General features: G+C 38.3%; 4 protein-coding genes and 1 pseudogene across 6 annotated transcripts; 3 read left to right on the top strand and 2 right to left on the bottom strand.

Annotated features, from left to right (window-relative positions):
• The first annotated feature begins 16281 nt into the window (after positions 1 to 16281).
• Positions 16282 to 17969, top strand: LOC130179135 (aquaporin-1-like). The gene is made up of 4 exons (XM_056391911.1): positions 16282 to 16730; positions 17184 to 17342; positions 17528 to 17608; positions 17713 to 17969. The coding sequence occupies exons 1-4, from the start codon at positions 16368 to 16370 to the stop codon at positions 17905 to 17907; spliced, it is 798 nt and encodes a 265-aa protein (XP_056247886.1). The 5' UTR covers positions 16282 to 16367; the 3' UTR covers positions 17908 to 17969.
• Positions 17970 to 18160: 191 nt separating this feature from the next.
• LOC130178691 (aquaporin FA-CHIP-like) lies at positions 18161 to 22323 on the top strand (annotated as a pseudogene).
• Positions 22324 to 24303: 1980 nt separating this feature from the next.
• thoc1 (THO complex 1) lies at positions 24304 to 32394 on the top strand. The gene is made up of 21 exons (XM_056391955.1): positions 24304 to 24385; positions 24611 to 24684; positions 24804 to 24864; positions 24974 to 25043; positions 25762 to 25880; positions 25976 to 26024; positions 26114 to 26209; positions 26366 to 26448; positions 26541 to 26614; positions 26747 to 26855; positions 26992 to 27126; positions 27530 to 27630; positions 27740 to 27806; positions 28115 to 28165; positions 28303 to 28373; positions 28605 to 28700; positions 31009 to 31074; positions 31168 to 31251; positions 31382 to 31529; positions 31644 to 31728; positions 31967 to 32394. The coding sequence occupies exons 1-21, from the start codon at positions 24338 to 24340 to the stop codon at positions 32242 to 32244; spliced, it is 1965 nt and encodes a 654-aa protein (XP_056247930.1). The 5' UTR covers positions 24304 to 24337; the 3' UTR covers positions 32245 to 32394.
• Positions 32395 to 32660: 266 nt separating this feature from the next.
• usp14 (ubiquitin specific peptidase 14 (tRNA-guanine transglycosylase)) lies at positions 32661 to 39465 on the bottom strand. The gene is made up of 16 exons (XM_056391956.1): positions 39300 to 39465; positions 38209 to 38354; positions 37516 to 37548; positions 37298 to 37402; positions 36260 to 36363; positions 36021 to 36079; positions 35803 to 35933; positions 35610 to 35690; positions 35406 to 35488; positions 35176 to 35290; positions 34850 to 34915; positions 34625 to 34717; positions 34404 to 34532; positions 34242 to 34302; positions 33683 to 33790; positions 32661 to 33520 (listed from the first exon to the last, which is right to left on the bottom strand). Exons 1-16 carry the CDS (start codon positions 39313 to 39315, stop codon positions 33375 to 33377), a joined length of 1476 nt encoding a protein of 491 aa, XP_056247931.1. The 5' UTR covers positions 39316 to 39465; the 3' UTR covers positions 32661 to 33374.
• A 661-nt stretch (positions 39466 to 40126) lies between these two features.
• Positions 40127 to 70994, bottom strand: rock1 (Rho-associated, coiled-coil containing protein kinase 1). 3 transcript variants are annotated; one of them, XM_056391266.1, is made up of 33 exons: positions 70126 to 70992; positions 60320 to 60401; positions 58096 to 58196; positions 57774 to 57911; positions 57454 to 57629; positions 56265 to 56349; positions 56008 to 56152; positions 55632 to 55770; positions 54566 to 54657; positions 53395 to 53554; positions 53174 to 53246; positions 52978 to 53066; positions 52611 to 52659; positions 52246 to 52381; positions 51775 to 51866; positions 50381 to 50627; positions 49756 to 49862; positions 49473 to 49623; positions 48449 to 48609; positions 48152 to 48336; positions 47472 to 47541; positions 47276 to 47379; positions 46920 to 47085; positions 46696 to 46789; positions 46522 to 46610; positions 46243 to 46434; positions 45979 to 46144; positions 44192 to 44262; positions 43990 to 44078; positions 43767 to 43845; positions 43367 to 43628; positions 42453 to 42660; positions 40127 to 42183 (listed from the first exon to the last, which is right to left on the bottom strand). In XM_056391266.1, exons 1-33 carry the CDS (start codon positions 70216 to 70218, stop codon positions 42132 to 42134), a joined length of 4143 nt encoding a protein of 1380 aa, XP_056247241.1. In that variant the 5' UTR covers positions 70219 to 70992; the 3' UTR covers positions 40127 to 42131. The 3 variants fall into 3 exon arrangements, with proteins under 3 accessions (XP_056247241.1, XP_056247242.1, XP_056247243.1); XM_056391267.1 differs by having other exon boundaries at positions 40127 to 41692; positions 70126 to 70991; XM_056391268.1 differs by lacking the exons at positions 40127 to 42183; positions 42453 to 42660; positions 43367 to 43628; ... (1 more) ...; positions 43990 to 44078; positions 44192 to 44262 and adding an exon at positions 44346 to 45363 and having other exon boundaries at positions 70126 to 70994.
• Positions 70995 to 71381: the final 387 nt, after the last annotated feature.

The raw sequence follows: 71381 nt of genomic DNA, 5'->3' as shown, positions 1-71381 counted from the left end.
CATAGTATAGTGAGACATAAAATGTCATAGTATAGTGAGGCATAAAATTTCATAAAAATGTCATAGTATATTAAGGCATAAAATGTCATAGTATAGTAAGTCATAAAATTTCATAAAAATGTCAAAACATAGTAAGGCATAAAAATGTCATAGTATAGTAAAGCATAAAAATGTCATAGTATAGTAAGAAATAAAATGTCATACATATGTCACAGTATAGTAAGGCATAAAATGTCATAAAAATATCATGGTTTAGTAAGGTATCAAATGTCATGAAAACGTGAGGCATCTCTTTCTCAAATTAAATCGAAGGCAACTGGACTTATATTTGTCTGTGGAAGACGTTTCGCCTCTTATCCAAGTGGCTTCATCAGTTCTTATGTATTGGTCTCTCTAGTCCAAACTAGTCTTATCCGCTTGGATAAGAGGCGAAACGTCTTCCACAGACAAATATAAGTCCAGATGCCTTCGATTTAATTTGAGAAAGAGATAACAATGACCTGGACGAATGAGAACTTGCACAGACATATAGTAAGGCATAAAAACGTCTGGGTATAATAAGTCATAAAATGTCATAAAAATGTCATAAAAATGTGATAGTATAGTAAGGCATAAAATGTCATAAAACCGTCATAGTATACTAAGGCATCAAATGTCATAAAAATGTCATAGTATAGTAAGGCATAAAAACGTCATAGTATAGTAAGGCATAAAATGTCATAAAAACATCATAGTTTAGTAAGGCATAAAAATGTCATAAAAACGTCATGATTTAGTAAGGCATAAAAATGTCATAGTATAGTAAGGCATAAAATGTCATAAAAACGTCATAGTATAGTAAGGTATCAAATGTCATAAAAACGTCATAGTATAGTAAGGCATAAAATGTCATAGTATACTAAGGCATAAAAACGTCATAGTATAGTAAGGCATAAAAACATCATAGTATACTAAGGCATAAAATGTCATTAGAACGTCAAAGTATAGTAAGGCATAAAAATGTCACAGTATAGTAAGGCATCAAATGTCATAAAAATGTCACAGTATAGTAAGGTATCAAATGTCATAAAAACGTCATAGTATAGTAAGGCATAAAATGTCATAGTATACTAAGGCATAAAAACTACATAGTATAGTAAGGCTTAAAAACATCATAGTATACTAAGGCATAAAATGTCATTAGAACATCAACGTATAGTAAGGCATAAAAATGTCACAGTAAAGTAAGGCATAAAATTTCATAAAAATGTCATAGTTTAGTAAGTCATAAAATTTGATAAAAATGTCAAAGCATAGTAAGGCATAAAAATGTCATAGTATAGTAAAGCATAAAAATGTCATAGTATAGTAAGAAATAAAATGTCATACAAATGTCACAGTGTAGTAAGGCATAAAATGTCATAAAAATATCATGGTTTAGTAAGGTATCAAATGTCATGAAAACATCATAGTATACTAAGGCATAAAATGTGATAAAAACATCATAGTATAGTAAGTCATAAAATGTCATGAAAATGTCATAGTTTAGTAAGTCATAGAATTTCATAAAAATGTCATAGTATAGTAAGGGATAAAATGTCATTGTATAGTAATGCTTAAAATGTCTTAAAAATGTCAAAATGTAGTAAGGCATGAAAACGTCTGGGTATAATAAATAAAATGTTGGGATCACACCATAGTATAGTAAGGTATCAAATGTCATGAAAACGTCATAGTATAGTAAGTCATAAAAACATCATAGTTAGCTAAGGTATAAAATGTCATAAAAATGTCATAGTATAGTAAGAAATAAAATGTCATACAAATGTCACAATATAGTAAGGCATAAAATGTCATAAAAATATCATGGTTTAGTAAGGTATCAAATGTCATAAAAACATCATACTATAGTAAGGCATAAAAATATCATAGTTAGGTAAGGTATCAAATGTCATAAAAACGTCATAGTAAAGTAAAGCATAAAAACGTCATAGTATACTAAGGCATAAAAACGTCTGGGTATAATAAGTCATAGAATGTCATAAAAATGTCATAGTATAAGAAGGCATGAAATGTTATAAAAACGTCATAGTTTAGTAAGGTATCAAATGTCATAAGAAACGTCATAGCGAGTAAGGCATAAAAACGTCATAGCATACTAAGGCATCAAATTTCATGAAAATGTCAAAGTATAGTAAGGCATAAAATGTCATAGTTCAGTAAGTCATAAAATTTCATAAAAGTGTCAAAGTATAGTAAAGCATAAAAATGTCATAGTATAGTAAGAAATAAAATGTCATACAAATGTCATAGTAAAGTAAGGCATAAAAACATCATAGTTAGATAGGGTATCAAATGTCATAAAAACGTCATAGTATAGTAAGGCATAAAATGTCATAGTATACTAAGACATAAAAACATCATAGTATACTAAGGCACAAAATGTCATTAGAACATCATAGTGTAGTAAGGCATAAAATGTCATAAAAATGTCAAAGTATAGTAAGGCATAAAATGTCATAAAAATGTCACAGTATAGTAAGGCATAAAATGTCATGGAAATTTTATAGTTTAGTAAGTCATAAAATTTCATAAAATTGTCATAGTATAGTGAGACATAAAAATGTCATAGTATAGTGAGGCATAAAATTTCATAAAAATGTCATAGTATATTAAGGCATAAAATGTCATAGTATAGTAAGTCATAAAATTTCATAAAAATGTCAAAACATAGTAAGGCATAAAAATGTCATAGTATAGTAAAGCATAAAAATGTCATAGTATAGTAAGAAATAAAATGTCATACATATGTCACAGTATAGTAAGGCATAAAATGTCATAAAAATATCATGGTTTAGTAAGGTATCAAATGTCATGAAAACGTGAGGCATCTCTTTCTCAAATTAAATCGAAGGCAACTGGACTTATATTTGTCTGTGGAAGACGTTTCGCCTCTTATCCAAGTGGCTTCATCAGTTCTTATGTATTGGTCTCTCTAGTCCAAACTAGTCTTATCCGCTTGGATAAGAGGCGAAACGTCTTCCACAGACAAATATAAGTCCAGATGCCTTCGATTTAATTTGAGAAAGAGATAACAATGACCTGGACGAATGAGAACTTGCACAGACATATAGTAAGGCATAAAATGTCTGGGTATAATAAGTCATAAAATGTCATAAAAATGTGATAGTATAGTAAGGCATAAAATGTCATAAAACCGTCATAGTATACTAAGGCATCAAATGTCATAAAAATGTCATAGTATAGTAAGGCATAAAAACGTCATAGTATAGTAAGGCATAAAATGTCATAAAAATATCATAGTTTAGTAAGGCATAAAAATGTCATAAAAACGTCATGATTTAGTAAGGCATAAAAATGTCATAGTATAGTAAGGCATAAAATGTCATAAAAACGTCATAGTATAGTAAGGTATCAAATGTCATAAAAACGTCATAGTATAGTAAGGCATAAAATGTCATAGTATACTAAGGCATAAAAACGTCATAGTATAGTAAGGCATAAAAACATCATAGTATACTAAGGCATAAAATGTCATTAGAACGTCAAAGTATAGTAAGGCATAAAAATGTCACAGTATAGTAAGGCATCAAATGTCATAAAAATGTCACAGTATAGTAAGGTATCAAATGTCATAAAAACGTCATAGTATAGTAAGGCATAAAATGTCATAGTATACTAAGGCATAAAAACTACATAGTATAGTAAGGCTTAAAAACATCATAGTATACTAAGGCATAAAATGTCATTAGAACATCAACGTATAGTAAGGCATAAAAATGTCACAGTAAAGTAAGGCATAAAATTTCATAAAAATGTCATAGTTTAGTAAGTCATAAAATTTGATAAAAATGTCAAAGCATAGTAAGGCATAAAAATGTCATAGTATAGTAAAGCATAAAAATGTCATAGTATAGTAAGAAATAAAATGTCATACAAATGTCACAGTATAGTAAGGCATAAAATGTCATAAAAATATCATGGTTTAGTAAGGTATCAAATGTCATGAAAACATCATAGTATAATAAGGCATAAAATGTCATTAGAACATCAAAGTATAGTAAGGCATAAAAATGTCACAGTATAGTAAGGCATAAAATGTCATAAAAATGTCATAGTTTAGTAAGTCATAAAATTTCATAAAAATGTCACAGTATAGTGAGGCATAAAATGTCATAGTTTAGTAAGTCATAAAATTTCATAAAAATGTCATAGTATAGTAAGGCATAAAATGTCATAGTATAGTAAGGTATAAAATGTCATAGTATAGTAAGTCATAAAATTTCATAAAAATCTCACAGTATAGTGAGGCATAAAATGTCATAGTTTAGTAAGTCATAAAATTTCATAAAAATATCACAGTATAGTAAGGCATAAAATTTCATAGTATAGTAAGTCATAAAATTTCATAAAAATCTCACAGTATAGTGAGGCATAAAATGTCATATTTTAGTAAGTCATAAAATTTCATAAAAATGTCATAGTATAGTAAGGCATAAAAATATCATAGTATAGCAAGGCATAAAAACGTCATAGTTAGGTAAGGTATCAAATGTCATAAAAACGGCATAGTATAGTAAGGCATAAAATGTCATAGTTTACTAAGGCATAAAAACATCATAGTATACTAAGGCAAACGTCAGTAAATCTTAAAATTTCATAAAAATGTCAAAGTATAGTAAGGCATAAAAATGGCATAGTATAGTGAAGCATAAAAATGTCATAGTATAATAAGAAATAAAATTTCGTAAAAATGTCACAGTATAGTGAGGCATAAAATGTCATCGTTTAGTAAGTCATAAAATTTCATAAAAATGTCATAGTATAGTAAAGCATAAAAATGTCATAGTATAGTAAGAAATAAAATGTCATACAAATGTCAAAGTATAGTAAGGCATAAAAACATCATAGTTAGGTAAGGTATCAAATGTCATAAAAACGTCATAGTATAGTAAGGCATAAAATGTCATAGTTTACTAAGGCATAAAAACATCATAGTATATTAAGGCATAAAATGTCATTAGAACGTCATATTATAGTAAGGCATAAAATGTCATAAAAATGTCACAGTATAGTAAGGCATAAAATGTCATAAAAATGTCACAGTATAGTAAGGCATAAAATGTCATAAAAATGTTATAGTATAGTAAGTCATAAAATTTCATAAAAATGTCATAGTATGGGGCATCGTGTGGCGTAGTGGTCTAAGCAGGTGTCCCATGTGTAGAGGCTAGAGTCCTCGCTGCAGTCGGCCCTGGTTCGAGTCCCGCATCAGACGGCCTTTACTGCATGTCATTCCCCCTCTCTGCCTCCCCATTTCCTGTCTCTCTACTGTCCTGTCAAATAAAGGCATAAAAAGCCCCAAAAAATATACTTAAAAAAAAAAATAAATAAAAAAAAAATAATGTCATACTATAGTAAGGCATCAAATGTCATAAAAACGTCATAGTATACTAGGGAATCAAATTTCATAAAAATGTCAAAGAATAGTAAGGCATAAAATTTCATAGTATACTAAGGCATAAAAACTTCATAGTATAGTAAGGCATAAAAACATCATAGTATACTAAGGCATAAAATGTCATAAAAACGTCATAGTATAGTAAGGCATAAAATGTCAAAGTATAGTAAGTCATAAAATTTCATAAAAATCTCACAGTATAGTAAGGCATAAAATGTCATAGTATAGTAAGTCATAAAATTTCACAAAAACGTCATAGTATAGTAAGGCATAAAATGTCATAAAAACGTCATAGTATACTAAGGCATCAAATTTCATAAAAATGTCAAAGTATAGTAAGGCATAAAATGTCATAGTATAGTAAGTCATAAAATTACATAAAAATGTCACAGTATAGTGAGGCATAAAATGTCATAGTATACCAAGGCATAAAAACTTCATAGCATAGTAAGGCATAAAAAAATCATAGTATACTAAGGCATAAAATGTCATAAAAATGTCACAGTATAGTAAGGCATAAAATGTCATAAAAATGTTATAGTTTAGTAAGTCATAAAATTTCATAAAAATGTCATAATATAGTGAGGCATAAAATGTCTTAGTATAGTGAGGCATAAAATTTCATAAAAATGTCACAGTATAGTAAGGCATAAAATTTCATAAAAATGTCACAGTATAGTAAGGCATAAAATGTCATAAAAATGTTATAGTTTAGTAAGTCGTAAAATTTCATAAAAATGTCATAGTATAGTAAGGCATAAAATGTCATAGTATAGTGAGGCATAAAATTTCATAAAAATGTCATAACATATTAAGGCATAAAATGTCATAGTATAGTAAGTCATAAAATTACATAAAAATGTCACAGTATAGTGAGGCATAAAATGTCACAGTAAAGTAAGGCATAAAATTTCATAAAAATATCATAGTTTAGTAAGTCATAAAATTTGATAAAAATGTCAAAGCATAGTAAGGCATAAAAATGTCATAGTATAGTAAAGCATAAAAATGTCATAGTATAGTAAGAAATAAAATGTCATACAAATGTCACAGTATAGTAAGGCATAAAATGTCATAAAAATATCATGGTTTAGTAAGGTATCAAATGTCATGAAAACATCATAGTATACTAAGGCATAAAATGTCATTAGAACATCAAAGTATAGTAAGGCATAAAAATGTCATAAAAATGTCATAAAAATGTCATAAAAATGTCATAGTTTAGTAAGTCATAAAATTTCATAAAAATGTCACAGTATAGTGAGGCATAAAATGTCATAGTTTAGTAAGTCATAAAATTTCATAAAAATGTCACAGTATAGTGAGGCATAAAATGTCATAGTTTAGTAAGTCATAAAATTTCATAAAAATATCACAGTATAGTAAGGCATAAAATTTCATAGTATAGTAAGTCATAAAATTTCATAAAAATCTCACAGTATAGTGAGGCATAAAATGTCATATTTTAGTAAGTCATAAAATTTCATAAAAATGTCATAGTATAGTAAGGCATAAAAATATCATAGTATAGCAAGGCATAAAAACGTCATAGTTAGGTAAGGTATCAAATGTCATAAAAACGGCATAGTATAGTAAGGCATAAAATGTCATAGTTTACTAAGGCATAAAAACATCATAGTATACTAAGGCAAACGTCAGTAAATCTTAAAATTTCATAAAAATGTCAAAGTATAGTAAGGCATAAAAATGGCATAGTATAGTGAAGCATAAAATTTCATAAAAATCTCACAGTATAGTAAGGCATAAAATGTCATAGTATAGTAAGTCATAAAATTTCACAAAAACGTCATAGTATAGTAAGGCATAAAATGTCATAAAAACGTCATAGTATACTAAGGCATCAAATTTCATAAAAATGTCAAAGTATAGTAAGGCATAAAATGTCATAGTATAGTAAGTCATAAAATTACATAAAAATGTCACAGTATAGTGAGGCATAAAATGTCATAGTATACTAAGGCATAAAAACATCATAGTATACTAAGGCAAACGTCAGTAAATCTTAAAATTTCATAAAAATGTCAAAGTATAGTAAGGCATAAAATGTCAAAGTATAGTAAGTCATAAAATTTCATAAAAATCTCACAGTATAGTAAGGCATAAAATGTCATAGTATAGTAAGTCATAAAATTTCACAAAAACGTCATAGTATAGTAAGGCATAAAATGTCATAAAAACGTCATAGTATACTAAGGCATCAAATTTCATAAAAATGTCAAAGTATAGTAAGGCATAAAATGTCATAGTATAGTAAGTCATAAAATTACATAAAAATGTCACAGTATAGTGAGGCATAAAATGTCATAGTATACCAAGGCATAAAAACTTCATAGCATAGTAAGGCATAAAAAAATCATAGTATACTAAGGCATAAAATGTCATAAAAATGTCAAAGTATAGTAAGGCATAAAATGTCATAGTATAGTAAGTCATAAAATTACATAAAAATGTCACAGTATAGTGAGGCATAAAATGTCATAGTATACCAAGGCATAAAAACTTCATAGCATAGTAAGGCATAAAAAAATCATAGTATACTAAGGCATAAAATGTCATAAAAATGTCACAGTATAGTAAGGCATAAAATGTCATAAAAATGTTATAGTTTAGTAAGTCATAAAATTTCATAAAAATGTCATAATATAGTGAGGCATAAAATGTCTTAGTATAGTGAGGCATAAAATTTCATAAAAATGTCACAGTATAGTAAGGCATAAAATTTCATAAAAATGTCACAGTATAGTAAGGCATAAAATGTCATAAAAATGTTATAGTTTAGTAAGTCGTAAAATTTCATAAAAATGTCATAGTATAGTAAGGCATAAAATGTCATAGTATAGTGAGGCATAAAATTTCATAAAAATGTCATAACATATTAAGGCATAAAATGTCATAGTATAGTAAGTCATAAAATTACATAAAAATGTCACAGTATAGTGAGGCATAAAATGTCATAGTATACTAAGGCATAAAATGTCATAAAAATGTCACAGTATAGTAAGGCATAAAATGTCATAGTATAGTGAGGCATAACATTTCATAAAAATGTCATAACATATTAAAGCATAAAATGTCATAGTATAGTAAGTCATAAAATTTCATAAAAATGTCAAAGCATAGTAAGGCATAAAAATGTCATAGTATAGTAAGAAATAAAATGTCATACAAATGTCACAATATAGTAAGGCATAAAATGTCATAAAAATATCATGGTTTAGTAAGGTATCAAATGTCATAAAAACATCATAGTATAGTAAGGCATGAAAACATCAGAGTTAGGTAAGGTATCAAATGTCTTGAAAACGTCATAGTATAGTAAGGCATAAAAACGTCTGGGTATAATAAGTCATAAAATGTCATAAACATGTCATAGTATAGTAAGGCATAAAATGTCATAAAAATGTCATAGTATAGTAAGGCATCAAATGTCATAAAAACGTCATAGTATAGTAAGGCATAAAAAGTCATTAGAACGTCATAGTTTAGTAAGGTATCAAATGTCATAAAAACGTCATAGTATAGTAAGGCATAAAATGTCATAAAAATGTCATAGTATAGTAAGGCATAAAAAGTCATTAGAACGTCATAGTTTAGTAAGGTATCAAATGTCATAAAAACGTCATAGTATAGTAAGGCATAAAATGTCATAGTATACTAAGGCATAAAAACATCATAGCATACTAAGGCATAAAATGTCATTAGAACGTCAAAGTATAGTTAGGCATTAAAATGTCACATTGAACTAAGGCGTAAAATGTCATAAAAATGTCATACTTTAATAAGTCATAAAATTTCATAAAAATGTCATAGTATAGTAAGGCATAAAATGTCATAGTATAGTAAGTCATAAAATTTCATAAAAATCTCACAGTATAGTGAGGCATAAAATGTCATAGTTTAGTAAGTCATAAACTTTCATAAAAATGTCATAGTATAATGAGGCATAAAATGCCATAGTATAGTGAGGCATAAAATTTCATAAAAATGTCATAGTATATTAAGGCATAAAATGTCATAAAAACGTCATTGTATAGTAAGGCTTAAAATGTCATATTAACGTCATAGTTTAGTAAGGTATAAAATATCATTAAATAAACCATAGTATAGTAAGGCATCAAATGTCTTAAAAATGTCAAAATGTAGTAAGGCATGAAAACGTCTGGGTATAATAAAGCATAAAATGTTTGGATCACACCATAGTATAGTAAGGTTTGAAATGTCATAAAAACGCCATGGTATAGTAAGGCATAAAAATTTCATGGTATAGTAAGGCATAAAATGTCATAAAAATGTCACTGTATAGTAAGGCATAAAAACGCCATAGTATAGTAAGGCCTAAAAATTTCACAGTATAGTAAGGCATAAAATATCATTAAAATGTCATAGTATAGTAAGGCATAAAATATCATTAAAAAAACCATAGTATAGTAAGGCATCAAATGTCTTAAAAATCTCACAATATATTAAGGCATGAAAACGTCTGGGTATAATAAACCATAAATGTCATGATCACTCCATAGTAAAGTAAGGTATCATATGTCATGAAAATGTCATAGTTTAGTAAGGTTTAAAAAGGCATTAAAAGTTCATAGTATACTAAGACATAATGTTATAAAAACGTCATAGTGTGGTAAGTCTTAAAAAGTCAAAAAAGTCACAGTATACTAAGGCATAAAAAGTCATAAAAATGTATAGTAAAAAGTCATGAAAAAGTCATAATATAGTAAGCCATAGAAAGGCATAGAAACAACATTGTCTAGTAAGGCATAAAAAGGCATAAAATGTCATAGTATAGTAAGGCGTAAAAAGTTATAAAAACATCATGGTATAATAAGACATAAAAACATCATTGTAAAGTAAGGCATAAAAAGTCATAAAAACGTCATACTCTAGTAAGGTATAAAAAGTAAAAAAGAAAAGTCAAAATATACAAATTCATAAAATGTCATAAAAACATCTTATTATACTAAGGCATAAAAAGTCATCAAAACATCACAGTATTGTAAGGAAAAAAACGTCATAGTAAGGCATAAAAAGTCATAAAAACATCATATTATAGAATGTCATTAAAACGTCATAGTATACTAAGGCATAATGTTATAAAAACATCATCATATAATAAGGCATAAAAAGCAGTAAGTAGTAGAGTAAGGCATGAGAAATCATAAAACATCATAGTATAGTAGGCATGAAAGGTCATAAAAAATTCATAGTGTAGTAAGTCATAAGAAACCATAAAAACCTCATAGTATTACAAGGCATAAAAAGGCATTAAAACTTCATAGTATACTAAGACATAATGTTATAAAAACGTCATAGTATAGTAAGTCATAAAAGGTCAAAAAAGTCACACTATATTAAGGCATAAAAAGTTATACAAATGTATAGGAAAACATCATGAAAAAGTCATAATATAGTAAGGCACAAAAAGGCATAGAAATAACATATTCTAGTAAGGCATAAAAAGTCATAAAAAGGAAATTATATAGTGAGGCATAAAAAGGCAGAAAAATGTCATAGTATACTAAGGCATAAAAACGTCATAGTATAGTAAGGCATGGAAACTGTAGAAAACAATCAAAGTTGTTAAAACTAGATTTTGACACAGGGCCCCTCTACAAACAAATTTTAGAGTTAAATTGCAGTCCATATCAGTTGATAAAGGTACAAATTCCCTAATAAATTAGCAGGTATATTACTCATTAGCCAACATGTTTCATCTTTCGTTGTTCTCGATGCAATTAAGGACAACTCAACAAAACAACAAGCAAAGTTTTCATCAGAAAACTCGTAGACTAGTAGCCTAAATGAAAGCTACATGCTGAACAAATGGTGCATGATGCATTAACAAAGAAGAAGAAACACAACCAAATGACAGAAACACAGAAAATCAAGCACAAAGCCTAAAGGCAAAAGCTGAGGAGAGAGAGAGAGATCTATAGGAAGCTAGCTACTTCATGAATGTGTAAAGTGTGTAATGTGCGTAAAATCGAAGGAACAACAGACAGAGAAATAAAGACACAATCCGTCATGAAAAAATGCCACCCCATATAAAAAAGAAAAAGATTGCAATCACGCTCAAATTATTTGACTGGTCTTTAAATTAGCTTGTAATTAGTATGGCCCTGTAATGAACAGGCCTATATTTTTAGTTAAGAAACACAAATGTTGATTTTTTTTTATTGGTTATATTAGTGAATATACCCACAATCAAAATTACTTATGTGGGCCTGATTAAATTTTAACTGGCAATCTTCCTCATCCCACATACACCAATACTTACACTTAAGGGTGCATGCCGATTCCAGTGTATCTCTGTAACTAAATAGCCTACAGTATTTACACGTGTGATGATTTAACAGCATTGTCAACTCTAACACACCATGACGGTGCAAATCCTTATCTAGTCTGGAATTTTAGTCGAAATAGTGTTCCAAGCTACTCTGCTACACTTCCTATCTTGTGTTTTCTTTGTGCCACCCAGCTCCTGCTGCTGATTGATGGATAGCTTCTCCCACTTGTTTTTTCAGCAGTTGGACCATCCAGTAGCAGGTTGCCAGTGCCAACTGCACAGATTGATCTGACACACCCTCTCCCTGCTTCTCACTCACTCCCCCATGGGTCTGCTGGTCAGCTCATGCAGTTTGTCACTGGAAAAGGAAAGAAAAAGATTGAGGAGTGAACAGAGTCATACATAGGTTGCTAATGTGTCTTTCTTGTTAGATTAGGGCAGAAAGGTAGGCAGATAAAGCATAGAGGTGACCCATTAGGGCACCTACTTATCCTAATGGAATTGCTGATTTGGTTTCAGCTAGCAAAAAGGCCAGAGGCAGTTGGCCACTCAACACATTTTAACAACTTTTAGATTCACTAGTACAGTATGCTGGGTCATATGCCAGCACATCACCCACTGCTTCCACTGGGGCCTCTGCACAGCACATACTGTACATGTGGGTTCACATGGCTGCGTGAGCATCAGATTGAACCATTATAAGCATCACTCCTCAACGAATTCCCCTACTGGGCAGTCAACAGCTGGATCACTGGCGGGAGTTTTATCGCTGCATTCAGAAAAGCGTGAAAAAATGCAGCGCTCTCATTCACTTGAATGGAGCCAGTTCAGTGACATAGTGGGGGTGCAGAGGGCTCCAGCAGAAACATGCAGAACTGCAATGTTACATCATTTGGCAATCTAACAATGTTAAATGGCTGCATTTAAAGAGTTTGCTTTTATCCAAAGCAAGATACCATGAAAGGTGCTGGTCTAATGCTCAGAAGCAATTTGGGATTTGTTGTCTTGACCAAGGACACTTGAACATGTGGCTAGGAGGTGCTGGGGTTTGAAAACCTATGATTAGTGGAGATGCACTCTACCCCAGTGGCTGGTTGGTAATATGAATGGCACTGTCTGGTTTTTACTAGATCATTGCAACAAAAGATAAGGTAGTTGCCACCATGATACCTTTCCAGAATTGTCAAATTCTGAGTATTGTAACCCACTGCTCCGTGTTTTGGCATCTGCTAAGCCTTCAAACTAATCTGTTACTCAAACTGGACATCCTGGATGATGTTTTATTCAGGTAGTCCACCAAATGACATTACTACCTCTTTGTCCCGCTCCTCCATTTTTGGAGATAATACAAAAAAAACACTATGATGGTATGTTCTGGCGCCGAATGCCAAACACTGGCAAATACAGGTTTGCACAAACTATCCAGACAACACAGTCTCAGTGCACTTTCATTGCCCATTAAGCAAAATTGATGGGTTTGCAAAAGTGGTGTCAGAAAAAAGGGGCCCGACCCACTGTCCTGCTCAGTTACTTTATCCCTTGGCTTGTGTTGAGAACTGTGGCTTTCTTTAAGATGCACGTATAAGGGATTTTTCATCCTGTCTTGCTGTTTCTGTTTTTCTCCATCCACCTGTTTTGTGGCATAAAGCCAAAACCTTCCTTCATATAGACCCAATGCAGTTTGACAAGAGGGGTGGGAGCGCCAGATTGTGATGGCTATTTTGATTCTAGTTTTTTATCTACACCAACCAATGCAGGGTGAAATCATCACTGAAAATCACGTTTTTTCCAGGAAGCAGTTTTCTGTGAATCTGTATTATATAGGGCCTTTTAAAGGTTGCACAGCTGGCACACAGCCGGTTTTCAAAGAAGCAGGATTTTTCTCAGAATTTCAAGTCCACATTTCATGGCGTCTTTAATGGTTTGCTTTAGCTCCTCCTCTCTGCCGTGCACCTGTTAGGTCACAAAGATATTTTATATTAATATCATGTTATCTAATATATATATATATATATATATATATATCTAATGTGAGTCACATCTAGTCTGACAAATGAACAATGTACAATTTTGTACATTGTTCTGTTCTGTGCTGTCCCTTACACAAACAGCTGATGCCATTGTGGGTGGTGACAGACCATGACCAGAAATATGCAACGGGAATTATTTGATGGGGATATAATATGTGATTAGGTGCCTGATTTAAGCAAAAGCACCAGAGTCTTTTTCCCATCAGTGCTCCTGTAATCTGTGGACTCAACTCCAGCTTGGAACTGGACGCTGAATACACTGCTTGCAATGATCCAACAAACTGGACTAACTGAACATCAGAAACACATTCATCCCCATTTCAACAATCTTCAATTCATTTTAGGATGTTTTTTTCTGTGGCCACACTTTGTGTTTCTCCACCGTGTTATGATGTTTTCACTCAGTTTGAGCAACTGGAAGGGAAAACCTTTGAAGCTGTAGGTTCCATTTCGCTCTGCTTAACAGACCCGCATACATATTAATTATATACTTGACTTGCCTCCACTTCTGCATGACTAAATACTCTGTGTTCATCCTATAATCTCTCAAGTTAAGTTAAAGTCCAACTCCCATGACAGGCCACGATAATAAACCAATGTGGCTCCACACAGTGGGGCTCTTCAGAACACCTGCATCGTGATGTTATTTATGCATCTGGAAGAGTAGATTTGGGGAATGAGTCGTGTTTGTATCTTATTTACATCTGAAAGGCGGCGGGGGGATGGTGGGGGTCATCGTGGGTGAGTGGAGGGCACTCACGTGATGAAGTGCTCCTGGGGTCTGTCCTCAACCAGAGACAACACTGGTCAGTTGAAAGCCTTCCTTCTCTCCGAGCAATCAACTGGTTGGAAATAAGTCACACCCACTTGATGAAATCATACCCAGCTGTGCACTGACTTGGTGGCCAATATGATAATCGCACTATAGCATAACCTCAGTTAGCCATCTCATGTGGAATCGATTATTGTGTGAATGAAGACTATGTAGAGAGTTGATGCTCTTCCTCTGGGCTCTGACCTCTTCGCTCCCCACAAGGAAACTCCAGATGCACAGATGCACAGCATGGACCAGGGAGGGACGATGCCAACGTCTTTCCAAGGGGAATGTAGACTCAGAGAGAGCCTACAGGTGGATGCTGGGGTGGAGGTGGGGGTTATGAAATGCTCTGCAGTAGAGTAGTACGGTATCAGATACACATGTGCCAATGGGGAAAAAAACAACAGGGATTTTTTTTTCAATAAATGAAATGTTAGTTGACAGTTTGCTGCAGTGGTGAGTTGGCAGGGCCACAGAGCTGCTCCTGCTCACGGGGTTAGAAAACATAACCTTTGTCCTCCCTGTCAGTTTTCCACGTGGTTACTCCTCCTCCATCCTGCTCCTCCGACAGCATGAATCTTATAAACTCCCAGTTATGCTGTCATCTCTATAATGTCTGCAAATGCTACTGTACATATAGTCAAAACTGCAATACATTTGTTGTGTGGTTTTAAATATTTGGAAATCATTTATTTGACAATAGATAGAGACCAAAAACTGAATAAAAGTATGGTGTAAGGTGCAAGTAAAACTACATTTGTTAGAAAAAGAAAAATGTGGATGTGTTCTTCTTTTGGAATGAGGCATTGTGGCCCAAGTCAAAGGTGACGCTTTGAAGGGCTTCTTTTTCTTTCTTTTGACAAGAAGACAAGAAGCACTGTGACCCTTTGACCTGCCAGCTCTTCCACACAGAAAAGAAGAATAAGAGACTGGTTTCCTTGGCGTGAATTCAAAAGGTCCCATTTCCTTCACATGACATGTGACTGATTTTAATTTCAGAGCAGCCCGCCCTGCAATGACACACGCTCAGAATAGATTAAGTAGAGTGGTAGGAAGATAGGAAAACCATTTCCACAGGCTTTTGACTGTGAGTGTCCTTCACACATCTGATTGATGTCCTTCACACCTTTAATATTTCACGTGACTGGAATTTAGATACATATTGAAAATATAGCCCTTAATTTTAAGATGTATTGCTTTTTTTTTTATTCCTGGATAATTTGGAATTTATATTTTTAATTTTATATTAGCGCAATAATAAAAATACAATTTTATAATTGACTCACCCATGGAATAAATTATGCATCCAAGCTGTATGTGTTGTTGTGACTTAAACCGTCACCTTTTCCTTTTTTTAACCAATTTAACCTATACTTTATTTGAACATGTTTTCTTAATCATCCATTTCAGCACCTCACCTGACATGATGTAACAGTTTGCTGTGGTCTTAAATGAGCTGTGAACAACAGCGAATGCAGCAATGCCTTCTGTTAAACTGGAAAAGTACCGAACAGAGCAGGAGACGTGGAGGTCACTCTCACTGGCTGAAATGCTTATCTCTCAGCTGTTTCTAATCAGGCCTGATTCTTCAAAGCCACACACACACACACACACACACACACACTTGATGAGCGTCACTCATGATGTTTTCAGTTGGGCTGCTGGTGGAACCAAATCTCTGCTTGTGCCACAATCTTGGTGTATCATTCAAATACTGCTTGTTAGCATAAGGTCATCCAAGTGGCCATGTCAGAAATTAAAACGTGGGCATTTTGGAGGGCAGCTCTTGCTGAAGCTCTGGGAATGATCATCTTTATCTTCATTGGCCTCTCAGCGGCAATAGGTGACAAAAATAACACCTACCCTGACCAGGAGATAAAAGTGGCATTTGCCTTTGGTTTGGCCATTGCCACATTAGCCCAGTGTATAGGTCACATTAGTGGTGCCCACCTGAATCCTGCCATCACCCTGGGCATCCTGTCCAGCTGCCAGATCAGCGTCCTCAGAGCCTTTTTCTATATCGTAGCTCAGATTTTAGGAGCAGTGGCTGGCAGTGCCATTGTGTATGGTATTAGGCCAGGAACCACAGATTCACTTGGTGTTAACAAGGTAAGGTGGAACCCATGTGCTTCTAATTTTTCCTGAGTAATGCTTGTCTCAATGAATGACATTTAGTATTCCCATTTGAGAGGCATTTGGGGAATTGCCTCCAGTCTGACCTAGTTTTCTGTAAAAGCCAGACAACTCATTGTCTGAAGTTTTCTGTTCTGCTCTCTAAGACCTCAACTGCTGGAGATAAGTTGTTCAATTTTAAATGTCATTTTAAATTATCACTGGTTTGTAGCTGCCATCCAACAAACAGGGCCTTCTCTTTTCAGGGAGTGTTTATAGGATAACTTGTTTGTTTTGTTGGATTCTTTTTTTTTTTTTTTTTTTTTTTTTTTTTTTTTTGTTTCTTAGGATATTTCTACTTCAAGTGTTGCAGAAACTGAAGTAAAAGAATCCCTTAAGCAAAATTGTTCATGCACAAAGAGGTGAAAAAAGTGTTTTTCTTCTTTGCAGCTAAATGGAATCAGCCCAGGTCAAGGATATGTCATAGAATTCCTGCTCACCCTCCAGCTGGTCCTGTGTGTGCTCGCAGTCACTGACAAAAGGCGTGATATCAGTGGATACGCACCTCTGGCTATCGGACTGTCTGTGGGGTTGGGACACCTTGCTGGGGTAAGTACATCAAAACATTCCTTCATTTCCCCTTTCATTAGTTTGGTAGATGGTTTCCCCATCTCGCCGTGGCCCGATACAATGGATTTGCGTAGGATGAACCTGGCTGTAAATCAGGCTTGTATGTAATCTGCTGCTGTGTAGCTGGAGAGCCAAGTGGTGTTTTCCTCTGATATGGTTTACAGATCCGTTACACAGGATGCGGTATCAACCCAGCTCGATCCTTTGGGCCTGCAATCATACTGGAATCTTTTGATGATCACTGGGTATTTATGGTTGAGATGTTTATCAGATAATTTTTCCAAGTGTTGTATTCATGACTCATTCTGCTTGAAAAAGGGATGTGTCTGTCCTGTTATTTGTTTTTCAGGTATACTGGGCAGGACCAATGAGTGCTGGTGTGGTGGCAGCTCTTCTTTATAATTATCTACTGGCACCTAGAGACGAGCCCTTGAGTGAAAAAACAAGGGTGTTATTCTGCAGTGGCTCATCACCGGAAAATGAAACCCAGGAGCCCCTTCTGGAGAACACTAGAGATGCAAAATGGTCAAAGGAGCCAGTCTAAATGGAAATTACCACTGTATACTGCTGCTTATTTGTGTCAAATAAAATGCTTTTTCAACATGACGAGTTTCATCATCTCTATGATGCTCAAATGTGTGACAAGAAATCTTTTGTCCTGCTTCATCTTCTCTTCTGTCCTCCCATCTGCACACAAACCTCTTCTCTATAAATCCTGAAGTATGTGATACATTGGGTTTTGACACACCAAACACATTTGAAGCCAAGATGACAGATATAAAACATTTTTTAAAAGAATGTTTAGGAGGGCTGTGTCAGTAGAATTTGTCAGTATGTTCCTGTTCATATTCATTGGCATCTCAGATATTATTGGAAAAGATATTGAGGAGAGGGTTGTGCCGGAGCTGAAGGAGTTTCGCCTCTCTGGAGTTTGATGGCACATCAGTGTAGCAAACCTGAACTCTGCAGTCACTTTGGCGCTGCTGGTCAGCTTCCAGATCAGACCGCTGAGATGTGAGTGTGTGTGCGTGTGTGCTACATCCTGGCTCAGATGCTTGGAGCAGTTGCCACAAGTGCTTTCGAGAATGGATATAGCCCCAGTGAATTGCTTGGTCCTTGGGTTATCCTTGTCCATTTGTTTTCTTTCATTTCACAGGAAAGTTATTGTGCTCTAAAAAAACACTTTGTCATCGAGTTCCTTGCCACCCTTCAGTTGGTTGCGTGTGCGATAGCTGTTACTGATAAGCGACAGAGTGATGTTAAAGACTTTAACGCCGCTGGCTATTGGGCTGTCAGTGAGACTTGTGTACTTTGCAGCTGCATCTGAGTGAATCACAATCCTATAATTCTGTGAAATCTGTGGTTGAATTTTTCAGCAGTTTTGACAAAACCAACTGTCGATTAATCCTGACTAATCCTGAAATCTCACATTTCAGGAGGACCTTTAGTTATTTTAGGAGGCAGATTTACTGTCTTTGATACAGCGCTCACAACCGAGCAAGGACAGACACACAGAGTTCATTTTAATTACAGCGGGTGGACAAAATGAAAGCACTACTCAATAAGAGTACTAAATAACAATTTGGTGAAGCTTTTTGTCAAAGGGTCCTGATATTTTTTATCTGTCTATCTGTAGTATAGTAAAGCAAATATCCTGTTCAGTCTCTATTGGTGAGGGTCCACTGCTTCTCTTTGCCAATATGGCTTTCCTGTGTTTAGAAAAGTGGTGGAAATGATTCAGGACTTTCTCTCTGCTACATTACGTAATTTTTCAGTGTTGTGCATCTGATGTGCTAGTGGCTCAGGAAGCGGGCACTACAGTTGCAAAGGCATGTGTCATAGAAAGCTGAAAACAAATTAGCACCGTCAACTTTGAGAAGTGGCTGGAAATCACCGTTTTTATAAGTGCGTTTTCCTGGAAACATAAGGCCACTTGCAGAGAGGTACAAATGGGTCACTGCCCAGATTGCAGGTGCCAAAACTAAACACGCAACATAGCCATGGAAGAATTAGAGATATACAGTATAACATGGTATAAAAATAATGTATTTTGGTGAATCAGCACATCTGAAAGTATCAACTAAACTACTACAACTACAACTGCATGGCTACTGTATTGTGAGGGGTTTCTGTCATTGGCATACTGCAACTATATATTTTACAAACTGATTCTGTAGGAATGGCTTGCACTTGTACATGGATATTCCCAGACTGCTAACATGAACAATTCCATGCCAGGATAGGAATTTGTTGAATAACCTGATAGGCCTAACATGTTGCCATTTACATTTACAGATAAGTTTCACTGGATGTGGTACCAATCCTGCTCGCTCCTTTGGACCAGTTTTGATACATAAAGGAATAAAGAACACCTGGGTAATGTGAGCACACATTTTGAAACTTTTTTTTTTTTTTTACCCAACTCTCTCAATCAATCCAATGATCTCCGCTTTCGTTCCAGGCGTGTGGAGGAATAGCAGCAACTATATACAATACATTTCTGTATCCACGAACACCAAACCCTAGAATGCGCAGGATCGTCCTGCTTCATGGTGCAGAAGATGAAGCTGAAAATAAAATATCCATGCAACATTTTCGCTTTCCTGTCTGTCGCCACACTAATAAACAGCAAATATGTATTTTTAGTTTTGTAGTGTCAGATATATCATGCTTTTTTAAACCAAGGAATATCTTATAATAACAATCCTTTCTCATTTTTTAAACCACAAAGTTCAAACTAAGGTTAACATATCCCTGTCTACATTGTGCAATCACCAAAATAACACAATGTATATACAGTATATATATATGTATATTTAGATCTGGATGACCTTGCCATTAGTTTCTCTATAATGTATTGCATACTGTATACAGTGTTATTTTGTTCAGTGTTTGGCGACAGTCCAAAAAAATCTCTCTGAGGTAAAACAACACAAGGATGTGGATCAGGTAATTGCACATGAAAGCACTGTAAATTCTTCATAAGAAAAAGCATGATTAGACAAGATGTGGCCATCATGGAGATTTCCTGTTTGGCTGTGTCACAAGAATGTCCTCCTTCCATCTACGCAAGCGGCCCGTCTCACATCCCGTTTTATGACTTATGAGTATATTTGATGGTCCACACACACCCTGGGCTAATCATTGAATAACCATCAAGTGACTTTAAGCTCAACTGCAGAACATTTCCCAACAGAAAGCCGGCGGTCTGAGGGCAATCGAGCCAAGGTTGTTTAAGTAGATGTTAGTTATTGTTAGCTAAGAACCAATCAGGGGCAGGATCACCGCTGTGGTTGGATGCACATCCCCTCATTGAACATTGCTATTATTCTGCTCTGTGTGAGATGATCATTAACAAAATGTCTGCTTTCCAAATATTTTTACAATGTCCTGTGAGGGAGTAAAGCTGTAGCTCAGCTAGGCAGGTGATGGAAAATCACTCTGATATACTGTATGTGTAACACAAACTTAAACACAACATGAGGCGTAAATTCAACAGACTGACGTGATGGTATGAGCATGGGGAGGAAGCTATACGAATCTACAGAGCCTGCAAAAATCAACATGTTTCATTATATTTAATCGCAATGACTGGAACAATCTGATTTAAAATATTTATCTACATTCCGACTATACATCATTCCCCATGGCTCACCTCCCTTTAAGGAGGAATATTGCTTTGCTCTGGTGTATGTTCCCGCACATCTGTCAATTAGGCTCCTTATAAACCTGTTACAGTGCCCTGTGCTTTTAAATTTATCCATGGATGATCGCCGTGCAGATGGGATTATCTCGCTTATATGACATGACACTTCTTCACATGATTTTTTATGGTGGATTCTCAGAGGCCAATCATGTGACGGCAGCCAATCTGAAATCTCCCTCCTTTGTGTGCTTAACCTCGGAGGTCAGAGCATTGTGTTTGGCCTCTTGTTTTGAAGTTTGTCCTCAACAACATGGACAATGCTCTTTTTGTTGCCCCTCAGTCATTTTGTCTGAGAGTGTCCTTCATCAAATTATTTGGCTCTCATGTTGAATTTGATTATTCCATGATTTGGCATGGGAGTGTGTTCAGTAGTCCTCTCATTCTGTTTAACTAGACAAAATAAACAAGTGGGGAATGGAGGCCATAACCTGATTTTGAACTGATTTCAGAGTGACAGTAAGTTAATAGTAATCACCGACATGAAAATATGGACTATTCAATACACATTTGTGTAACAGAAAACCAACGTGCTTTCTTTTCACTTTACAAATTAAGAGTAATAATTTAAGTGATAAGGCTGATATGGCAATATTCTATGTATTTATAATATATATATATAAGTATTGTCTGAATAGTGTTGTCCAAAAACTTTTAAAAACATTAATGAGTCACACTGTGCCTTTAATACAGTAGAGAGAGCTCTGTTGTTTATTCTAATCCAGTCCCACATACACCATAATGCTGCAGTAATTATTCACTTTACCACCAAATGTGAATTATTCTCCAAGACACTGCATACTCCTGTTTGAATAACGTTTGCTAAAAAATAAAGATGCCTGCTGTGTTCCACCATCTTGGAAAATTATGTACTGTAGCTTTTTTTTTTCTTCTTTTTAAAGTCTTGTGACCTGTTTTTAAAGGTTAATGTATTTACTAGGTACAAAGGGAGGGATTTGTTGTCAGAAAGAAAAATGTATAATATTGCCTGCCATGCCCTTTAAAGGGATATACGCTGGGTTTCTTGTCCCCAGCAAAAATAACTCCAACTTGCAGACTAATTGCTTTTAAACACAATTCTGACCCCACCACTAGCCCTCTTCACCCTGTCTACACATACTGAGCATATACTGACTGATGCCGGGCTCCTATCTGCACCCTGAGAGTTACTCACCACGCTCACTCCCTTTCTGTTTTTCATCAGTTCTGTGTCAGAAGGGTGGGGGCCCGCGGGGAGATGGATGGGATTTCTCGTGAACTGTGTGTGGCAAACTCTGTGCTCGGAAACCAAGGTGCCAATCAAAACTGCAGAGTAAAACAGTTCTCACTTCCCTTTTTGTGACCCCAGCGATCACACAGAGCTGATGAAAATGATCCCTCTTTCTACATGAGAGTTCTGACCTACATTCTAATAGCTTTAGTGTTTAAAAAGCACAACACCTTTAGGGTCAGGTAACAGCCTTTGTAACTGCACCACTATAAACACTTGTCAGAGGGTGAATGGTCCCACTACTACAAACTACTTCAGAGGTCCTGACCCGTGAACTTGCTGGTAAACACAGATCAAAACAGGCCAAAGTCTTCACATTGGCTTCTGTTAAACTCACAGGCACAGTCCTTGATTCAAATGTAAACCAGAGGGTTGCTCCGCCACCAAAATCCAAACAAGGGTTTGGAACCTGCTATCACTCTCAAATGATAAACAGGTTGCTTTTGATGCTTAGACTAAAACTTGGCAACAACAAAATGAATATTATTAATATCTTATGATGTTTTTAAAGGTTTTTTACATAAGTAAGTTTTGTAAATACAGCATAAAAACAGGCTTATATTTTCAATTTACCCTACAAAATAATGGTTGAATCAATCAAGTATGTGCATAGACCTTGAGTTTATGTAATCAAAATTTACAAATTCGACCTTTAATGACTGACATCACAGTGTAATGCCCCATTGGTTTTTATGTGCTGTGTGACATTGTTGAACAGTAGATCCCATCAAAGAATTAATGCCCTGCAGCTCAGTAGTTGTACTTTAAATTGTAGCTACGCCCACTACACATGGAAATGCACACTGACAAACACAAAGGCAAAAACTTAAATATGACTGCTGTGACCACTGTGAAGACTTCTCATAAAGACTAAATTAACTAAACCTTTTCATTTTTGAACTTTTTCAAGTTTTGAAAACAAATCTATAACATGGAGACAATAAGAGAAACAGAGATGTAATGTCAAGTGGGTTTTCAGTAGGTGCATGTTCATATAAAGTAAAATGCTGCAGGGATTATCATCAGGAAAGGGTGGATTTCAGGTTTTATCCTGCCATGGGCACAGACCTCACACACACACACACACACACACACACACACACACACACACACACACACACACACACACACACACCTCTTAGTATTTCATGAGAGCAAACAGAACAGTGTACGAGTGTGCAATACTGCCACCCTCTGGATTTGGGCCTGCATGCTTATATTCACTATGTTGCTCACACTGCAGTTATGTCAATGAATAACAGTGACACCACCATCTTGATTTTTTCCATTTAAATTAATGAATGAATCTTAATTTTTCCAAAATATATTCTCCCCCATCTCACTCAGGTCTTTCAAGGAGAGCCAAGTGAAGTGGTTCAGTTGTACCCCTCAATATCACAAAATACAGACATGTTTGAGTGATATTACCCAGCCTCCTCAAGCTTTTCCCTGCACATCCAAGATATCACAGTTTCAAACACTTTTGATTTCTAAGAAAGCATGTTTTTGAAGGATGCTAATTAATACTTTATTCCAGTGTATCTGGAGTTTTGTAGTTTTGCCAGGTTACATTCTAACTGGTGCTAGAACTGTTTGACAGTTAGTTAGATAATCTAAATCATCAAAGCAAAGAAGCTGGGCTTCTGTATTTCTGCTCATATAAAATCAGTGGTAGGTGGCACCTGCATTAGGTCCGATCTAGTAGCTGAACAACTCAATGCATTTGTCAAAGCAGATTAAACGTTTGTAGCTACGACTGAGTTGTAGCAATAAAAACAATAAATTAAAAAAGACACATACAAATATAAAATAAACCTTTAGCTGTTTATGTATAGCGATAACGTGTTCATGTTTGTATATCCTTGTTCCTTTTTCTTTCTGTCTTTATATTTTTTATACACAGTTTAAACTCTGTGTCGGAGAGCTCCTGAATGCACCCATCCCAATGGCGGAAGAAACCGGAAAGACTTCAGTGTCAGTTCCGGTTTCAAATGTGCAAAGATGTCGCCGTCCTCATTTAATTTTGTCGAGGCTAAAGACAAATTTACGGTGAGAACTCACTGAATTGTCTTTCCTTATTAAAACACGTGTTATTACATATCGCCTGTCGTGATTTAAATCATAGCTAGTTTGGCACGCTTGTTCCTGTAATTCAAAGCTTATTCTCGTACTGTATCATATCAGGTAGCAGATGCTAGCTAAGCTAACATAAACGTCTCTAACGATGTATTTTCCCTCTTAAATGTTTTCTCCTTCTCTCCCACACACCTACAGGCTTCTGCCAGATTTGCCCTAACAAGTAAAACCAGCAAACCTTTGATAAACGCTTTCAATCAGATCCCCGGCAAGTAAGTAATTTTTTTTTTAGCCTCTGTAGGCACTGGTAAATAATAAGTAATCTCCTTAATTATTTTAGTAATCATGTCATGCATGTGTAGCAATCACTTGTTTTTCTCCTATGTTACAGTGAAACGGAAAAGAAAACCACACTTGACCAGGCTCTGAGGAGTGTTCTTGGCGATCAGATTGTAAGTGAATTAAAGTCTGTTTACTCCAAGTTCGTTCAGTAAACCTCATTAATTTAATCGGAGTCATGATGTAGCACGAAAGCATGAAATTATTATTTTTTGTCTGCAGATTGAGCATAAGGCAAGCTGTGATGACTACCTGTCTCTGATCTACCTGAGTATTGACGCCGTTACAGAGGGTATGCTACTCATCCAGTTGACTTAAAAATGGCAGATGGTGTTACATTACACACAGGATCCCTACATATAAATAAAGACTTGAATCAGCTGACATTCATGTCCCAATGAAAGATAAATATTTGCTGCATACCACATACTCTGCATGCTCCTAAATAAAATAAAAGAAAGTATGATGTGTTCATTAAAAAATGAAATCGAGACACTAAAAGCTGCCTATACAAAACCTCTACTCACAAATGCCATCATTAAGAGATTCCTTTAAAAACTGATGTATTTTGGGTTACAGCAGGTCAGTGAATCCTCACAGAAATCACACTACAAAACCAAATTAAGAACACAGCATAATTCGTGTTTGTAAGGCCTTACTTATTAGTGACTTTTTAATAACTTATAAAAGTGCTCATATTTGCCTAGCTACATACGTCTTCATTGTAGCACTGTGCATGTTCTAATGTGTGGCTGGAGGTTGAGATAATGTTGTTGTCATGATGAGACACAGTCTTCTGACGACAAACAAACTGATTGGTTTTTTCACTCAACCTCCAGGTTTGGAAACACTGTTTATTATTGAGTGTTTGTAAAGCATTTATTTCTAAGCCTGAACTGCTATAGTGTTTAAGTGTCTTAAGTCTTAGGAGCGAAGTCTCTTACTGCACCCAAAGCTTAAGATTTGTGGTAACCAAGCTTTTGCCACCCTGTTCCCCTCTTTCCATGCAGGTATCTGCTCTGCTACCACACCTTTCCTTCTGTTGGGAGATGTACTGGACTGCCTTCCTCTTGACCAGTGTGACAAAATATTCTCTTTTGTCGAGGAGAATGTCTCCACATGGAAGTCGGTAAATAAGTTAAAACCTCTCCGTAAAGGTTGTTGAAATTATTTGTACAACATAATTTAGATCACGTGATCACTATGTTCTCTTCCTTTCCCTAGAACTCCTTTTACACTGCTGGGAAGAACTACTTGTTGAGGATGTGTAATGGTAAAGATTATATCTCACACTTGTTGATCAACTAGACTTTAATGTTTAAAAGACATAACTGTTTGTAACACACCTCTCTACCTGTGTAGACCTTTTGAGGAGGCTGTCCAAATCTCAGAATACAGTGTTCTGTGGGCGAATCCAGCTTTTCCTGGCACGCCTGTTCCCTTTGTCTGAGAAATCAGGTAAGAACAGCAACATCTGTATGTTGTCTTGAAATAAACAAGACTGCAACAACCCTCTCAGAGATGCAGTTTACAAAAATAGTCCATTATGTCTGGCACCCATGCTAATGCTTCTCTTATTATGTGCATGTTCTGTTCTGTTTGTGGTTTTTCCAGGTCTCAATCTACAGAGCCAGTTTAATCTGGACAATATAACAGTGTTCAATAAAAATGAACAAGAAAGTACTCTCGGCCAGAAGGTAAAATGACAGCACCTGGTAATGATTGTGAGTATTTTGAATTTAATTTAAAAAATGAACTTGAATTATATTTTATGGTTCCATGTTTATAGCACACAGAAGAAAAGGAAGAAGGTATGGAGGTGGAAGAAGGAGAAATGGGGGAGGATGATACTCCTGCACCATGGTAAGTTCAAGTCTTTCTCTAGAATACACCATAAAGTTTGTCCATGTGTTTTTTTTATTTATTCATTTAAATGACACTTTGGCTTGCACCTGTTTTTAAGCTTATTCAAATTGAATCAAATTTTATTTCCAGCTCCATTCCGATTGACTACAACTTGTACAGGAAGTTCTGGACACTGCAGGACTACTTCAGAAACCCTGTGCAGTGCTACGATAAATTCTCTTGGATGACATTCCTTAAGGTAGAACGCTTGACCACAAGCGCAGAGAGAATTTTTCTCTTTTGCTGCTCATTTGTCAGATCATAATGAACACCAAAGCAGATGTTAGAAAAATAACGACTCACTGCTAATTTGAACCCCTGTTTGTCCTGCTCAGTTCTCAGATGAGACGCTGGCAGTATTCAAGAGCTACAAGCTGGATGACATGCAGGCCTCTAAGAGGAAACTGGAGGAGCTTAGAGCATCTGACGGAGAACATGTCTACTTTGCTAAGTTCCTCACAAGTGAGAAGGTGAGAGAAAGATTTTTACCCTTGGAATTATTTGCAGTTTGTGTTATTGTTTTATTCAGCTTTGAGATTGTTTAAGGGCTGGATGACGTCTGAATCCACTTCTTTCAACACAGCCTACTGCTTAATGTTTTATTTGTAGAAACTAATAGTAGTTTTGTGAATCTCCAACAACAATATCAGTAACACAAACTTCATTAAATGAACACAGGTTTGCAAAAAAAAAACAAAACATAAATTTTCCTGCCATGGATAAGACTATTTCCATGTTTTACTTTTATTAAACTATTGCGCGGGTATTACATTTGTACACTTGTATTTACATGTAAAGAAGGTTAGTCTTGCACAAACATGGGTTGGTTTGACATTCCTGCATCTTTTTTTTTTTTTTTTTTTGTCTCCTCAGCTGATGGATTTGCAGCTCAGTGACAGCAATTTCAGGCGACACATTCTACTTCAGTACCTCATTCTCTTCCAGTACTTGAAGGGTCAGGTCAAGTTCAAAAGGTGAAGCATTCCTCTGACCTTGTAGAACATTTTCATTTATGTGAAAAAAAAAAAAAACATCCATCTGTTGTTGGGGCTTCATATTTTGTATGTCTTTGTGCTTGTACAGCTCCAGCTCTGTTCTGAATGATGACCAGACTACATGGATAGAGGAGACAACTAAACTGGTTTATCAGGTTAGTCTTAAATCTTATTGACATAGATCATTGACACTAATTGCTACTGTAATCCATAAATAAGCCTCACTGTCTTCTCATTACCATACTTGTTTTTATGTTAAGATTTATCTGGATTATAGACTTACAGTAGGTAGTAAGTAGAATCACCACACTGAAATCAGGAAATCATTTTTCCACTTACCCACCAGCAATATGTATCCATGCTGATAACATTGGTTGGATTTGGTGAGGTTCTGAGATATCTGCCATTAAGACAGAGAGAGAGAAAAGCAAACCTGTTTTAATCTGTGTCTGTTCTGTTGCAGCTGCTGAGAGAAATCCCTCCTGATGGAGACAAGTTTGCCACCATGGTTGAGGTAAGCCATGTTCTGATGGCAAGTGTGATGATTAGATATTAAATTAGCTTTTCTGTACACACTCACAATCTGTAAAGTTTGTTGTTAGAGTTCTCCATACACCAGTTACACTAGAAATGTGTTGTTGTTTTTGACAGCATATCCTCAACACAGAGGAGAACTGGAATGTCTGGAAAAATGAGGGATGCCCAAGCTTTGTGAAAGAAAGGTACAGCAACTTAGAGCTCAAACTAAGTTATGGCAGATAATTATTTTATAATTTGAAAAAAAAAAAATATATATATATATATATATATATATATATATATATATATATTTTTTTTTTTTCCTTATATTGTTTTCTTATTGTTTTATTTATTGATTAGTCTGAATGTGCTGTGTGAGCTTTGGGCTCTCATGTCAAAATGACAGTTGGTTCCACTTGTTTACTATTTAACAGGACGGTAGATGACAAACCCAAAAGACCGACCAGGAAAAGACAAGCACCAGAAGACTTCCTGGGAAAAGGGCCGGACCGCAAGATCTTCATGGGAAAGTATGTGATATAATACAGCAAAGCTGAGTAGTGCAAAGGGGAGAGAGGTGTTTTTATGCCTCTGTGCCAGCAACAGCTGTGGCCGGAGCCATTATGTTTTTGGGTTGTCTGTCCATCTGTCAGTCTGTACGTACGTCCCACTCTCGGGGGAGGGGGAGGTGATGGTGCAGAATCTGTGTAGGTGGCGGAGCAGCCTACACAGATTCTGCACCATCACCTCAGTTGTTTCTCAGCTTATCCCAAAATACTATCCCAAAAAATAGCTTGTCCCTGTAAATGAGTTTGAAAACTTTTCTTTATTCAGTTACCTGAATGTTAACTTGAAAATGTAGCAAAACTAGTCGTGTTTACTCCCAGCACAGAGTCTGCAGTTTACACAGGCGCAATGCATAGCAGTCATCATCACATGGAGACCAAACAAAGAAGTAGTTGTCCAGTGAAATATCAGCATTCCAGACTTAATTCACAAATTATACTTAGTGTGGTTGATCCTAATTATTGTTTCGTTATATGGAAGAAGGGAGACAAAGCATCATACTGGTTGTTTCCCAGTGAGCTCAGATAAACTTTACAAATACCACAAAGCAACTGGAACTTGAACTGAAATATTTCAACAATGATCAGATGCATTGCCATGAAATTTTGACATTCATGTTGCTCTTTAGATTAAACTTAAAGTTTGTCCATTATTTTGATTTATCATCCAATATCTGCAAAACTAATGAGAATCCAATCAGCCTCAGCTGCAATTTGTTTAGTGCTTATTATGAAATGTTAACACACACTGTCTATGTTTATCCATCTTTAAAACGAGCAGTATGATCTCACAGAGCTGCACGCACCTTCTATTATGTTTTTGTGTGAATGGGAACATTTCACTTCCTCCCACTCGCATTATCCTCTGCTATTTACACTACCATTATTAGAGTGACACACTGTGAGCAGAGCTGGACGTGGACCAGCACACAACGCAGCACATACAACACACACACACATGTACCACATCCTGTGTGCGGCAGATGAAGCAGGTGCTTCGACAGATAAGGACAAAGGTTTTGAAACAGAACAACAGGTTTCTCTCCTCCTCCTTCCGTCTCTCTGTCCATATAACCAGTGATTGTCTTTCTACACTTGTGAGGACCCTCATTTAGATAATGCTTTTCCTAACCATCACAACTAAATTTCTAGCCAAGACTTAACCTTTAAACAGTACTTTAAAGTTGTGATGACGTCCAAAATGCTCTTGCAGCGCAGAAAAATCGTCACTGTGGTTTAAAAATGAAATTAATGATCACAAAGATAACCGTATAGATCCACAAACAGATTTAATTTAAAGAAGAGCAAATGACCCAGATTTTTGTTTTCTGCAGACACACTGAAAGTCTGAAAATCTAAAGATTCACATTAACCCTGCAGTTATGTTTTTGCAAAAAGCATTTAAAAAAATCACAAGTCATGTTGCATAATACTTGTCAGTGTGTTTCTGCGCTGCAATTTCCAGACGTCACCTGTCAGTCGAACAGCGTGAGGGGTGCTGCAGCTTCTTTTTCCTCACGGCTGCTCTTGTCTTTCTCTGTTCAGCCGTAGTGGCTAATGATGCTCATAATATCTAAAGCAGTTCCTCATCTGTTTACTTCATGTATGCATGTATTTTGGAAATGTGAAGCGAGCTGTGGAGTGGTAGTAGCAGAGAGCTGACACAGAAAGTGGGAGAGGGTTGGTTCCCCCAAATTAGAAAAATTGAATTAGTGATTGTTCATTTTGTACAAGGTTGTTGTACGAGTTGAAGCATTTAAGTCAATAAGGTTTATGTGAGTTATTTTATGTAGCTGCTGCTACAACTAAAAAATACTTCATTTTCATTAATAATATGTAATATATAATATGTGACGAAAAAGATGAAAATTTTTGTTTAATGTGGATAAACATCACCTGTTACACTATGCAGAAAACAAGCAACGCAGTGCCATTAATTAAACTGAGCAGTCATGTCACCACATTTATATAAGCTGCCAATGTGTTTTCACTTTGCTGTAAAACATTAAATGTCAACAAAATAACTTAACTATATTAGAAATGTGTCCACTGAAGAACAGACTCTGTCCTTGTGAAACAAACCCTGTGAACATTGAAACCACTAAAAGCTGTGACTGAGCCCTAGCGCGATTGAATAATGGTGCAGGTTTATACAGCGGACACACTCACACAGTGATTAAAACAGTCCATCTATTGAACCCAATAGACAAAAATGTCCAGAGCTGTTAAATCTACTTCCATAAATTAAGCTCTTTCATGTTTTTTTTGTTAGTGATGAGCTGACTCGGCTGTGGAACCTGAACCAGGACAACATGGAAGCCTGCAAGTCAGACAGCAGGTGAGTGGTTCAGAAAACAAGGTAGCAGTTCCCATCTACAATCACATTCATTTTTTTGTATAAATCGTTCTTTCTTAACCTGGTGTTTTTCAGAGAGTTCATGCCATCATTGGATGAATTCTTTGCAGAAGCCATAGAACAGGCCGACCCTGCTAACATGGTGGAGGAAGAGTACAAGTAAGTTTGCCCTGTCGTGTGTCCTTTCAGAACTTTTCAAAGTCAGTTTGCAAGAACAAAATCCTGTAAAAGTCCAGGAACTTTAAGGGGCCTCTGTTATTCTTTTGTTTCTTCCTGTAAATCTCTTCAGGGTTGTACGGAACCCAAACTATGGCTGGCGCGCTCTGAGGCTGCTGTCCAGGAGAAGTCCACACTTCTTTCAACCAACTAACCAGAAGTTCAAGAGCCTGGCAGACTATCTAGATAGCATGGTCAGCAAACTGGCCAAAGAACTGCCGGTGAGGATTTTTTTTAAAGAAAAAAAACAGTATCATCACTCTAAAAAAAAAAAATCAGCATTCTGCATAATGCCTAACTGTTGACAAACACTAATATCCTTTCCTTACATGCAGAAGGATATCCCTTCTGAAGAGATCAAGACAGGAGAAGAGGATGATGACGATAATGGAGACAATCTTCTCAAAGACAGCAATGACAGTGAGTTTGAATTGTCACTCGTTCAACATAACTGCTCAATCTCGGTCACATCTACCTTTACACTCATTTTCACACGCATCTACAGCTAAATATCAAAACAAGCTTCAACCCAGCTTGACCTCTGTACCTTTTAGGTCCTTGTTACGATAATTAAATCACCTCATCCACCAAGTATCCGCTCATTTCCATCCTTTGTAGATCGAGTCTATTTTTATCCTCCCTATTGTTTTTCTTTTAGGTCCGAGCATACAGAGCAAGCTGGTGACAAACCAGCAGATGGATGACATTGCAGCCAAACTGGGCGCTCAGTGGAAGATGCTGGCTTCTCATTTGGAAATGAAGGCGGCAGAGTTGCGAGAGATCGAAACAGATAGTGAAGATGTTGACATGCAGGCCAAACTGCTGCTTGTAGCCTGGCAGGACAGAGAGGGAACACAAGCCACTGTGGAGAGCCTGATCACAGCTCTTAATGCTGCAGGATTCTCTCAGATTGCAGATGGCCTCAATGAGGCTTAAAGTAGGCCATTTGTTACTTAAATCAGTACCTCCATTACCACATCCTTTTTAATACCAAAAACAATTGGTGACTAAAATTTTTGTATGTAGTTCAAGTTGAAAGCCCTGTTTTTTCACTGTAGAAAATCCAATAAATGTTTTTTTTCTAATAAAACATTTAGTAGACCCTTCATTATCACATTCTCACACAAAGAAGCCCACATTTTGGTATAACAGTTTATTTTCACCACCTATGAAAAGCAGTCAGTCAATAACTTATTACAGAGTGTTGATGGCTAGGTCGTACACACTGTGGCAGGGTGAGCAGGAAACCTGCATGGAGAAACAAAGTGAAGCATAGCATTTTAAAGGTATAGATGTCAAAGTCTGTAATCAGTGTCAGCAAGAACAATGTTCAAGGCTTGTTGAGTAAACCATCATGGTTGAATCTTAAGTCTTTATTTAACTGCACACAGTTCACCACAAGGACAACCTGTTCTGAACCAGTTCCCCACACACTTCCCCCAAAAGAGCATTAGTGAGGTTTTGGCAGAAATAAGCTCATCTGTCACTACATCTGAGAACAATTCCAGGAGATGATGCAAGCCAAGCACTTAAGAAAAGACCTTAGATTGAACCCAAATTTCCCAGAGGGTCAACAGGTGAACAAGAGCAAATCTTTACAGTGTTAAGTGAAAACCTCCATAATACATCTGAGAAGATACAAGCCAGAATGTCAAGAACAGCTTGGCTAGGCATTTTTGTACAAGTTGATTAAATGACTAAAGAGAATATTTTGCTTTTATGATATGAGCACCTTATCAAAGGCTTTAAAAAATATACAATGTGTATAAAACATTTAATGAAACTGCAGAGCTAGACTTAAAAACCTCTTTCAAGGATCCAGTCCAGAGATTGCGTCTTGTCAATCTCCATTTTCAAAGCCCACTACGGTTGAATATTTAACACCATTTGACAGAAATTGTTTTACAAGCATCCGTGTTGGTTACAAAAAACAAACCAAAAAAAATTAAGGTAATCAGATCTTTAAAGACACCAGTTTTATTGCACATCTATGCAGACAGTGCTTGGAAATGGCAATTTGTATGTGTGTAGGATGTTGTCTTTGTCTTCTAGGAAACCTTCCACAGCTACTGTTCCTCTTCAAGTATTTCCAGCCGCCGGGGGCCGTACAGTAGAACGTATGCTATATGCCAGTCTCCACCACCAGACAGTCGCAGGATATCCTCTGGAGACACCACACTCACCTTGTCATCATCAAACTTGACCCACTCATCTATCAGAGGCAGAGACCAAAGAGAAAAGGGGGAAACAGTGAGTTCCTGAACATCTGTGTATGCTTAGGATTAGGTTCCTGTGTACTTTTATGAGTTGTGACTAATACAAGACTTAACACAAACATGCTATATATGCCACAGTGTGAAACATTTGTGGTTACCTTCTTTTCTTTTGACCCATCCCACATAGTGACCTGATGAGCTAGAGCGTCCTTGGTGTGTCAACACAGCCTGCAGGTCGTAGTAACCGCTGTTGTTGGATCCAAGGTCTGCAGAGAAAAATAGGAAGCGTGTTACCATTCCTTAAACTTTGGATCAGAACTGACTGAAATGGACAGAAACTCCAACCTCAAATGCTACTACACTACCAGACAGTCAAGTATAGTACAGGGACTTAAATAGATAGATTTTTTTTTTTATTAATCACTTTTGTAAACAGGTTTATAATTAAATATTGGTGGAAAATTAAAAAACCTGAATACAAGACTGGAGAACCAACAGTAAAAGCTGATGGTGATTCAGACAGCTGAACCCGCTTACAAATTTGTGTATTTTTTATCATGTCCATATTTATTTAAGGATTTCTGCTATTCTATGCTTGGATGAATGAATCTTTCTCACTGTATGTGGTAAAAATGTTCATAACTTGTGTTAAGTGTCTTGGGTGGAATCTGCTTTTAAAATGTGTACAGAAGGTGTCAGTGTCATGTCTGAACATACCATCAGGGAATGAGACAGGCTCATATTTCACTTCTTTTGCTGCATCTGGCTTCTTCAACAACTGATGCAAAAAAAAAAACAAAACAATTGTTAGACACTGCAGAACTGTCAGTTACACTGTATGTTTAAGTGGGAGCGTTTATGCTACTAGATCGGCCTTACCTTTTGTTGCTGTTTCTCTAGCTTCTTGTCCTCGACTTCCTTAAACTTTGACCTGATTGGCAGCATTTTCTCCTGGACCTCTGTGGTGCACAGCTCATAGACATCCAGCATGAGTGGGAACTTGACATCCTTCACAAAGAGACAATACAGTATTGTTTCAGAGTTAAACTGCTTCTAACAGTGACCCCTGTTACATGAGATTTTAGTGACTCAAGACAAACCTTAAGGACTTTTGCATTGACAGACTCCTTCTCTTTGTAGTAAAACCGGACCATCTGAACAGTCAAGTAGGCAGGGAGACGGCTGAGTTTTGACTAGTGGGAGAGGACGTTAAACAAAAAAAATAATAATTCAGAAGGTAAATAAATTTTAAACTCCAGTTTGCAAGTAGACAAGACCAAATATTTCAAATGTCCAAGGGAAATTAAAGGCAAAGTAAAACTTACAGATTTTATATACAGGGCATTTCTTTCCAAGGATGGAGACATTTTCGTGATTTCTTCCTGCAGTCTCTGCAGAGAAAACACAGGCAGAAACATTAGATCCTCATTATCCTGAAGACAAACTAGCTATACCTCAGTTTGTCACATGTATGTTGTGTTCATTTCTTTCACATTGGTTAAACATGCAACATCCAAGTATAGTTTTAACATCCAAGATACCCAAGGTGCATGACAGCTTCTGAAGTAGAAACTTCACTCATGAAGGAAACGCACATGTTCCTGTTTTTGCACACCCTGAAGAAAGTACTCAGTGTTTTTCTGATACATACCAGCCTTAGTCCTGTTGCAAGGTATTTGACCTCTTGGTTGATGAAACAACTGAGCTGGAGCTGGCTTTCCTTGCCCTTGATTGGCTCCTCCTCCTCAGACTCTGTGCATTTCATGCTGAACAAGAGAGTTAAGAAAAAGTCTGGTAGAATGATGCCACACTGCTTGGAGATCCAAACCATACTGGACCATCTAAAAATATGTCATCAACAAAGGCACACTGCAAGGATACGAAGTTTCAAATTCTACTCCAAAATACTGGTCGATGAAGTTCTTCTTCGCAGAGGCAGAAGCAGCTCCGCTCTCAGACTCCATCTAAAGATTGAAAGAAACAAAACCTTAAATGTCATTTGTCCTTATGGTATCAGTTAATAAGAGAACGTTTCATCTCTTTTCATTATAAAAACAACACAAGTTTTAAAAAAATAGGCTTTACCTCCATGGGAGTCTCTGGCTCTAGTGGCTCCAACTTTTGCTGAAGCACTCTCATCATCTGCAGCCAGCACTCGTTCGCATCCTAAAAAAATAAAAAAGGCAAATCATATGAACACAGGTACAGGACATATGGCATGGCTATATCAATTCCAGTGATATTAAGGAGTGGAGAACTGTGGTGAAGAGTTTCTCACCTGCTGGAGGTACTGTCCCTGGTCCCCCTTCTCAGCAAACTGTGGAAAGGCCATGTGAAGGAACTGCAGCAAAATAATGGGTGGGAGGCTGGACGAGGTCTTGTCCATGGTCTCATATAAGTCACGAAGAGCTGAGGATGCAAATATATGTATAAATTAATTTTAGAGGAATATATACCTGTGATTTCACAAAGTTAAGGATTCACTATGCCTCATACCTGCTGTGATATACTGTGATGGTGCATTTGCCCCTGAAGATCGCAGAGCACCTGAATACCTGTAAAGGGAGACAGATGTTTACAGCAGCAGCAAAACTACATAAACAGCAACAAATAGGGAAAGGAAACAGACACTTAAGTGAAAGACAAAGCTGATTTCAAACAATTCATTTTAGCATTCACAGAATCTCACTCTTCTGAATATATTGCTTAGACGCAAAAATAGCACAAAAACCCACCTTCTGAGGGCAGTTTTGAGCTCTGGCACAGAGCGCAAACACTGCACTGTGGCGTTCATGTAACAGGTGTTGCCCAGGTTTGTCAGCCCACAGGGCAGCTCCATCTGAAAATAACAGAGTGGGATCAGTTCCTCTACAGTTAACAAGGTAAAAACAGACACAAATAATTCCTTCCTTCCATTGTATTATTAATCAACTTTCATTGTGCATAGCCTTTAATTACTGAGAAATGATAATACAGGTAGACCAACATGTCACTGGGTTTATACAAAGAGCTGACCATATCCATCAGGTGTTCAATATTTGTAAGTCCTGTCATCCACTGCCAGTGTGATGAAGGTTCCTCCCATACCACAGCTACTTAAAAATAATTGGCAAAATCTACTAATAATATTTTTCCTTTCTACATTTTCTAATCAAATAAAGAGTCCTGTGATGTTTTTGAAAATGCATCCTTAATTAACAGGCTTGTTTCCAGTACCCTCTGAGTTTCCATTAGTGCTGAGTAGCTACAGTGAGTCATTCTGCCGTGAGGAACTGCTAACACATAAAATAATTACATTTGTGTGGGTTTCAATGAAGAGCCCTAGACACTGGCAACATCACAGGCAATCAAATCAGTGAGTCTTGCTCCCTTTAAAACATGACTCTGCAATGAGGAACTGCTAATTTGCTGAGATGAGACCGCAGACCAAACAGCAGCACAGCATCAGGTGACGATGCAGTTTGCGATTCATACTGCACTTTGTGTTTCTTACCTTCTGTAATCAATGGAAAAAAAATAATGACTAACTAAACACCTTGCTTATCATGACCACATTTCTCCCTGAACCACACATATGCACAATTGATTACATGTCATTTTCAGCAACAGATGCCTTCAAAAGGGTATATACTGTATATTTAGTTTATTATGTTCTCTACTCAGTAAACACCACATTGACGAAAACACATTTGAAGAGTCCACGTCAGCACGGAACGCAACAATCACCATCCATATTTGTTTTAGGCGTACTGGTAATTTCAAGGCTTACTCACCGCTGAGGCCAGCTGCTCCTCAGTCATGTCCTCCACAAACATAGGCCGGACAGCAGGCTCCTCAGGCAGGGCATCTGCTGAGCCCATCATCAGCAGAGTCATTCCCTACAAAGAGAATAGAAATACACTAAAATGTACTAATTCATTTGTTAAAATGCTCTGCGAACTAACAACTGCTTGGTACAATAGATGCTTCCAGACTGCGCTTAAATACTCACATTTTTCAGTTTAATGTTTCCCCACTCATCATCCTAGAATGGAGACAAGACATAGATTAGCTCCTGGAAAATGGATTAAGGATTAGGCCACTTTATTTCTCTCAATGTCAACAAATCCAATGAAAAGGCCAAAACCAACAATGTGTTAATACATCTCTCAATACTATCCGACTACCCTACCCAATTTTTTTTCTAATGAGCACAAATATATAGATTCATTGCTTTAACAAAACTAAGTAAATGACCAAAACATCTGGGCACAATATTTTTTAATAAATGCTACTCAAACCTGAGTAAATAGCGCATTTGTTTGCCATGGATTAAAACACATTTGGTGCTCCAGTGAATAATTATGACAGCAGGATGGAATACAGTACGTGGGATCAACTCAAGTAAACAACTGTGCCCACGGTGTTATAAAGGAATATGTCAGTTCATGTTTTGGTGTGGCTTATTAATGCGTTTTAATAGTTTTTGTACAACAGAAATTTATAATGCTTTCACAAATTTTACTTTTTAGTAGGATCAGTTAATTAATAGGATAATTGTTAGTTTTTGACTTTTCATGGAATTTGTTGAAAGCTAGAAAATACAATGAATGCTGCCTTATTCTTTTATTAAAGAATAACCTGTAACACTGTATTTAACAAATCACTTCAGAACCAAAGTCTTGATTGTTGTTTACATCCGTACCTTCAGAGTGCCTCCCTTCACCATGACCTTCTGTCTGTCTGGCTGAACTCCTGTCAGGGCGAAGAGCTGAGCCTTGAAAACCATGGGTGGTTCCTCAGTGTTCAGCTCTACTGCATCAAACTTCTCTTTGCCCCATTTCACATTTACTGAAACCGAAACAGTGGAATTGCACATACCAATACGTTAGCCTCTCTCTCAGGGTAAATGCTGGAAAATAAAATAACTTTATCAAACTGCTGCCATGTATGACACAGCATCTAGTAAGGTGAAGTGAAGTCTTTCAAGGAATCGTGCAGCTACGAACTGTCCAACTCACTGTCGTGCTACAAGCACAACATGCAAGCTCACAAATAAGCAGCTGTTTGGATGCTAATTTAGTGCTATTAAGTGGCTGATTAACCATTTTAGAAACTTACAAAAGATGACTGTCATTTTATAATAGCAAACTCGTGTTCTTTAAGCATTGTTGATCTCCAACAAGGGGCAACTGCAATAGAAAGCTTACAAACTGTACACTCACGATTTGGCTAGCTTTGTTAGCAATGCTGCCTGTGCTAGTAAAGGCGTGATTCCGTTATTTTCATTCTGCTTCCGTTAATTTCATGCTCAAAATTAGACACGTAAATAGCTTAAAATAACAAGAAAACAAAGTGGCTACGCCATGCTTAGACACAATGACTTTAAATAACTACTTAACCCTCAATAACTACTTAACTGTTACATGACTAACCTAGCTAGCTGACAGTTAGCTAGTTGTTTTCTGGTTTGAGTCAGATGGCAGCTAGCATAGCCGGCTTCACCCCACACATCCTCTTAACACCGCTAACAAACAGCAACACGGTTACAGCAGTGCAACAATTTCGTATGTTCTCCTGCGTAAAATACTGTTTTTGAAATAACTTCACCAGTGGCCTAATAGGGCTGAAAGACTGTCTGCTATCGTTAGCATGCTAACCGCATATCACGCTAAAGCTAGCTAAGCTAACACGCTAATGTAATTTGCGCTACTGCACTAAAACACGTGTAAGTATTCGAGTTCTTATTGTCTTTGTCCGTGGCAATGAATGTGCTGTGTTAAAATGATATCATACCTGTAAACACCGGCATATTTGGCAACCTTTTACTTCCTCAACTCTTTATTTTTTCCTGTTTCAATCCACCGGGGCGCGAATGAAGAGTTGGCTAGTTCTCAGTCTGAACTTCATTCAAACAGAATGACGCTGCAACAACACGCTGAGAACTTATCGATGCGCTCTGACATCTGCCAGCCACCCTGCTGCATGCAACACACCCAGACTAAACACACCCAGATGATCTTTGCCCAGATCATTTGGAGACGCATTGATTACAGTAGTTCTGAGAGTCAGGGTTGTTGTTACTGATGCATGGTCAGTCCACCTGTTCCTGTGTATTCTGTATTTGGTGCACTGTGGATGGATTAAACTGCTTCTGCCCTATTCTTATATATATATATATAACCCAAATTCCTGTGCAGTGTGTAAAATTTCCACACAGGAATACTACATAGACCACCATTAACAGTTTAGTAATTTGATTAAGCAAATACTCATTAAGAATATGCAATAAGTAAGCACAAAACAGAATTAATGAAAGGTCTGGAAAGTAGTTTTTGGCAACTAGAGCCTCTTCAGACTCGGCCTCAAGATTAGAAAATAAAACCGAACCCATCTTAAGGCCCTTCAAGTCAGATATTGTTCTTCTGCACTACATATCCCTAATTCTCAATTACATTAATACAAACCAGTTGGCATAGTTAAATCTGGAGCTTTCAGAGCCCTGAGGACAGTTGCCCACTTTGCTTCAATAGTAATCTAGTTTTGGGATGGTTCCATGTATGGCCTGATTATAAAATATGAAACCAATGATTAGTATCGGCAGTGAAAACTAGTATACAATGAATGATAAAGATATGTTTATTGACATATCCATCAGTGCGGACTCCAATGCAATTAACCATGCAAATTATCCAAGACAAGAGTAGATCATAGTTCCAGTGCTTTTTTTCTTTTTTTAACTGAACAAAAAGTTACAAATGAAAAGATTGCGGAGGTATTCCATAATCCTTATGTCTCTCTTATTATATACACTGTAGGGGGGTCTGCATTAACGGGACATTACCTTGTTAGAGACACAACTTGTGAGTGTTAACAAGGACAATCATTGACACAGGTAGGCTCACTTAAAGTACACCATCCCAAAATTTGTCATACGATATGAACCGAGTCTGGGGACTTCGTTTTGACACGCTAACTCTATTGCAATGTGTCCATAAAGAGGTAATCTAATATATATATTTTATATACTCAAACCAGAGAGAGTAAGTTCCGATAAAACCACAAATGTGTGGCGATTTCTTAAAAAATAAATGATGGAAGAGTTAAGATTTGTCTTGTTTTGGAGAAAAAAAAAAAAAAACAAACAAACAGATATGGCAGTAAAATCAATATCCAAACGTTAAGGCACTAGGTGGGCCAAATGCTACACCTGTTTAGTCTTCTACAAATAATTTACAATTCAAACAGTGCAGTTTTACATTTTGTTAACTTAATGTTTTCCTTTTGAACCATTTATCTATGAATCAATGTAAGGCAATACATTACAAAAAAATAAACAATACAAGAAACAATATTACAATGTACCAAATAAACAGAAAAAAAAAAATCAATTAAGTTTTAGGACTCCTATATGCCATTACAATGGAATATTCCTTATGGCTTGGAGCAATAAAAATAATTATAATAATAAAAATAATGCATAGACTTGTGATGATCTTGCATGCTCCTCACTCAATACTCAAAACATCTAATACTTGTGTCCCAATACTCTGTCCAAAACCTGATAAGTGACTTGCAGAGTGATAAGAATAAAGGCAAAAAGGCCAGAACATTAGATGAAGGCATCAGTCTTTTTTTTGTAGCTGGAAACAGAATTATGTTTGCATCTAGCTTGAGTATCTGTCAAGGTGGGGAAAGAAATTACAAAACAGATATTCATTTTCCACCCCTGAGACACAACCACTCACTGCAGATCTGAAATCCCTGTATGACAGTACCTTAAACTGAACACATACTTGCAGGAGTCCCAGCAAAACCCCCTTTTACCTTGCCGTTTCCATCAGAACTGTCATATAATATGAAACACAGAATGGCTCCATGACATGAGTCCCTCTATAGCGCTGCACTGTCCATGTTTAGTTCAAGACAAGTGTGCCATCTTCTGGTAGACATGGAGAGCTGCAAGTTTGTTGAGTTGGATGATGGTTTTTTTCTCTTGAAGAAAGGCAGCGGAGGGGGGAGGGGGAGTTCAGGCCTCTTAATGTCCATGATGCCTTGTGTCTGACATGTGTCCAGCGCTGGTTATTTATTGATATTTTTTTTTTTTTTTTTTTTTTTTTTTAAATTGAATTTTCTATGTAATACAGGTTTCTCCGTGTTTGAGGATGAGGAACGGTTCAGATGGTTAGCTGAAAGAAAGAATAGAGACAAATGTCCAGTAAAAGAAAGATAGTATCTTTACCATGGTTAGTAAACCCAATTTAAGTCAACGCACAACAGAAAAGCTTGCTTACAGACACTGCAACACCATTAAGACCTTTGCATCATGTTTGACGCGTATTGTAAAATCCTTAATGTGGACCATTCTAACAAGAGTTGTATAGTAAGTTAGTTACTGAGCCCAACAACACATTAGTGCCAATTAGAAAAACGAGAATCCCAAGTGTCAACTGGAAAGAGCCCAGGAGTCAAACAACCAACCAACCAACCAACCAACCAGGAAGTGTCTCGTGTTAGAAGCACCCAGTAACACAATTAATAAATAGACAAGTTTAAAGCTGTAGACAAAAGTCTAAAAAAAAAACAAAAAAACAAAAAAACACATTAACACTTCTGAAGAAGTTCCTGTCAACAAGTGCTGGATGTTGTGTCTGCTGCTTGGAGGCTGGACTGCGCTCTGCTACAACACAGGAGACAAACAGCAGGTCATGTGACTGACTTGACCACATCTTAGCCCACCAGATGGGATAAAATAAGACTTTTGACTGGAGCACACACCCTCACTTACTGCCTAAAATAATATTACAGTGCCTTATTGTAGGCCATGCAGTTCGCCATAGCTATTTGAATATTAGTGACTGAAAAAAAGAAAACGTATTTATACGCAACCAGAGTAAAACACATGAACAGCTCAAAAGCACAGAAATTAGTCCCAAAATGTATAGTTACCTCAGCTTTCCTGTATTGCTTTTAGGGTTCCTGCGGAAGGACTGGTTTGGCCCAGAGCGAGTGGACATAGAACGAGGAGAGGCTCTTGAAAATGTAGATGGTGGGGTCTTGGGAATTTTCTTTCCAAGGTGACCAATCCATTTCTTCTGTTCATCTTGGGTCAGGGCCAGCAGGAGCATGTCCCGGGCAGAGGTTACATCGTAATTTACTGTAGGGGATGGCATAAAATGATGCTGATCAAGATGATAATCTGACAAACATGACATCTCAAGATTTTAAAGATGCAACTGAGGATTCTTTTCATTATCAATTAATCAGCCTGTTATTTTCTTGATTAATCGATTGTTTGTTTGATCTATTAATTGTCAGAAATTGTGAAAAATCGCCATCACAATTTTACCAAGCCCAAATGATATATTTCAATTGCTTTCTTAGTGGAACCACGAGTTTGAAACCCAAAAAGATTCATTTTACTATCATAGAAGACAAAAAAAAAAAATCAGCAAACACTTAATGAAATGACTGAGCTCTTATCAAGATTATTGCAGATTAATTTTCTGTTGATACACTTATCGAACATTCATTAAACTTCTACTTCATGGTTAAATTTTGCTGAAAACATCCTCCTCAAAACCAAATTAAAAGAATTTTAGGCACCATTAAGGACATTAAGTCGCAGCTGAATACATCTTACGACATAAAATAAGATTTTTCATTTCCAATGTTTATGTAATATTAAGTTATAAAAGCGGCAAATAACCTGTGTAACTCAAACTCCTCAAGAGTCATTGTGAATCCCACCAACATTTTAACAGTCATGTCAAGATTAGGGCTAAAATATCAACTGTAGGTGTAATATATGCTATAAATCATCACAGCTTAGACTAACAAGAACAAGACTGTGGTCAGGTTACCTTTGCAAGGAGCAATAACATCCTCCTTTTTGTCGAGGTGGTCCTTGTGGCACTTGACGTGGCAGCGGCGACACTCCAGAGCTGGAGGCGGCTTGAAGACGTGCCACAGAGGCTTGGCGCAGGCCTCACAGTTTGAAGGGAAGTGATATAACGTGGGGATGAACTCGTGGCCTTTGTGTGGGAGACAGTTGGTCTTGTCGCCCTGAGGGACCGTCTCCATGTCCGCCTCCTTCCTGCACTCCCCCTCGTTGGCATACAGAATCTGAATACAGACGGAGAAAAGGAGCGTCTCGTCAGAAAAATAACTTGACATCAGAAGTAAATGCAGAAGAGGAGACAGGGTTGGAGGGCAAATTTTAAAAATCTAGAGACAACCCCAGGACAGGAAAGAGCCTCCTACCTGGAATATCCTTGGAATCTCTTCTGTCTCAGCCCGGTACACGTCTCCTTGAGTGACTGGTCTCACATGAAATAGTTTGCTGCACAAGAAGATACAGAATTAACAATTAAATATCATTAAATCTGTCAGCCCTAATGATCTGTAACATCACCTCTGTAGATTACGCTTTTCTTGAAAATTATGACAGTCAAAAGGAGCAAAGGTCAGGACAAAAAATACTTACTCGATATCTAGTACCATTGAGGGGTTGGACTGTTCCTTATCCTGCTCGTCATTGTAGAACAGAATCTTTTTACTGCTCACCACCACATACTGCAAATATTAAATAGACAATGAAAGGAAGGCAGATATTGTCCGAGGGGCAGCATAACAAAGTTTAACAAAATTCTGGTGAACAGAGGAAATTCCAAAGAAACACAACACACCTGCTTCTTCCAGCCGTATCGCTTGATATTAGCACGATTAGGAATGGACAGCCAGCCCTCCAATCTGGATTCTGAAAAGTAGCCCAGTCAAAAAACACATCAATGGAGTGTATGTATGTAACCATGAAGTGATTAAATCCAAACTCAACTGGGGGGAAAAAAAAAAAAAAAAAAGTCAAATCACAAAGGTCATAATTGTTTCATAACACTAGATGAACCCCTCAAGGAGTTCTGCCAGCATTAAGGTAACTGCACTGGAGTAGGTGACAAGGGATGAGTTTAGAGATCCCATGCTGCTGCTGTTACACATTCCCCATGCAGGAGGAAAATATTTCATAGTTAAGTCCGTCCTACAGCTTGTTAACAGAGCATGGGCGTTTGATAATTTATTAATGTTAATAGCTCTATAATAACAGTTTTGCAGCAGGAATTAGTGTTTATTTTCATCCAATTAGCTTGATCACTCACTCCTTTAATAGAAACAAACATATGTAAACATTATTCTGTGGTCAAATTATGATTCTAAGTGCATGCAGCTGAAATAACACAAGCTAAACAGGACAGTGAACTAAGAGGGGCTTGTCTGCTAAATGTGCCATTGTGAGTGTCCAAAACGAGCAGTACTTCTAGGTGAACATGCCGACACAATAAAACAAAACAAAACAAAAAAAAACCAATAGTGTTAAGTGTTTGAAGCACACAGTGCTATGAATTAAAAAAAAGCCTTTTCAGTTTCAAGACACATTTTGAAAGGTGCTGAGAGTGATGCGGTAAACCTTACACAGGGTGTAGTCAGTAAACTCTGTTCTCATGTGGTCATTTTACCGTTAGGGCAGACCATGTGACATTAAGCAAAGTCACTGGCAGCATTGACATTTAACATCCTGTTAATGTTAGTCAATGAATTTTGTTGCTCAGACTGTTTCTGACTATCTATAAATGTCATTTTAGTTCCCACTCAATAAGGCGTCTTTCAAAAGTGTTGCATGAATTCCCCCAACAGAGATGGCTGTGTCACCTCTGGCAAAAGAACACTTAAGAAAATTAGGGGCAAAAGGACAAAACACACAGCAGCTGCAACGCAGGCCAGGCAAGAGGGGGCTCGTCCACTCAGTTACTCACAGAGGGAAAGGAATAGAAGTTACAAAGATAAGAAGAGCAAGGAGAACCAACTGGACATGAGGGAAATAAAGAGAGAATGGTTTAACCACAGACACCAGCAATACATGAAAACAGACCTAGAACGAGGCACATTCGTATTCATGTTAGAAAAGATGAGTTTATCACTCATTTTGAACAACTGTTACTCAACATATGGTGGGAAGTACAGCAGCTGGACTTTAATAAAGCTATGATTGCCTTGGTTTTCTACCTAAATGTACCATACCTAAAACCAAAGGCAACTGTTGAACAGTGTCTTACAACCTCTTACTATGTTCTAAATATGTAGAAAAAAAGGTTCAACTCCCTAAAGGCTTAAATTACACACTGCACACAAAGTAAGAGAACTGGGAAACGCACTGATTTCAACAAGGACAAAGGGTTTTACCTGAAGTAATAATTAAATGTCAAAAGCACCAAAAAGGTAGCATCTCTCAAAGAGGTAATAAAAGAAATCCTAACACACTACATTACAGCAATATACGAAGAGGAATATAAAAGTATGGCCATTTCCTAACTGTGAAGATACTACTAAAATTCATTTCCAAGACTTTTTAGCTGCGGAGGAATCCTGTGGTTGAGATTTGTGTTAGTGGAAGCAGCGGTGTCCGTGGTGGTGACCTTACCTGCGATGTTGCTGTCTGTCTCATCCGTCTGCAAACTGGTGACACTTGAGTTATCCATGCGCTGTTGCAGGTCGTTCAGTTTCTCTCGAAGCTGCTCAATGTCGCTCTCCTTGCTGTCCAGCTGCATCTGCAGCTCGTTGCGATATGTGCATTCTTCTGCCAGTTGCTTTTGCCGGGAAAGTGAAGAGATTTTGGTTAAAATCAGGGGGCGCGGGGGGGGTCCTACATAATTATTCTAGCCTCCAGCACCCTGAGGCGACTTACCGCTTGCATCTCGCTCAACTCCTTCTGATACTTGATGGCCATGTGGTTAAACTTCTCCTTCTCCTGGTTAAGATCTAGCTGAAGCTTGCGGTTCTCCTTCTCCTTCTTCCGGAGGTCGGCAGTGCTGCCCTTCTTCTTCTGGTCCAGCTTCATGTCCTTGCGGTTCATGATCTCTGCCAGCTTGTTCACCGCCTGACAGATCGAGGGAGATAGATCAGCCACCATTCCTCACATGCATTACCAGTGTTCACCGTCTGGACTGAAAAGGTCCATCTTTACCTGAGTCTTCAGTGTGCGCTCAGTGTTGAGGACCTTCTCATAGGTGGCCTTGATTGTATTTGCAATCTCCTCCTTCTGAGCTGCATACTCTGTCAAGGAAAAGACAGTCAAGCTCGTACAATAGCAGAGTTACAATATAGCAGGGAAACATAAAGGCCAACAAAGGTGTGGTACCTTCATCCTGAATATGAAGCTTCTCATTCAAATCAGACTTCTCTTTGCTGAGGTTCTCCACATCTTTGGTCAGAGTTTTATTGGATTCTTCAAGCTGCACAGAAATGTGAAATTTATTTATTTTCCTGATTAAAAAACTGATTAATATTGTATCTTGTATCTGCAAAACGTTGTCATGGTGGAGGGGCATAATAAGTTGGAGAGACACTTAAGGTTTTCCTCACTCGTGCAATGGTAGCCTCCTTTTCCCCGATCTCCTGCTTATGTCTAGTCACCGCCTTCTTGTTCTCCTGGCTGAGCTCAAAGTACTGTTCCTCCTGAAGCGCCCGAGCAAGCTGCTCTGACTCGGCCTTGGTCACCGTCAGATCAAGCTGGGCAGACAGGGAGTCCCTTTGTCCAGGACGAAACAAATTTTATACGTTAGTTAAATAAAATCCTCGTCGTCGGACATCAGACAACAACAAAAATTTAAACAAACAACAGAGCATTAAAACATTAGCTGGTCAATTATGAATATTTGGATGGTTAAATCTATTAGTCGCATGGCTGCAGTGTGCATGAAGAGAATTCAGTTTCTTACCTTTCACTGCACAACTCATGCACCTTTTTATTAGCCTCTTGTACCTGCCGGTTCCTTTCCTCAATCTCCTCTTTTAGCTCCTTGACCTGAGTTTTGTAAAGCGTCTGAGGGAGGACAGACAGGTTAATTTAGACCACAGCGTTTACACTGAATAAAGTGGGCAGAGGCAGTGGGGGACTGAGAGACTTGTACTTACAGAAAAATACTGTTCGGCCTCAAGCTGGTCCTGAAGTTCCCTCATCTGTCCCTCGTTGCCTCTGTATTGTCTGGTAACAAATCATCAGAAAAAAACATGAGGTAACTTCATTAAATCCATGCATCTGACTAACTTTACACTCTCACGTGTTTCTATGCAACACTCTTTAGCCAGGCAAACAAAGCCAGACTCTAAAAAGTCAGCCGCTGTTGTGAGTGCAACTAAAAGCACAACCCAGCAGCACTGGCTGCTCTGCTCGCCAGAGGATTAGCCACAGAGTGGATGGAGCTGGACTCAGAGTAAACCTTAATCCTGTGGTGTAAACACGGTCACAGAACAGCTTTGGCATAGTCACCCCCTAAGCTGGAATAATAGCACCTATTTGAAAATAGCAGTCAATTGTAGAGCAATTTACGCCCCGACTTCCAAAGAGCATTACTGGGCAGTGCAACAATAACAGAAAAGTAGATCTCCTGGCTGGAGTTGCTGCCAGTTTGTTTGAGAGTAATAATAACAACTGGCACAATATCACAGGTAACCTCAAATGTTCCTATTTTCCTAGAAAACCTAGAAGGGTTATTTTATGCACATTAAACTAGACTATGTCTGGTGCAATGTAAGAAGTGGATGAACAATATATATATATATTTTTTTTTTTAACATGCAGAAAGACCACTTACTTGGTCAGCTGTGCCAGCTGGAACTCCAGCGAGCGTTTACTCTCTAGTGCTGTGTTGATCTCCTGTTTGAGCTGCTTCTCCGAACATCTAAGACGGTCCACCTCCTGCGTGCGGCTCTTCAAGTCATTCTGAGCCAGGACACGCTTGCTCGACTCCTGCTCGCCCTGTATCCGCAGATTCTTCACCTGGAGGAGGAGGAGGAAGACATAAGAGAGGTGAGGTTTCGCACACATGCCATACACAAGCATCTTTTCTTTGATATAACTGAATATTATAAAGGTGAGAGGGATCACTTACCTCATCCTCCAGCCTTTCCTTTTGCTTCATCAGTTGCTCCATCTTCTGCACAGACTGCTTGAGGTCAAACTCTAGCATTGAGCACTGCTTCTCCACCTCCACTACCCGGCTCTCAGCTCTCATCCTCGCTCCATTCTCCTCAGACATCTTCTGCTGAACAGCTGGAGAAGCAAAATGAAAGACTAACAGTCAACTCTGTCCTACTGCCACCTGACACAATATCAAGCAAACTGAACATCTTGTATTATAATTTAAATGCTCTGGATGCTTGGTAATCCTGAATCCCCCTGACCATTGCATCTGTCCAATATCTACCAAATTTGTAAGTTCCCTTCCATGTTCAATGAGTATATAGAAGAACACTGTGTGTTCTGATCTTTTATCAATCTCCGAGTATCACTTTGAATAAATGTGACAATTGGATTAACACAAAATCTGATTATTAGCAGCTAAAGCACATTTTCTAACTAATTTTCTCTTTATTTTCTTTTACCAACCACATGTTCTGAGCTCCGTTTGTTTCAAAAGAACCTTGTGTTCTGTAAACTAACAGTGTGATTTGAACCTTTTAAAATATTCAGAACTTGTAAACATGGACAAGGATGGAAGAACATCAGCATGGAAGAAATTTGACGAGAAGAAGCTGGAGTCTCTTGCAGTATACACTATGTGAAAGGCAGGAAATCACCTGGACAGATCATCATTCTACTGCAAAAACTGCTTTAGAGTCCAGCTTTAATATGCAATGAGGCAATGCCCTGACACGCTGACTGGCTGACTGACACTCCTTGAATTCCTCCCACCCAAACAGCCCCAGGCGCTGAGTCTGATCAGATTGTAGAAAAGAAAAGACAAAGCAGGAAGAAGGTGATGGAGTGAGGAAGACGTTAAATAACGGTGGAAAGGCAATAAAAATTAAGAAAGAGAGAGAAGGCAAAGTAGGATTGTAGAGAGAAAGAGAAAAGGGATCAAAGCATGGTGAAAAAGAATGAGTAGGGCATGCTCTGACATAGGACTGGCATACCATTCATGGCAGCTGATTTGGCTTCTTCAATAGACTCGTATTTGTCAGTGAGCTGTGCCCGCGTCACCCTGTGCTCAGTCTGTTCCTGCTCCAGACGCTGCTGTAAGGTCTTCAGTTTGTAGTTCAGGTCTATCTCCAGGTTGTTCTTTTCCTGTTGTGGGGGGGGGTCACAACCAGGCAAACATGAAGCAATCTGAACACACCACTCTCCATTTGTCTCATTTAAAATAACAGCAATTCTTAAAATTGCATGAATCCTACTACTGCTGCTTCTTGTGTATACCTTCTCCAGGTTATTGCTCCTCTCCTGGGCTTGTTTACGTTCTGCCTCCACTTTGGAGAGGCTGAGCTTCAAGTTTTTGTTATCCTCTTGCAGCCCTGCCATCCTCGCTGAGAATCAAAAGATAAAGACAAACAGTCAGAATCATGATTTATGACAAGTTGGTATTTTCAGTGGAAAAAATTTGTTTGTTTTTTTTTAAAGCCATATTTCATAGTTTCAGTCTGTGTCATATTTCTTTGACATACAGTTTGACTTAAAATGAGTTCAGTATCCCTCCACCCCAAATAACTTTCAAATCTTGTTTCCCATTAAAAGATAAACAGCTGAGGGATAAGCCAGAGATGGATTTGGCTGCTGTCAGTGCTTCTATTTATGCGGCTGTCTCACATGTCTGAATGAGAGTGAGATTATTAGTCTTCAAGAGTGATTTGGAACCACATAGAGTTTGTATTTTATACACCCCTGCATGGCTTTGTCTTTAAAGTCAGCTTTTTACTCTGTTGTGATAAACATCAAAATCAGATTTTACAACATAAAACTGGTTAAGCGTGTTTTTTTTTGGAAGTGTTTTGAAGTGATTTGATTTGCATGTGTCAGTGTCATCATTTGTGTGTCAGTGGGTCACCTTGCAGCTCCCTGATCTCCTCTGATCCCTGGCTGTAGTTCCTCCTCTCCGAGTCCAGGGTGCTCTGAACGAGCAGAAGGTCCTTCTCCAGCTGGGCCTTCTCACCGTCGGCTGCGCGGCTCCTCTCCTGCAGCTCACGGTTCAAACTCTCCAACTGGCTCATTGACTTTGCCATCTCTGTGTGGCTCTTCCTCAGTCTTGCTGCCGTGTCCGACTCTGCACGCAGCAGGTCATTGGCCTCCTCCAGCTGCCAATCATAATAGAGAGGTTGAGAAGGGATGAAGCCAAATGCATTGTCTGCGTCTGTGCACGTCAGGGTTTACCAAAGGTTTCTGGTGAGCCAAAGCGCTGTCGGGGCGTTTGGATATCGTGCATTGTAAAAATATAATATCTCATCATTTTGGACCATTATCATTAAAATATTTATAAAGACACAACGCTGGTTGTTTTTCACAGTACACTCAGACATTAAGCAAGAAGAACAGTGAAATAAATATGCTCACTGATGAAGTGAGCACTAGGTCCTTGAGTAATCCTTCAATATTTTTGTGAGTGATCGCAGTGTGCGCCACAGTTAATAGCACTGGCAGAAAAGACTTGTACTGAATGGATACAAACTCCAATTTTCTCATCCATCCATAGCCATCTGACAGCGTAACAGCATTTGGCTGTTTCCCAAAATATTTGTTCGGTTGGACGTCTGCAGGCAGCTCACTTTCCCTGTGGCCACAAGTCAGCTGACTGAGTTACTGTAGCGAGTCTATTCTCCTCTCCCTCTCATTCCTCTCGCCTAATTATTTTCACTGACATTAACATTTTTCAGACTTCAGTCTTTTTGAGTTCATCATCTGTGACTGACGTAATTCTTGGCTGTTGGACAGATTTTCTCCTTGGCTCAGTTCTGCAGTGAAGAGGAGAAGCTAAGAACTCGTTCTCACTCATCATGAATTTATTTCCTCTGTTACAACATGTTACATCGGCCACCGGAGACTCCTGCGAGTTAAATTGGACTAACGAAACACTTTTAAAGGTTGATTGACCCAGAAAGATTCACTATAGTCAGACTGGAAAACTCACTAACCCATAATGCTCTGAGAGAGACCATAGTTACACTGGTTCTCTCTCCGTTCTAAAAAGAATATCTGCTGTAATGACTGAACACATCTAGTCCTGATATATTAAACAAACCCCAGTTTGTTTGAACGAAAGTTTCAGAAACAAACATACATACTTAGCGCCATATTAGGGGCCAATCCTTTCTGTCCAGAGCAGTTGAGAACTGTGAGCATAGTTATTTCCGTTCATTGGGTTTAGGCCCTTTGCAAAAATGTCTAGGATCTGCAGTGAAGACTTATAATGGCAGGGAAAACCCTCCATGTGCATGTGTTCTGTACCTGATTCTGCAACTGGGCAATCTTGTCATTGGAGGCCTGCGAGTTCTGGCTGATCTTCCTCATATCTTCAAGCTGCTCCTTTAAAGTTGACACTAGAAATAATCAGACAGGAAATGAATTAGACAGGGCTTCATTTACAGTCCTATTTCAAAGCCAAACAAAATAACAACTGCAAATTCCTGATTAAAATGATGTTAAATTGTGTGCACAGTATATCACGTCTTCAATTTTAGTAGCTCCCACCTTGTTAATCCACTTAGTGCTATCTACTGTAGAAAGTCAATGTGAAATTCAGAGAGACATGTGCATGGTTTAGCACTTAACTAGATCTGTAGCTAGCAGCGAGCAAAGTGGGGGGGGGTTCACACCAGGATACCAAGTAATCCATTTGGGACATCCGTCTTGGCCAGATCAAATGACACTGAGAGGATGAATGCATTACCATGTAATTAAACTATGTTCAAACTTTACCCTCATTCTCCAAATTGCGTCTCTTCTCCGCCTCTTGGTCAGCTTTTCTTTGGTACTCGGTGAATCTGTGCTGCAGCATGATCTTGTCCTTCTCCAGCAGAGACACGCTGGCCTCTGCACTCTTCCTAAGGTTTGCCTGTGGCAAGGAACAACAAAGTAGCTATCATGTGGCAGGCACAAACCAATCCTTAATCCTTAGCCTCTGATTGTAAACAGTCATCTACTCAATTTACCAAAACATTAAAGCTGTAGCTTCAGTGTACGTTTTCTTTATATGGATATAATTGCAAAGCTGCTACTATCATGAAATTAAAATTTAAAAATTGAGAGAGAAAAAAAAAAAAAAAAAGGTGTTAGAATTTCACCTCTTCATCCAGTTCTTTCATGATCTTGTCGATCTTGGTGTTTGACGTCCTAGAAGAAGAGTTTGAGAAAAAAATGCTTAACAACATTGAATGTCTCTTAAAACAAGTACTTTGGAGGGTACATGAAAGTCTGGTTTCCTCTCTATAATAAAATAGTGATGACAATTTATCTGTGGCCCTTTTTGTATTTTACAGATATCACAATTTTACTTTTTATACAGGTTCTCATTAAGCCTCAATGCTCCTTCCCATCTCCCTATAACACCCTTGTTTATCAACCTGTCTCAGAAACCAAAGAATTTGCATCAGGTCTTTAGTTTGACTAAGTAAACCTTTTTGTGTATGAATAAATGACCCGGTTGCATACCTGCATTTCTGCTCCAACTCATCCTTCAGCTGCATCTCACCGTGGAGCTGCTCCTCCAGATGGTAGATTCGTTTCTGCAGGTTTTCCAGCTACACAGAAACAGACCATTTGAATGCATGATCAAGATGGAAAATTGGTAAATAGTCTACTTCTTCTTAAGAATACTTTTTCTTAAAAACTGTGGTCTTCTACTCACATGACTCTTGTCTTCCTTCGTGGAGCTGCTACGTTTGTCACTGGTCTTTGTGGTGGTGGAGCCGCGCAAAAGGCTGGAAGAAGAACACTTTTTTTTTTATAACTACAACAAATAAATTAAAACCTCTTCTCCACAAAAAAACTTAAAACTGCCACTATTTCTTCAATAAATTACAAAGTATAGGCCTGGACATGGTGTGCAGCAGTATCTGGCAGACTTACTGCTGATTGCTGTAGTAAGTGAAGCCCACGAAGGGGAGCTGGTTGCCCACAAAGGCCTTTGGTATGGGAAAGGTCTCCTCCTCTCCCCGATCCTCCTCAATGTCGTCAAAGTTACTGGTGTCAATGTCACTGCTCAGCTCAGGCACTACTGGAGCAGCCGCTGCACGTGGCACAAGGAGATGGAAGATTCATGATGATACAGGAAAAAATAGGGCCTTCACAGTTCAGTACAGTTTGTTCTGTGTGTTAAAGGTACAGTACATGATGCAAAAGCCTCAAAATAAAGATTCAAAACAACTGAAGCTCTTCAAATACGCGGACCATCTCTGAACGGCACTGAAATCTATGTTATTAATGTTCTCTGATGCTGTTAAAGTTCACATCAGTGATCACAGCAGTAAAATAAGCCTATAATTTAAGTAAGATCAGTTAATGTTCATTCTTCATCATTCAATCAAACTGCAATGATAGATACAAGTATACCCTTAACTTGTATGATCACATTAGGCCTTGAAAATGCTCAGGTTTATTATATATTTTTGACATTGACTATTTTTCTCCCTCCCACCACTATCACTGTAAATAGATAAGTAGAAATCTTTTTTTTTGTATCCATCATTGCTGCATTTTGAGTTAGATTATCTGGGACAGATAAAAGACAGAAACCAATGTTTCAGTTTTCTCTGCAGAGTTTTGCTGGATCACAGATCTCTTTTGAAACTCTCTTTAAAACAAGGGAAACCAGCCAGCTAGCAGAGCTGATCAGCCAGTGGAACGACAGGGGTGGCCAACACCAAAGTGCTGACTTCAGCCTAGTGAAGTATTAAATATAAAGCCACTAAAGGACTGACTCTAGCTACTGGATTTAGCTCTACATTTCTAATCTCTCTCTGCTCCAATGTCAATCCCAGCGCATTAACATTTGCATTGAACTGCTTCCCCTGTTGTTGGCCTCAAAAACGCTGCGCTGCCAATTATTACTCTGAGCAGGAATCACGTTTAGTCTTGGATAGGATGCTGAATGAATGGCTCGTCTACAAGAATTTCCTGCAACTGTCTGTAGTAGGTCAAATGGAAAACATGAACGCAGGCTGCATGATTGAAATAACAGGGAGCAGACATGGGAGGTGTGAAAGTAATCGGTGGCCTTAGCGGTGAAAAATGTTCTCACTTTCTCTGATGTTATCCCATGTCCACTGGTCGTTCTTGAAGAAAGGATGCCTCTTGATCTCATCAACACCGTTACGGCCAAGCCGGACTTCCCTGTAGAGGTCAGAGAGAACAGGCTTAGTTTAATACTTTATAATTTCAACAGTTCTATGTGCAGAGTTTAAATCCAGGACAATTTCTGTGCCCGAAATTAGAGATACTTTGGTCATATGATGCTAAAAACATAGCCTAGCGAGCTGTAGGCTACAAGCCAGACAGATGACGGCTGTAGCGTTCCAGAAAGACAAGAAAACCAAATCTAATAAATTCTAAATGTGAATCTTGACAGTTGACTTGAAAGGTTCAAATGGCCGAACTCACCCTTTCCTCAGTCAGAGACCGCAGTCTGGTAATTGTATCCAAGTCATAAACCAAAGCCATAAACAATATCCGATATGCATATCTTTCAAACTTTTCAACACTTGTTCCTCTGTCGGTCTCTAAACAGCGGATGTGGCCTGATAGGCCTACTGTTAAATGATTGCCAAATTAGTCCAAAAGATCGCAACCATGATATGAAAGCAAAAAGTGCTTTTAAAAGTAGCACAGCCACGTGCACACTTCGCTGAGCCAGCGTGTAAACAAAGGTTTTTATGAATAAAGCAGGTCTACTTTATTAATACAAAATATAGGATTCCTTATGTCTGTACACATACATATACAGCCATATTCTCGCTATGTGAATATGCAGTAGACATATAATTATCTATTTTTGATCTATTATCTTATCTTAACAGCCCCAGCACCGCGGCGGAGAACTTTCATCCGTGTGCGTGTGTGTGTGTGTGTGTGTGTGTGTGTGTGTGTGTGAGAGAGAGAGTGATTTTAAAAATAGTAGTAGAAGAAAGCAGGGATATCTCTTCTTGACACAAAAAGGCACAGCTTCTTTGGTAGTATGAACATTTCTATCAGGATTCTTTCCACAGAGGCTCCTCTACACCAGAAAACACTTAGCACCTAAACAAAGACAGGCTCTACAGATAAGGACCCTCTTCAATGATCCAGCACTTATTCTGTGGTTCTCTAACCTGTCAGTCAGGAAAGCACAGATGAGATTCTTGGCATCGTTGGAGATGTCGCTGTCTTCAGGGAAGGTCAGGGCGTTCTTGTGGTTCATAATTTTGCTATAGGTCCCCACCAGTGAGTCTGCATAGAAAGGAGTGTCGCCTGTGCACAACACAAGACCAACAAGAGTCGGTGGTTACTGATGTGTCCACAGGAAATTTAATCAAGACAATAAAAATAAATCATTTTTATATTTTATATTGTAAGTGAAAGGTAAAAATGATCAAGGGTTTTTGTTATGATTTATAAAAAAGAGCATATACTCCACATTATTAGTAAACTTATAATTGGTAAAATTATAAAATTAACCCCAAATTGTTGACTTTTTCAGAAACTCACCAACTAGCATTTCGTACAGGAACACTCCCACTGACCACCAGTCACACTCTCTGCCATAATAGCCATCTCCTCCTTGGGATTTCAGTACCTCAGGTGAAATGTAGTCCGGAGTTCCCACTGCTGTGTCGCATCGTACCATACCATCCTGAGGGGAGGGAAAAAAACATTAAAAATATTCTGCTGGAATAAGGAGTCAATCAAAATAACTGGAGAGATGTTAATCATAAAGCAAACTTATACTGATGATATTGTGATACCTTGTTCATTTTCATGCAGGTCCCAAAATCTGCCAGTTTTAAATGGCCTGCCTTGTCTAGCAACATGTTATCAGGTTTCACGTCCCTGCAAAAAGTAAAAAATATGCATCATATCAAACACATATACACAATACATCAAACTCAAGCATATATCAAGAACTGAAGCACTTTGCAGGAGTGTTTGTGTGCAGTTAAGGTTAGAGCATTTGGGAAAACAGCTCTCCAAATCAGAGCTGTCTGAAGGTGCTACAGTCCACTGCAGCGATAGGTCAGATGTAATGAGGTATGAAGGGAGCTGGGAACTGAGGGAGCAGAATTTATGTGCTCTTGAAATTTCCTTTCGCTACAACTTTCAGCAAGCTAATGGGAAAACAGCAGAGAACTGTTTAATACAACTGTCAAAGTGTGAATCTTTCCACCACGGCAGCTGTGCACAGAGCTTATTGTGCAGAATAATATCAGTAACCATTTAATAAAAGGGGGGAAAAATATTTTATGGCTGTTGTGTAGAGACATAATATCATATAAATGTGGTGCCACCTAGTCCAGAGATTAATGCCCCTAGTTCTCCAAGAGATACAACAGATCCACGACCACCATCGTGGAATGAAACTGAATGAAAACAACTCTAATAGACAGTTTAAATCTCCTTTAAATCATTGCTGAAAGAAAACAACAGGAATGAGAGAACAGTTCATTCAAAAGCCTCTCACAGATTCAGGTAGAGAAGAAGAAAAGTGTTATTTTTTGGTTTATAGCATAAATTCAGAGGGAATTTTGCGCCCAAGTAAATGAGTCGCAGTTGTGAAAACAAGTAGTAATGTACCATGAGACCTATAGTTAGAACACTAGCAGCTAGCATTCATGCTAAAAACAGTGCCTCTGTCCCTGGACTACTTCCTGCTTATTACAATGGTTCCCTTAGATCATAGGTTGCCACCACACCTTCCGGAGCCTCCAGCATATCTCACAGTCGTCAAGGACCATAAAAGCTAAATGATTTTACACATTCCCTTTGTACGAGGCTTCAGGGGCTGTTCCAAACAGAATAAAAACTTAAGGAGTGCCTCACAGAGGTAAGAAACAACAGTTCCATTAGAAATGTATCACATCTGTGTGTTTGACTGGAGCCAATTTCAAAACCAAGACCAACAAACACAACAAGGAGAAGCTAGAAGTATTCTTCTACCTGTGAATGAAGCCCATGGAGTGGATCCCATCCAGAGCCAGCACCACCTCAGCTGTGTAAAAGCGGGCCCACTTCTCTGGGACGTCATAGTTGCTCATCAAGTTAACCAAGTCACCCCCAGGCATGTATTCCATCACCATATAGAGGTAGCGATCATCTTGGAAAGCGAAAAAGAGCTGCGGAACAAACAAAGAAAGTGAGAAATGATTGGTGAAAAATAACAAATATCAAAGAAAAGTGACTAATTAGGTTCAGACTCACATGAGGCTGGATTTAATATAAAACTATAAACTAGGTTAAATATTCTTATCACATCTCACCTGCACCACCCATGAGCTGTTGGCAAAAGCCATGATGTCCCTCTCCTCCCAGAAGAAAGCAGAGTCCGACCTCTTGATCATCTCAAACTTGCTGAGCAGCTTCATGGCGTATACTTTACATGTGGCTCTATGTCTTACCTGGAAAAGATGATGAGGTGACAATCAAGTCAGACTTACTCAAGATCTCACAAGTTGTTTTAAAGCAGTGCATAAGAAATTATATATTATTTTTGAACCAATAAATAAATACTGACTATAGTAGAGGTTTGTAGACAGTGTTATTTACCAAAAAAAAGAAAAAAGAAACAAAAAAGACTCTTACCAACTGCACCTCTCCAAATGCACCCCTCCCAATAACTTTAACCACCTCATAGTCTTCTGCTTTCATGCGTAGATCACGGATTTTACTAATGGTTTCCTTGTCTGGAAAAATAAGCAAAACAAGCAAAGACAGATGTTACAGTAAATAGAATCAATGCAGGGATCTATGCTCTGCTTAAGTCACTGCCTTTTGACCTTTAAGAGGAGTCTTATCCTGAGCCTTGTGCACCGAAGCATCACAGCCAAAGTTACAGTTGGCTAGATCAGTGACGTCAACTTAATACAGCATAAGGTGCCTGAGAGAGCTTGCAGATGATGGGTTCTATTTTGTCATTTGTGTTATTACAATGCAGATTCTAGTGGTTACATTTTGTATGCAAGATCACCCTCCCACTCAGTTCCGCCTTGATTTTATCATCTCGCATCATTAGGTGTCATTTAATATCTACATAAAACAGAGGACGACTTTCATAGGAACATGCAGTGTGTTGGCAAACAGAACAGACCTCTTGCTGATGTAACAACATTAGTTCCCCTAGGGGAGATAGCTTTCACTGTTCAGCCAAATTTGGTCATAGCTGGACTAGGGGGATAATTTTCAATTCACATGGGTCACAACTGGCACGGGAATGCATGGAAAAGGGGGTTGCAGGGGCATCCAAGTTCAATCGATCTAAAAATAAAAAAGTAAGCCCTGAGCTATTAGAATAAGAACATTTGAGAGTGAGTCATTTCCACTCTGTGCAGTGGTTCCCGGGATCACGATCCTTACTGGAAAAATCCCAGAGGACCAAAAAGACTTATGAACCATGTTTAGAAATGGTACAAATAGCATTTCATGTTGCTGTGTGTGGAGGAGGATTATTTCCAGTAGGTCCCAGCATATATACAGTGGAGCAATCAGCTGATACGATCAGGGTGCAAAGCACAATACATGGAGGAGAGAGTTCCAAGTAAAGAGCCCTTCAGGCAATGCATGCAACTGAGGGCCAGTGTCTCACAAGACAGCCAGTCCATTAGTCCATCCATATCCATCATTGCATTTCCAACTCTTGGGTGTTATACACAAAAGTACAGTACCAAGCGTAATTGAGGAGATACCTAATGGCAGTTTTTGCCCAAGGGTTTACAGTAGCTTGGATTGATATGCAAATATGGAGCACTGAATTCTAGTTTTCCTCAAACCATTAAAAGTCCTGCTCAGACACAACTTGACAATTTTCTCGCAACTACATCTTACAAGGCAGGTTGTAATCGCTGGTTTGGTGACCATATCAACTTATATCAAATTAATTTATTCTATGCGTTGCTAGTAAAAAAGCGCAGGGTTTTAATAGGCTTAATGCATATCTGCTGTTGTGGGGACAGTGAGAAAGGCCCGTACAAAAAGCTGTGCACTTCCACAGCATACAGAGTGCCAATCATTTCCCCATGTGAGAAATCACTACCTGATCCTTACTGCACATAAATATTAATCTTTCTGAATAGATCTGTGAGGAGTGTTTCTTTGCAGGCGGACTATGAAGACAAACCAAGGAAAATGAAAAGTGATACAGAAGGCTGCAAAACCTGCCAGGGAGAACGTGAGAGGGAGAATATTTTTGGGTTATAACAAGAGATAGAACCAAAGGAGGCAAGGAGAGTAAGCATATGTTTGGTTATTGGTGTTTTGCTAAATTATATGTTTGTCTATGGATAATTCAGGAAATTAAACACGTATATCCCTGAGATATAACAGTGGTTCTTTGCCCCCACCTCAGACATTCCTGGATTTACAAGAACAAGTCCCGCAATAAACACTGTAACATGATAGCTGCCATTTCCTTGAAATGTAAATGAGAATTGGGCAGTTACACCAGATCTGTTAAGGAAAGGTTTAGCCTCACTCTCAGCCTTCGATTGATACTTTTTTGTTTTGCCTGCAACATAGTTATGGGGATTCCCTAATTTGAGCACACTGAGAAAAAGAGAAGCCATCACGATCAGCATCATGTGGGTCACCAGCCATTTATGAAAGCCCCTTTGTTGGGGACACTAAACAGCAGACACCTATTGTGTCCAAGCCTACATAAAGGCCGTGACCCAAAAACAGTTTTCTTTTCTGAGCCTAGGCTTGTACCCACATGTAACAAGGGTCTGTAAACACAAATGGTTAAAGTGAAAGACACGGAGAGATCAGCATTAAAGCAGGACATAAGGAGAAAAGCACGACGCGATCTACTTACATCTATTCAAAAAGTTGTCAATGCTCTTGTTTTTCCTCAGGGCAGGGAAGTCAAGGTCGTACACCAGCGCATCCAAGCCATCCTGAGGGGAGAGGAGAAGGGTTAACAAGGAGGCAAACACATCCACACAGTGTTTACTACTCCAACAACATCCCGAACAACATGGAAAATGCAAGCATAGTGTCCTGTCGGGCTACTGGTCTCTGTTGAGCAGCTTTGAGCTGAGACTTCTGCGCAGACCAAGCAGTGGGCTTCCAGCCTGAATTACATTAATAAAATCTAGAAGGGTTTAAGTTTGTTACAAATAACCAGATTTCAGTCCTACTATAGGCATTAACTGTTTTTTTTTTTTTTAAGTGATTAATAAGAGATCCAGGGAGGGAAATCAAAGGATGCTTGTTTATGAAAAGGAGCTTTGAATTATGTCTTGCATGATGCCTGCGATGGGCAATACTAAGATCAATTTAAATTAAAATCAAATTGTTGTAAACCTATTTAGGTGTCGGCAGATTTTTTCTTAAATTCATGCTGATAACTCAAGCGTTCATGTGTGTTTCTATTAGAGGCTGTGGCATCATTTACTGTAACAAAACAAAAGAACTAAGCAAAGCATATCTGGTTCTTTTGTTAGGTTATTGATAGCCATGTAGTTCAAAGTTCACGTGAGCATATGCATGCTGAGAAAGGCTGATACGTCCGGGGTGTTTGAGTCAGCTGCTGATCAGAAATGCACTCATCAGCTATACTACTAGAAAACTATGAGGCCAGTAAAGTAGCATGGACAATGTGAACAGGAGGGCGCTTCAGAAGATTTTAAACAACCACCAGTCCTACTGGTTGAGTGACCAGAGGCTGAATTTCCCACCCTGATCACCAAGTTTCTAATAAAAGCAACTGGAGGAACTAAGTAGCTTTTGATGACTGAGGCAACAGGGTGGTGCCTTACAATAACCATACAGTAAGGCCGACTGTGTACTTTACAATACAGGGCTGCAACACCCACTGAAGTTACTCCCACCTCACCAGCTCCTGACCCTCATTAGAATCCCTTTCATGACAACTCGAATAGTATTGTTCCTATACGTTGCTATAACAGGGTGAAAAATGATGCTGTCATTAAATAGACTTGAAAAGGACCGTGCATAAATACCCATTTCAAATTATGATGCGACAGCTACAAGACTGGAATTTCAAGAGCTGTAAACAAACATACAGTATAGGCAATCTTGCCTCAGGCTCAGCAGGAGCATAAGTGCCACTGGCAGGATTTAATCTAATCGTCTATAATCCAGAATGGCTGAAACAAGATGGGCACACAAACACTTGAACGCAAAATACTGTTGTGCATTCCCTCTAGCAGGGGTGAGCCAGATGTTATAAATTAGCATTTTCTGACACAGTCAGAGGTCAGCTAACCTGCATTTTATTTATTCAAATACCAGGGGCAAACATTAGTTGCTCACAAATGTTACTGTTACATGTTAATGTTACCTTTTGACATTGGCTACATAATCTCTGCACTCACTATCATAGCAAGAATCTTGTCATTCCCACATTGTGAGTGGTCTTCTATGAAATGATGACAGATTTCTTTTTGCATCTCTGAGCAAAACAATGATGACACATGGTGAATCAGCAGCTCAGACAAGGCAAGGAATCCTCTTAAGTAACTCTGTTGCTTCTGCTCAGCAGAAGAGGTCAGGGCAATGCCCCCCACACTCCCCACCCCACCCCTCTATGAGACATAAAAGCAGTAGACGCCCTGCGGGATGGGTGGAAGCAGGGAAAAAAGCAGGTGGGAGGGGAGAAAGTAAAAATGGGAGGTGAAGAATGGCTGGTGGGAAGAACAAAAGCAACGTAGGCATTCACAGAGACAGAATGTGGGAAATTAAGGAGAGGATAGGCTGTGATCAGCGCACATGGCAGAGCCTACAGTCATCATTTGCTCATCAACTTTCAGGAGGGAGCATTTACACAAGACAGACCTAAGGCTGAGAGAAAAAAGGGGCCTTGTTGGCCACACAGACTCCAGCCAGCCTGCAATGGAAAAAAAAAACGCTGAAGAACTGAGTCCTTCAGGACCCTAATCACAAGGCTCTGTGCTCAGCAATGCACGTTTGCATAACTTCCTGCCGCAGAGAACTCTGGACAGCCACAGTAACATTCCTTAACAGGACTGTACACGTCAGAGAGCTATTTTAGGTATGTGGCCAAACAAGTTCTCAACAAAAAGTGAAGGAAGGGAGAGGAAAAAAAATCCATCCCAAGTACAGAGTCACATAGTGAGCCTTATTTTCAATCAGTACTAGGGCTTAACACTATGACGGAAAGGAGCAGGGAGTGGAGGGCTGGTACATGTGGGGCAGGCTAGTCCAATAGGAGAACAAATGAAGGAAAAAACAAAGAAAATCGGAAGACAGGCATGCTCAGAGTCCTCTACTGAAACACCAGAGTGACAAAAGAACCAGGTATAGTAATCAAAAAAAAAAAAAAAAAATCAGCAATGCATAAAATAAAACTGCAAATTCAACTGGTAAATAGAGCACAACTGATTGAAGGAATAAGGAATAAAGATTAAATTAGCAATTGTGTGAGCAGCAATTGCTCCAAGTTTGTATATCTGCTGTGGTGTCTACCAGCTATCCTAGTGGAAAGAGGGGCCGTGTCAAGATATTAGGGGCAATTGCATTCAGAGACACGGAGGTGTTAGGAGTGAACGATATATATATAAAATCCTTTATGATGATATATCTCATTTTTGTGATATGATCATTTTTTTGGAAAATCAATTGAGAAACCATTGAAGGATAAAAAAATGAAAAATAAAAAAAAAGTATCAGTTTTGCCTAACTTGCATATTTAATACCTGGCGCTGATAGAAAAAAAAAAATCATACAGATCCACATACACACGAGAAAATCATATCAGTAAATTTATATCATTACAAACTAAGTGTCGTCAAATCGGACAACCATACAGAGGTTTACCTGAATGCCTCACACACTGGTGTACCAGTACATTTATCTGCAATATCAAGAGTCCTCTATGTTTGTTTTTACATCTACATTTTGTTTAAAAATCAACACACACACACACACACACACACACACACACACACACACACACACACACACACACGGCCATCAGGTTCAATGCATAAATATGAAACATAAGTTAACTCTGGTGTCTGATTTGTGATCATCAAAGTTATAGGTTAGCGACCAAACATCATCTGCCTCTGTTTGGGTTTAGCTATCAAACCACTCAGATGGAGCAGCCAGTTGCACCAACATGGCTCAGCCCAAAAAAAAAATCTGCCCCAGGCTACGCTAACAAATATGAGAATAATGGTCCGAGATCAGTGACAAAGCTCTTTCTAAGCTAGTAATTCAGAGTAGTTTCCAGAGGTGAAACTGTTCCTAGATAAGCACTTCTCCTGCAGCTCTGAAATTTCCAGTCGCTCAGGAGTTTCCACGCAAAGAGAAGAAAACAAAAAGCCATCAATGATTAAAATGTACAACACAAAATAGGGGAAAAAATGCTGTAGTGGTGCAGATAAAAAAGTAACACACAAAGCATTTAAACTCTAAATGCATGTGGCTGTAGTTCTTCAGGCAGAGAGATATGCTCATACACTGTAGGGACAGCCTTGAATCAACAATCTTATGACAATCTTAATCAAATTTAAAGAGCCAGTGAGAATATGTGCTTTTAAAAATTGAACACACACAATTATCTAACAATGTCCTACTAGAGACAGAGTAAAACCGTGCATATGATTCACTCATTGCAACAAGCACTGGGCGGTAGCAGTCCACAGGCTATGTTTCATTATGTGGCAGTCTTGGGAAAAAAAATGGCTGGGAAAACAAACCAGAGCTTGCAGGGCTCCATGTTATCCTATTTCTGCTGATGCTGCTTCAGGCAGAGGGCGACACATCCCTGGGATTACTAAATAATAATATGAAAAACCATCTCATCACCCTATTAATGAAATGTGGTAATCATGATAAAAAAAAAATGTATAGTTATACAAAACACACAAAGCCAGTGGTTGACATTACATATGGCAATTATTTCTTTAAACTTTAGGGGAGAGAAATCCACACACAAAAAACACACAAGCTCTTTTCCAGACATTAAAAGTCTGAGTTAAAATTTCCATTGGAGACTCAGCCACATCATCCCTTTCTGCATGCCAGCACAAGGCATGTGGACTGGCCTAAGTCAAGCCCTACTTCTCACTTCCTTTTCTGCCACCTCTTCAAGACAATATGCTTTCCACATGTGAGCAAATGTGCACACAGCCATTCAGCTCGACATGCAAATAAAGGCAGTTCCATCGAAGGCTGCACCCATGTAAACACAAATGTGATCATACAAACCAATGAAGCCATTCAGAGCATGAAATACCGCAACACTTCCTCACTACTAACTTCCAGGTACAGGCCTTGAGGTAGAAATGTAAACTTAGGGGAATACATATCCATCTGCTCTGGTGTTTATTAATATTGTACACTTTGGAACCCACCGGTGAGAGATTCAAGCTTTTTTTTTTTTTTTTTTTTTTTAAATAAACCTTGACTCCTTTTGCACACTCCTGCTGCACATAATATCTACTGACAGGAAATCCCACTTACCTAGAAAGACTGCCTAACTAACAACTCCACTGGATAAACAGCAGTGACAGTGAACCCAGGGGTGGCAAAACAGGGGCATTCCATTTCCTTATGAAGTCCCAGTGAGCGAGAATCACTGTCACAAATGCTTTCATGTCAAAATATAATTGAGTTATTCCAACAGTGGCGAGCACTCACGTGTTTCCACTGACTGAGCTCTGGCTTCTCAAGCGAAACTCTGCTATCTTGCCTCCACTGCCCAAGATTTATGACCTCAGCCCGACAAATAAGCATCTTATTAAACACTCGACTCAGCTCACTTCGACCATCTTCACTGGACAGGGGTCACAGAGTCCTTTGTAAATGGGACAAACCAACTGGCCTTGTAGCCCTCAAGAAACGAGATGAAAGAAAAGCAAAGGCTGTAAAGTTCAGTGGGTGAATCAAAGGAAAAAAAGCGTTCCGTTATTAAAAGACTGGATCATTTTAGTATGCATCCCTGCACATAATCAGTCAGTTGAGGGAATGCAGAGCTACAAACAGCTCAGCCAATTGTTGTTCCCATAGATGAATAGCTGAGGAGAGCAGTTTACGACTGGCAGCCCCGAACCTTTATGACAATAGGGATGGATTAAATGCTGACTATAACCGTTACTACAAATACATGCTTTTCGCCCCAAGGATATGTAATTCATCATTAATAAGACCAAGCTAGTGAGTTTCCATATTTTAGCCAATTAACCACAAATTACATAGAGCTTGCGTAACTCCTGTCAATTTTCCAAAGCATACAAAAAGTTATTAGCGTGTTGTTGTTGCTTCCAGGCAGCACGCCATGAAAATCAACTTGTAGAGACATGAAACACATATGAAGCAGGTGCTTCACCACCATGAAAATGTAGTTACTTTTACTTTTTGTCAGTTACATTACCCTTGCAGGGAATAACATAGCCGTAAGCAAGGGCCATTTGCAAATAAAAATGGTGGTGCATTCAAGGATGCTGGCACATCGAAGATTCAGGTAAGTTTCAAAGTAAGTGTCTCCTGGCAACATATTTGCCCCAATTATCATAAAATGTTCTACAAATACATGCTATATAAATGCTATATATGCTATATCTGAATTTAGCATTAAAAGGTCATCATGCTGCACACTCTTCGTTTTGAATGACCATGAAGAACAAAGACAAAGCAAAGTAGAAGCAGGTGACTGGACTGTACTGGCATAACCTGAAAAAATGGCTGCCTGGAAGGTAAATCAACCCAAAATCTTATTCTATGCTTTATTAACTGATCACAAATGATGTAGTGTATGAGCAAGTTGTACACAGTACACAACATAACAAGCTAAACATAGAAAACGACAAATATGGTTGTTTAAATAATGATAATTTATGATCTCTTGCAGCACTCTAAATTAACAAGTCATAGAAAATTATGTTGAATGATGTGATTTTACAAAATCGTTGTGCTGTATATACGTGTATGTGTTGTGTTATATATAGTGTCAAGTAAGAACTACTGGATTAACCCTGTAAAAATAAAAATATGATGTAGTGTTGACAGTCCGTCTCTATGTCTACAACCAATACAGACTTTAGCTGCATTATCAGTGCAGACAACACTTTGCAGGTAGGGTTTGTCCATTAAAGGCAAAGGTCACTGAGACAAGGGCAGGGACTCAAGGATTGACAAGACAAGGATTGACTGTGCTCTGGCTGTTACTCAAATTGGGCCTCAGCAGACTGACTGTGCAAGGCAATTAGGAAGTATGTCAGTAAAATGGTCCTTCAAATCTGTCTCAAGGCTCAGTTCCAAAGCAGTTCTGACTCAAAACTGCCTCTCTGCCTGTCAGCCGCATTTGCAGACCCTGGTTTTGCTATATGATCGTTTCCTTTGAATACCTAAACTCTGAGAACTGGGCTGAAATTTGCTTGAAATGGAAACCATGCCATAGTCCAACTGTGGCAATGCAACCATAATTAGAGGTGAAAAAAAACAAAGACATAAATAATACCAAGTAAAACATTTCTCACGAGCAAGTTTTTACTCTACAGCTTCTTTGCCACATGGCACCATTAATCAGTTACATTCACATAAATAATAATAAGCACTTCTTTCAATCAATCAACACAGATACTGTTGTGGGATGAAATCTAATTTGAGCGATAGTTACTGAGAGTGTTAACCTGCAAAACATATTCATTATCAAATTCATTTAATAACACGCTTGTGTTTTTTCCTCTGTAAATTATCTTATTACTGTAACACTGTAATAGCGCAAAATGTTAAACCATGCATGGACTCATCAAAGCTAATTTTGCCTTTTTTCATCAAAGCAGTCTACTACACAAACTCCAGTATTAACAATGTTGTTGATTTAGCTTATTCAACTCATATTATAAATCACTTCAAAATAAGAGCCCCAAACCTAACATGTACATGCAGCAATCACTGCCTACAAATCTGGTTTACTGGCCTTGCAGTTTCCTGTAATTACCCTTATTACAGATTTAGAGTCCAAATAGTAGATGAAAGAGGGATCAAAACACAGGGAAGCTAATGCACCCCAAGTGTAAAAGTAAGAACAAAGACTGTGCCAGGAAGCCTTTATATATCTCATATAGAGGCAAAGCCCATGCAAAACAAGTTCTAACATATCAACTCAACCATTCTAATTTACCAAATGATGAACAGACCATGGCACTTTAGGATCAAACGCAAAAGCAACTAGGAAATTCAATGTTTTCACAGACTGACGAACACACCACTTCCTCCACGCTAACGTTCAGAGGTGAGGATGTTCAATCCAGACACATAAACTAATAAAATCATTTGATCGAAGCTATTGATGGTTGCCAGCGGTAAAGCATATATGGGCAATGCTCAGTCCCTTACTGTCAGTGAGCTCTCACATCACAATGTCAGGAATTCTGTCTGTTCAGATTGGCTCTCAGAAGCCTGCCTAGAGCACAATGACTGGCGAGGGGGCAGCCCATCCAGATAAGGTGCTCTTCTCTCCAAGCAGGATTTATTTACTGGGTGAAGATAAGGGCGACAGGGTTGGAATACAGCGCTCGATAGGCCAGCTGAGAGCTGAGTGGTAAGGTGCAGTCCAAGTGTCACCATCACACAACACAGCTCAGGGTTCTATGGGGAAAAAAAGTGGAAACCCAACAGTGCTATACTTCAGACAGAAAGCAATTCCAGTTCAAGACCCAGGTACAGAAACATGGCCAGTAAAAGGCCTGCATTGTGCATTCTGATGGAACCTATTACTCATACCCAAGCATGCTGGCTGCTTTATGAGTTAAATGTCCTGATTCACGGCCTTCAGAAACATGAGTCTTCAGTCCACATAATTTTGGTTTATGGGTAGAGAGCAGAGCCCACACCCAGCTACCTCAGGGCTGCCTGCCTGGTCTCAACTCTCTCCAGACGTGCAGAATGGCTTTGGGACACACAGGGAACTCCAGGCCAGTCAAAGACAAGAGGTTATTTGATTAGCATGGAATTTTATTAAGCTGTGGGTGGAGTTGCATGGTGGCAGAGAGAGCCTCAGCAAAAGGCCTCCATTCATTGATCAGGGGAGATTGCAGAGAGGGGGAAAAGGAGAAACAACACCCTTGTGTGTGTGGCTGCCAGCAGGAACAGTCCCCACAGCTTTTTGCCATTAAAAATGCAGAACGTGTGCACTTTTAGGTGAGTTTAATTGCCTCTTTCTGCAACAGGATGGGAGGTCATGGAGACTAAGCAAGTTTTCTTCTGAAAAGACAGCTATCTACAGCAGCCAATACACAAACACTCCAAGTTGGGTTAGGGTTAGGTTAGGTGTGGGTGGAGTTTTAGGACAAGCCCCCTTCCCAAAACAGATTGCTTCCCGAATGTTCCTTTGCTTAGTTAGTCCATCTGCCTGCTAACATATCCCATGTCATACAAGCAAGGTACAGGAATTATTAAACAAGGAGTATGACCTTATGTGTACAACACCTGACACAGTTACAAAGAAACTACTGTACACAGAGATCCAGAACTATTTGGACTCTAGGCGAAAACTTAGGCCTACTGCAAACACAACAACGTAAATGCCAATGTCCGTCCCTGGGCATTCAGGCCAAAATATTCTGTCCTATAATCCATGTGAATTTTGGTTGAATTACACTAAACATCTGAACAAAACTTTTCCCATGAGTCACAAAGAGCCAGTTCCTTGTGAAAAAACTTAGTGCCACCATCACCCAAGCTGAAAGGCTCCTGATATCAACAAACACTTGACACAACATCATCCCTTTGGCATCCACTCCACATTGAGTCAGTTCCTGGGATTGCTGCATGTAATAAAAAGCTATGAAGGTGTTGCTTTAAGGTTTAGCACGTGGCAGGAGACGCCTTCTTTTCTCAAGACAGGAGAGTCACTTCATGAGTCCTCTCCCATAGACAGGAAGCAGCCAGGGCAAACTCCAACCAACAGGTGTACTGATGCAGCTGGGGGCCTACAGGTTACAACAGGCTTGCAGGCACCCTATCACTAGAAATGAGCCTTCAATAAGTAAACCTAGACAAAACAACACACCTAAACAACCACTTCCTAATGATCTAAAAGGCACACCAGTTACGACACAAACTATTATCAGTTTGTGGTGGGTGGCAAGGAAACCAATTCAGTTGATCGGACTTAATAACACGAATTGTTTTACCTGGACTGCTCCAAAAAAATAATCTGACAAAGTGTGCCTGTCTTTGTGAAGGACGGAAAGACGGTCGCCATCTGTCAGTCTTATTTAGTTACCATTGCTTTTAAATAAGTTACTCTCCTTTTATTGATGCCAGGCTATGAGAGCTGACAGCACACCGCCGTTAAATAGCAATCCTAATGCTAGCAATTACAGTTTCGTTGTTTTTGTCTGCGAGTTTATACAGTGTCTGACTGAAGGATAACGGAGGTTTCAAACTGCTGGTTGTTATTTTCGCTTAAACTTACTTTATATACGAACTCACACGTACACAGGTGTTTGGAGTTAAGTGTGTGAGCCAAACTGGCCTGTTGGAGTCAACATCAACACATTTCTTCAGTGAGAATTGAGACGACTTGTTGGTCTCGGAAAGAATTTCTGCTCCAAGGAGTAGACTGAACCAGAATGGCTGACTCGCTTAGCTACCTAGCCAGCTAGCAAGCTACAAACTTACCAGAAGACAATCCGTATTTACTTCTGACTTTGGGTCCTTCAACATGGCATCGATTTTTTCAAATCGAGCCTCCATGCTTTGCCCAGCAGACATTTTTGCTGTTGAACTCAGTCCCGATGTTGGGTTATGAACAAAAACAGCTCACTGGCGAGGCAGAAGGCTGGCTAGCTAGCTTTAGCAGCCAGCGGTAGCTAGCTAGCCAAATGTTCCTTTCTTCGTGAGAACTTTACAGCGCACTTCACAGAAAATACATCGTTCTCCTCGAGCTTTCACAGACGATGAAACGTTTAAGGTTGCACCGAATATACATTAGCCACATGTTCAGAGTCGAAAGATGTTTTCCCAGTATGAGTGACAAACAACTTCAGAGGCAAACGATAAATGCGGCGACAGATTAGTCAGCCTCCGCAGGATGCCACTGAGGATAAGGGCTTAAAATGTTGGTGCATCCAAACAAAAGGCTGTTAAAACTTAAATGTAATGTCTCTCAGAAAAGCACAGATTGTGGGATGGTTAGTCCAGGCCGGTTCCCATTTCTGTGCCAGGCCCCTGCAGAAAACGACAAACGAATCTGACAGCTCAAAAGTAGAAGTGGTGGGGGAAAAAACTTCTGCTTCTTTCAAATTTCGACCAGTTTTTAACACGGACTCGTTACAGCGTTTAACTGCAGTCCCTCCGCTGCATCCCGTGCATTGTCACTGGCTGTCGACTGTTTCCCGTCCAAACTTCTTCATCCCTCAGATCGAAGACTTAAAAAATCGGGTTTAGATGTGTGTTAGTTTTCGGAAAAAAAAACAGCAGACGGTGCCTGATTTTCTCCCACAGCCTGACCAACATGTCCGCCTTCCTGTTCAAACACCCCGGAGAAGCAACTTCAAAATGTCAAGTACTGCGCATGCGCTTTGTCGAGGCGCATTCAAAGAGTTCATAGACTGTTGAAGGCAACATGTTGCTGCTCCCGATGTTACAATGGAAACGTTATGAGCTCACCAAAAAGATGCTATCAAAGGTACGAGAGTTTTTAAAGTGTCATCAACATTTATTTTTAAGATTTCCAAAAATATTTCCCTTGAATATTCTATTCAGTAATTATTCCAAGTGGGTTATAGATACACTTTGTTCTGGACCATAATTATTCTATTCTATTCTATTCTAACAGTTTAATATGGGTTATAGATGCATTTTGTTCTGGACCATAATTATTCTATTCTATCTATTCTATTCTATGTATTCTATTCTATTCTATTATAACAGTC

This window comes from Seriola aureovittata, chromosome 12 (assembly GCF_021018895.1).
Source record: "Seriola aureovittata isolate HTS-2021-v1 ecotype China chromosome 12, ASM2101889v1, whole genome shotgun sequence".
In the NCBI taxonomy this organism is placed as follows: Eukaryota; Metazoa; Chordata; class Actinopteri; order Carangiformes; family Carangidae; genus Seriola; species Seriola aureovittata.
Note: the sequence above shows the minus strand (reverse complement) of the source record. Positions and strands in the feature narration are given on the sequence as shown.

Coding starts and splice junctions, on each gene's coding strand:
- usp14 (XM_056391956.1), bottom strand. Junction 35,691..35,802: donor AGGGACAGTACCTCCAGCAG/GTGAGAAACTCT, acceptor TTATTTTTTTAG/GATGCGAACGAGTGCTGGCT. Junction 34,718..34,849: donor ATGCCCTGTATATAAAATCT/GTAAGTTTTACT, acceptor CTCTCCCACTAG/TCAAAACTCAGCCGTCTCCC.
- rock1 (XM_056391266.1), bottom strand. CDS start 70,218: ATGTCTGCTGGGCAAAGCATGGAGGCTCGATTTGAAAAAATCGATGCC. Junction 48,610..49,472: donor CAAATCAGCTGCCATGAATG/GTATGCCAGTCC, acceptor TTGCTTCTCCAG/CTGTTCAGCAGAAGATGTCT. Junction 47,086..47,275: donor CATGAGTTGTGCAGTGAAAG/GTAAGAAACTGA, acceptor TCCTGGACAAAG/GGACTCCCTGTCTGCCCAGC.
- LOC130179135 (XM_056391911.1), top strand. CDS start 16,368: ATGTCAGAAATTAAAACGTGGGCATTTTGGAGGGCAGCTCTTGCTGAA. Junction 16,731..17,183: donor ATTCACTTGGTGTTAACAAG/GTAAGGTGGAAC, acceptor TCTTCTTTGCAG/CTAAATGGAATCAGCCCAGG. Junction 17,609..17,712: donor AATCTTTTGATGATCACTGG/GTATTTATGGTT, acceptor TTTGTTTTTCAG/GTATACTGGGCAGGACCAAT.
- thoc1 (XM_056391955.1), top strand. CDS start 24,338: ATGTCGCCGTCCTCATTTAATTTTGTCGAGGCTAAAGACAAATTTACG. Junction 24,685..24,803: donor TTCAATCAGATCCCCGGCAA/GTAAGTAATTTT, acceptor CCTATGTTACAG/TGAAACGGAAAAGAAAACCA. Junction 26,856..26,991: donor CTTGGATGACATTCCTTAAG/GTAGAACGCTTG, acceptor TGTCCTGCTCAG/TTCTCAGATGAGACGCTGGC.